This window comes from Diabrotica virgifera, chromosome 2 (assembly GCF_917563875.1).
Source record: "Diabrotica virgifera virgifera chromosome 2, PGI_DIABVI_V3a".
NCBI classification, from domain to species: domain Eukaryota; kingdom Metazoa; phylum Arthropoda; class Insecta; order Coleoptera; family Chrysomelidae; genus Diabrotica; species Diabrotica virgifera.
The window spans coordinates 268,488,936-268,561,024 of record NC_065444.1 but is presented as its reverse complement, the minus strand read 5'-3'; the positions used below and the strand labels follow the sequence as shown (position 1 = coordinate 268,561,024).

The following is a 72,089-nucleotide window of genomic DNA, read 5'->3' as shown; positions in this document are numbered from 1 at the left end:
ACTGGACTACGGAACCGAACTCTGCATTTAAGCTTATCTCATAGGTGCTCGATGGGATTCATATCCGGACTTAAAGAAGGCCGGTCCATTGTTACTATATTGGTGTTGACCAGATAGTCTTTCGTAATCCGCGCTGTGTGCCATCGAGCGTTAACATGATTTAGCATAAAGCCGTCACCAGACCCGAAAAGCTGCTAGACAGGGAAAATCTATGTCGAAGCCATTCCCTGTTACAAAAGGTTTAAGGCAAGGGTGCTGCTTATCGCCAACACTATTTAAAATGTACATCCAGAAAGCTCTGAAGCAATGGAGGAATCAATTGCTGGGATGGGAATAATGATTGAAGAAAACTGCTTAAAAACTTTGTTGTTTGCTGATGACCAAGTAATTCTTGCCAATGATGAACATATTATATATTATATGCTAAGATAGTTACAGATCGAATATGAAAAATATGGGCCTATGCATGAACATGGAGAAAAAGGAATATTTGAGAATAGGAGAGGAAACCGAATATTCGGAATTAGAGATAAAAATTATAAGGAAATGTAAGGAATATAGATATTTAGGAAGCATAATATCAGAAGAAGGGACTACAAAAAGAGACATACAACATAGGATACAGCAAGGAAAGAAAGCCACTCGTATTTTAAATGGTCTAACCAGGTAAAGCTAAACACAAAATTATAACAATCTACAGAACATCTGTGGAACCTATTATAACTTATGAAGCAAAGTGTTGTCAGCTCTACAAGAAAGGAAAGAAAACATATAGAACTAGCGGAAATGGATTACTTAAGCAGAGCATGCCGGGTATCTAGATTAGGATACGTACCAAATGATGAAATAAGACGACGGACAAAGAGTGTACATTCCACGGTTGACCAAATAGAAACAAAGAAATTGCTATTGTATGTCATGTTATGAGAATGCCAGAGGAAATATAGCCAAAAAGAGCATTAAATTACCCACCCATCAATAGAAGAAGAAGAAGAGGAAGGCCCACAGAAACACAGAAGAAAGGCATAGAACAGTCTATGGTAGATAGAGCTATAGAAGAAAACGAATGGGTGGACAGAAAACGATGGCTAGTGAAATGTGGGATACGGAGGAGACCGTAGGGGCCCCAAAGGCACCCCAAAATATACAATAACGACCTCCATAGCTCACTGTTTCGACACTACAGCACTGGGCAAATCGTTCTCTGGGCCTCCGATACACGTATCGTCTTCTACCATTGCTTTACAAGTGAATTCGACCCTCATCAGAGAATAAAACTTTGCATCATTGACCAATGATTACAAGTGTATGCCCCCACGAGCGATAAACCAAAAGAAGATCTAGAGCAATTCTATGAGTTGTTGATAAAGTCAATTAAACGACTTAAAAAAGAAGATATAACAATCATTATGGGTGACTTCAATGCGAAAATTGGTAAAGGGAGAAGCGGTGAATTCATAGGTGATTTTGGTCTAGGACAGAGAAATGAAAGGGGAGACAGATTAAAACTGTTTGTAGAAGAAGAAGAATTTACAATACTAAACACATTGTTCAAACTACCACCAAGACGCTTGTACACCTGGGTCTCCCCGCAAGATCAACCAGGAAACGTAATACGGAATCAAATTTACTACATAATGGTGAACAAGAGATTCCGTAATGGATGCCTATCGGTTAAGGGTTACCCCGGTGCTGACGTATCATCAGATCATGTTCCTGTTGTTGGTAAGTTTAGGTTTAGATTCAAGAAGGTTGCAAAAAAGAACAGCAACAAAAAGTGCGATATGAGAATACTAAAAGATAAGAAAACAAAAGAGACAGTCGCACAGATTCTTTCAGAGAAGCTAATTAATATGGAGCAAACATATAATGCCGAAGAATCACTCCAAAATATATGTGAAACCTTTAATAACATCAGAGAAGAACATCTAATAGAAAAGAAAGAGATGAGAAAAAGTTGGATGAACGACAATATACTACAACTTATGGAAGAAAGAAGAAAATCAAAAAACAACAAAATAATGTACAACACGATTCAGAGACAAATAAGAACTGAAATAAGAAAGGCCAAAGAAAATTGGTTAAAATCACAGTGTGAAGAGATAGAGTCGTTAGAGCAAAAACATGATACGTTTAACATGCATAAAAAGGTGAAACAAGCTGCTGGTCTTCAGAAATCCAACACAGCTAGCAAATTGCGAGACCAACAGGGGAATATCATCACAGACAGAAATCAAGAAATCTGCATATGGACAAAATACATACAGGAACTTTTTGATGATACTAGATCCGAACAACCTCCATCCTACATATGTGATGACCACTTACCAATCACATCAGGTGAAGTGGAAAGAGCAATATCACAACTAAAAGATGGCAAAGCTCCTGGACCTGACAATGCATATGCTGAACTCATAAAACTATTTGACACTGACGGTACTCAACGCCTAACCAAAATATTTAACGAAATATATTTAAGCGGAGTAATACCAAAAGCATGGTTGAAGTCGACGTTTGTTGCTTTACCAAAGAAAACAAAGTCCGTATCCTGCAGTGATTTCCGAACTATCAGCTTAATGAGCCATATTTTATAAAGCTATTTCTAAAAATTATACATCAAAGGATATATAGACTGTGCGAAGAAAAAATCAGCCGAACACAGTTTGGTTTTCGAAATGCAGTGGGTACAAGAGAGGCTCTATTTAGTATACAAGTGCTAGTTCAACGATGTAGAGACGTGAATTGCGATATTTATGCATGTTTCATTGATTACCATAAAGCGTTCGATACAGTAAAGCACGACAAGCTGATGGAGATATTAACCAATATTGGAATAAACACTTGTGATTTAAGGATAATCAGCAATCTGTACTGGAATCAAACATCATCTATCCGGACAGAGGCAGGAGAATCCGACGATATCAAAATCAAACGTGGGGTCCGTCAGGGATGTATACTATCCCCACTGCTGTTTAACATCTACTCTGAGGAAATCTTTCAAGAAGCATTGGATGATGTTGAAGCCGGAATTAGAATTAACGGAGAATGTATCAATAACATAAGATACGCATACGACACTGTGGTATTCGCTGACAGTTCTGAAGCCCTACAGGAGTTAATGAGCAGAATCGCAGAAGTCAGTCAGAGATACGGACTTTCACTAAACACTAAGAAAACCAAATGTATGATGATCTCTAAGAATGAACAGCAATTTGGACGAATCAGTGTGAATGGTCAACAAATAGAAAGAGTAAAAACATACACCTACCTTGGTACGAACGTCAATGAAAATTGGGACCATTCTATAGAAATCAAATGTAGGATAGAGAAAGCAAGATCTGCATTTCAAAAAATGGCAAAGTTGTTCAAATGTCATGATTTGTCGATACCCATAAAAGTCAGATTACTACGATGTTATATATTTCCTATACTGTTGTACGGAGTTGAGTCGTGGACTCTCACAGACGCCACCTGCAAGAAAATTGAGGCTTTTGAGATGTGGCTTTATCGTCGAATCCTGAAGATATCTTATACCGACCACATTACTAATGAGGGTGTTTTGCTGAGAATGAAAAAAGAAAAAGAGCTGTTAATCAAAATAAAAACAGCCAAAATCGAATACCTCGGTCACATCATGAGGAACAGTGAGAGATATGGACTGCTGCAACTGGTCTTGCAGGGAAAAGTAGAGGGAAAGCGAGGACCAGGAAGGCGAAGGATTTCCTGGCTGAGAAATCTACGAACGTGGTTCAACACAACCACTACAAATCTTTTCAGAGCAGCAGTGTGCAAAGTGCAGATTGCCATGATGGTCGCCAACATCCGAAACGGATAGGCACTACAAGAAGAAGATCATTGACCAAGGTATAAATTGACTAAAGTCGAGTTTTTTCTCTGACGTGCGTTTCAATTAGGCCGTGTGTTAGCTCGTCTGGGAGTTTAAGTGGTAGCTTTAAACCTTCTTTTAACTATCTACTGAGTGACGGTGATACCTGGAACATTCCTCAAGGATTATTGAAGATCAACTCCTGTCACGTGCCGATTCCGCAAGGCACTCAGGACAATAAATCAATCTTTCCTCTTTGTCATTACGTTAGTCGTCGACCCGTATCTGGTCGTTGACTGTACCTACTGGTCTCATGGTATCGACAGTAAACCCTTGAGACTGCAGACTGCGTCATAAAGAGGCAACGGACGACAGTCCTCTGACTATATCCCTCTTGTAATTATGCAATTACCTAAACCGCCTTCACTGACGAAGTATCCATTTTCTAAAATATTCACTTACTGCACTTCGAAGTGTACACACAGGTCAACGTTTGAAAAGCGACAGAGACGACCACCTGGCAAATTTATAGAGGTCTGAATTAAGTAGATCAAAACGGGAATTGGTGTATGATTTCAAAGACTGATAGTGTGTAAATTAATTTATTAAAATCATCTAAGTACTTTCAGCATTTTTAATGCCATCATCAGAGCTAGCGTCTTATAATTATTGTAACTACCTAAGACGATAGCTCTGATGATGACATTAAAAATGCTGAAAGTACTTAGCTGATTTTAATAAATTTATTTACACATTACCAGTCTTTGAAAACATACACCAGTTCCCGTTTTGATTTATATAGAAGTGTATACAACTAAAACAGTCTGTTTCTATTTAAATTAAGTAGAACTATATTAATATATTATGCTATCTCACGTTTATATTTTACGCTATTTTTAAAACTAAAAAGACCGTCAACGTGGCAGCAGCCACTACCTGCAAAAAATATATAAAGCGATAGAGAAGATGGCGTTTCAGGAATTAGTCGCATAACTAGGTTTAGTGGATATGAGTTTGGTTATAATTTTGTCAGTATCTGATTAAAACAGCAGCAAAATTAAAATTCATAATTATGTTCTCTATAGGTGGAAAACGCATAAAGTTGAAAGGGCAAAAGTTTCTCATTTAATTTACAATTATTGTATTATCTAAGCACTGTTTTCTCCGATATCAAACAATTCTCGGAATCAGGAGCGCACAATTTTGTTCAGAGAATTCAGTTTTATAGTAACGTTCATATTTTCAACAAAAAAAGGTTGAGGTTTTTTATTTACATTTACGTGCTCGTCAAATATGGTGACTCACACGGGGACAATTACAAACAACATTACAAGAGGTATAATAATAGCATTAATAATAATTTATAGTGACCTTTTTAAAGCATATAATGACTGAGTGGAAGACAAAAATTCACCTTCAAATACCTGGTGAAAACAATATCGAGACTGAAGACATCCCAATTAACCAGGGGCTTTTCCAGGGTGGCTCCTTGAGTCCACTTTGATTCTGCCTAGCACTGAACCCACTATCTCAGCTACTGAATTCCACTGACTCAGGCTTTAGCATCAAAAATAATAATACTGTTGTAGCGAAGGTTAATCATTTGTTGTATATGGATGATTTAAAATTAATGGCTTTCACTAGAAAACACTTAGACCAGATGCTAAAAACTGTAGAAACCTTCTCTGATAATATTTGTATGCATTTCGGTCTAGACAAGTGCCGTATCTTAAATATAGTCAGAGGACAGGTTCAGCCCGGTGGTTTCGATATGCAAAATGGCCAGAACATTGAGGCCATGGGTGAAAATGACATGTATAAATATCTCGGTGTAAAGCAAGCGCGGAAAATTGATCATAAACAAATGAAAACCGAACTAACTTCTGAGTTTGTATGAAGGGTAAGACAGCTTAGTCGGTCATATCTCAATAGTAAAAATTTGTTTAAGGCATTAAATACATAGCATTTTCCGCGCTTAGCTACTCATTTGGTATTATCAGGTGGTCAAAAACTGATATAGAAAGTCTTCAGCGGAAAGCAAGAACACTTCTCACAAAGGCACAAAACCATCATCCTCGCAGTACAGTAGAGAGAACAACATTACCGCGGTATCTAGGGGGAAGAGGACTCATGAACATAGGTGAGTAATTAGATAAACAAGTTGCTTGAGAACTTATTTTCAGGCGCAGGCTGAAAAATCTACTTTACATCGTGCAATCTGCGCGGTAGATGACTCAACGCCGCTTAAACTGAAGGAACAAGAAATGCGCATAAATCACCTATCTAAGCAAGAAAAAATAAACATCTGGATGGGCAAACCCCTGCATGGGCGGCATCTCAATGAGGTTAACCAGGAATTTGTCGACAATAGAGCGTCGAACTACTGGTTGGTATCAGGAAAGATGTTTCCCGAGACAGAGGATTTCCTACTTGCCATTCAGGATCAGGTTATTCCAACTAGAAATTACCTGAAGTACATTGTGAAAGATCCTCAAGTCCAAAAGGACAAATGCCGATATGGATGTCAAGCCCAGGAATCCATCCAACATCTTACCGGGGGCTGCCAGGCGTTTGTCGGAACTGATTGTAAAGAACGTCAGGACTCAGTAGGAACGATTCTTTACCAATAACTAACTAGCAAACTTGGACTTCTCCAAACCGACCATCTCCCTTATTATCAATACGTCTCTGATAGAATGCTTGAAAATGACAAGTACAAGCTATACTGGGATCGCACTGTGCTCACAGACCAAACAGTGGCACACAATAGACCGGATCTCATACTAGTTAATAAACTTACTAGGCAAACAACATTAATAGAGGCGGCGATACCTAACAACAATAATCTGCGTGTTAAGCAAAACGAAAAGATCGCCAAGTATAGAGATCTCGAAATGCAAATAAGGAGACAATGGAGAATGGAAAGTAGCCAAACAATACCTATTATTCTTTCTACTACTGGAGTCATTCCGAAGAACCTCAAAGAAAATATCAAAAAGCTGGGTCTATGTGAACATCTTTACAAGACTATGCAGAAAGCTGTGCTACTCTCTACTTCCAGATGCTTACGAAATTTTTTGGGAGATACTCCGGCATACCAAGTCACCTAGGGCTCGATAACACGAAAAGAGTCCCACCAGAGCTCAATCCTTTTGATACCCTCGGTATCTGGGATGAGTGAATTTTCCCCGTTAGAGGGAATGTGCTAAATCTGGGATTTATGTCATATAAATATTCTAGAGTTTATAATACAGTGATATGTCTTCTGATGTTATGTCTTCTATTTACTCTCACCACTGCTTTTTGGCCAGAGTATAAATTTGAAATTATTCTTATATCATTGAGGTATAATCTTCTTTTTTTAATGCTTCAATAAATTGGTCATGTCAAGCCCTATCAAAAACTTTATTATAATCTATAAAACGCACGTACAGTTCTTGATTTATATCTATAGACAACTTAGTGACAGGACGTTAAGTGCGAATAATGTCTGCCTTGTTTCTAGGCATTTACGAAATCCAAATTGTGAATCGCTCTGATGTCTATATCTAGTTTCCTGCATATTCTATTATGAATCACTTTTAGCAGGATTTTCAGTGCGTGACTCATCAAGCTTATTATGAATCACTTTTTTGGAAGGGTTAAAAACGTCGATACCAGCCATTCATTTAGTGTTATTCCAGTTGTATATTATATCACGTCTATTAACTATACCAAAACATGAATCTTGTCCTCTATGACTTTGAGAATTTCCGCTGGTAGTTGATCTAGACCTGCAGCTTTTTTGTTCTTTAGCGCGTTTAGTGCATATAACTTTATCCTTTTTATGTCTAGTCCCAATTCTCTTTTTAAATTGTCACGGTTAGTTTATATTGTTTGTAATGTGACTATTTTTCCATTGCTATCGTATAATACATCAAACTTTTTTGTCTACTAATGCCAACGAGTTCTTTGATTTCCTTGTATACGTTAAAGCTGTCTTGTGTTGGTTGCAACTCCTCAGTTTCTCCACGCTTTTATTTGTAGTCTTCTTCTTTCGCATTTCTGATTTTGTGCGGATAATTCGTTGTATATCTTTATATTGTTGTTCGTTTTTTCCTTTATGGATTCTTCCCTTATCCAAGGTTGAGGATTTCGCTAGATATCCATTTTTTGAAGTTATACTTCTTTACGATCGAGAGTGAAATTTTATAATGCCGGGCACATGCGCACACAGACAGTATGTAGTTCGTTGCTAATCTTTCAAGGTATGAGCGCTTTCAGCGCAAATAAGTCATTAAACGGATATATTAGTGTTTTTAGTAAAGGTATTATTTATTATAATTTTTGTGTCTTTGGATTTGTCCTCCTCGGGAATAAGATATTTTATAATAATAGTAAGTACTTATATTTAAAGTATTTTTGTATACTTCACTTTTGGTCTATTAAATTTGTCAGTATGTATGAAAAATCTTGTATCCTGTCAAAGCGAAGGGGGCATAGCGCAGTGGTAGAGCGTGTGACCGGAGATCGAGAGGTCCCGGGTTCAAAATCCCGGACGATTCATATTCTTTTTTTTATTTTTGAAGTTATACTTCTTTACCGGCGATAGAGGGTGATTTTTTTATATGTTAAAACCTATCAGCCCGGCGCATGCGCATTATAACTTTGTTCTGATTGGATGTTCAAATGACATGTCAAAAATTATCCGATATGGCAGCTGTGGTTTGGAGGTAAAGGTAAAGGTAAACAAATGTATAATATATTAGTTTTATTGTTGTGAGGACAGAAACAAAAAAGTTTATAATATTGTAGTGACTTTTAAATAGTTTTTAAGAGCAACAGGTACGTAATAATTGTTAATGTATCATGGGTATAAACCTACCTATTTGATCTGCCAAAATACATAGTATGTAATACTTTTATTTATATAATTTGATTACCATCAAAATTTCTATCAATATTCACCTAATATATTGTTTTTTTACTCTATGTTTTGTTGTATTTTTTCAATTCTAAATCATTTCAATTCAAAATTAAAATAATTTGATCAATTTTCAAAATATCAAAATATCACAAGTTTAATCCGTTTAGTTAGTCGATCTTCGTAAATAATGACACATAGTGTCCGTGGCTAAGCGGAGAAGGCGAATGAATTCCAATACCAACCGCTCTTATCACGCTGGTTCGAGTCCCAATAGAAACTTTCTTTTTTGTTTTTTTTTTAATACATTTTATGATTGTAAGTATTTTATTATATAATTGTATTTTCAGAAAATACGTATTTAGTTAAAAAAATTTTCGACAATTAATGTTCAGACATCATTTGTGGCTTGTTTAATGTGTTTGTGTGTGTTTTATTCTTTTATTATTTTAATTTTTGGCACTGTTCTAATAAAAATGTTTGAGAAGTAGTAAGTATAAATTAGTTTAATATTTAAACAAAATATAAATAAAAAGTATATTAATTTCGTTTAAATCATATAATAGAAGTATAACTTCTTACGTGCGTACAAAGTACACACACATTCTTTTTTTTTATCGTTTTAATAATTTTTTTTTAAAGTAGTAGGCAAGAAAGTTAGTTTAATATTTAAATAAAATACAAATAACCTGTTAAGTATAATAATTTCGTTGAAATCATAATAATAAAAGTATAACTTCTTACGTGCGTACAAAGTACACACACACACCCTCTTTGTTTCCTGTTGAGTCCACTCTAAAAACAGAGGTTCCACTGTACTTAGTAGGCCCAATCGGCGCAAACAAAACTTTCGCAAGGGAAGTATTATTTGCAACATATTTTTTAATAAACACTTTATCCACCGGAATTTATTAAAATAAACAATGAAATTGAGCTTCAATATGAAAAATGAAATATTATAATCAAATAATATACTTTAACAAAAAGCTGGCAAAATATTTACACAAGATATTAAAACCAGCCAAATAAAAATGGCCATAAAGTATTTCCAACACCAGCACATGCCCATGTATTATGCAAATTATTGGAGCACTGAAATAATAAAATTATATTAACAGTCTGCTTTAGATAAAAAAATGGCTTTAAAATATCGCTATAAACAATATAGGTCTGGATCCCGCGTATCAAAAAAAAGTTGATTAATAACAAGCTGAAAATTTGTTAATAGCTTAAGGGTGTCTAGTCGGATACACTTTGATATATGGGAAGACTGGAACGGGGGCAGTTTTAATTGTGGAACAGGTTAAAAATTTGGAACGGTCAGACCACGAAAACGGCATATTTATTTTTTCCGACAAAACAGACAAACTCTCCGAACAGAGATTAAACTCTCATGCAAAAATCAGACTGCTATTTATCACCTGTCATAATTCCTGTCATTTGACATATTCTACATGTTCCACTCATTAAAACGCCCATTTGGTGATAAATAGCTGTCTGATTTTTGCATGAGTGTTAAATCTCTGTTCGGAGAGTTTAAGTCTGTTCTGTCGGACAAAATACATGTGCCGTTTTCGTGGTCTGACCGTTCCAAATTTTTAACCTGTTCCACAATTAAATCTTCCCCTGTTCCAGTGCTCCCATATATCAAAGTTTGTCCGACTAGACACCCTTAAGCTATTAACAAATTTTCAGCTTGCTATTAATCAACTTTTTTTTTCATACGCGTTATCCAGACCTAATAATTTTATAGAAAAAATGTATATAGCGTTTCATTGGAAAACAGAAATAGTTAAATGGTGAATAGGGGACAATGAGGTGGTTCTAGATATACTACGTTTATTGCCCCACCGATTTTTATAACCGAGTTACAGGGTGTTTTATTGATTTTGTTTATTCCTTTCTAAATCCAGAACTTTAGAAATACCTTGTATATATATTTTTTTGATATTTGGTACACATATGTATTTCTCATTTAGAACAACTTAAACGACCCAACTACTAACCACAAGGAACATCCAGGTCCGGATTAACAAAAAATATGAAGTCATTGTATGGTATGAAAATCACGAACGACAGAATACTGGACGGAGCCATTAAGGGGAAAGGCGCAAAATGTCGCCTATATCGAAAATTTTCAAGTGTTTTACATGTATTAATTTTTTTCAAATCCTGAGAAAACTAAAAAGTATTTTTGAAAAATTTAAACGCAGAATAAATCGCAGAAAGTCCCTTAATATATATAAAAAGATTATTTTGAATGAAATATTTGAAATTAAAAATCACACTAATTTTCCTCTTTTATTTTCACCCCTGTAACTTATTAAAATAAACATTATAGAAGTTTTCAGGGACTTTTGGTTTCGGTAATAGCGTAATCTTTCATTATGCGTTTTAATATTTCAAAAATACTTATTGGTTTTTTTAAGATTCGAAAAAATGAATATTTAAAACACATTGAAAATTTTGACAGGCGAAATATCGCGCCTTTCCCCTTAAGGAACGAAATATTCAGGACAGGAAAGCAATTACACTTCTAAATCCACTACTCTGGGACATGCAAATAAACAATCAAAACAAGAAACAGATCTATAACGCCGTAACGCCGTAGTGAAAGCATTATAAAAAAGAATATGTGTGTACTTTGTACGCACGTAAGAAGGTATACTTCTATTACATATTATCTGATTTTAACGAAATTGATATAATGTACTTTAAACAATTTATTTATATTTTATTTAAATATTAAACTAATTTTAATACTTACTATTTTTCAAAAAAATTTTTTATTAAGACAATACCAAAAATTTAAAAAAATAAAAGAATAAAACGGACACAAACACATTGCAAAATACCACAAAGAAAAAATTATTTCTGAACGATAATAATTGTTGGCAAAAATTTTAAATACGCATTTAAAAAAAATATATAACAAATATACTTACAATCATAAAATGCATAAAAAAATAAAAAAATAAAAACTTGCATCGGGATTCGAACCCGCGAACTTGGGGCGCTTTGATTCGTAATCGAAGCCTAGACTCACTCATCCAATTACACATTATTTGTCATGTGGAAAAATAGGGCAACTGAACGTTTTACTGTTTGACAGTTATTCTGAAATAAATCAAATTATGTAGTTTGATTTTTGTGGAAGAAAATATTAAAATATAACAAAACAGTAAGAAAACAATATATTAGATGAAGATTGGTAGAACTTTTGTTGGTAATCAAATTAAGCATGTAAATCAAAGAATTACATACCTACTAGATAAATAAATCTACGCCAAAAATCATAATTTAAAAATAAAAATCAGACCGAATTTCGGATTTCTATCTAAAATCCCCATTCTTGAGAAAATAAATTTATTCCAACTTAATCCAAATGTATAATTACAATGTGATTATAATAAAAACTACTTACCAAATTAGAATGAGTAGTCCAAAAGTCCAAAAATATATATGAAAACTATTTATAGACAGTATAATTTTTAACTAACTTTTGTTTGTTGTTTCTTTTTCCACAAATTTCAAAACGCAACAACCATAAATAATCAAACCACAGCTGTGCCACAGCCGCCACATTGAATAATTTTTGACATGTCATTTGAACATCCAATCAGAACAAAGTTATAATGCGACTGCGCCCAGATTGAAGATTTTAATCATATTAAAATTCACCCTCATATCGCGCCTAAAGAAGTATAACTTCAAAAATACAGCTGCAAAGTATGCCCTATGAAGGAAATATCGAAACAAATGTTAGAGGTCACCGAAATAGATTTTTGGAGAGGAGCTGCAGGAAGATCAAGAACATATCACCAATGAACGGATACGAGAAATAATGAAGGTAATACTTACAATAAATGACTAAATCAACGAAATACAACTAAGATGGTTTGGTCACATACAAAGAATGCATGAGGACAGAATCCCAAAACAAGTACAAAACTGGAAACCGCAAGGTAGAAGAAGAAGAGGCAGACCGAGGAAAATTGGCAGGCAAGAATAAACAAAGCCATGTATGAAAGATGTCTGCAAGTAGATCAAAGTGCGGACAGATAGGAATGCGAATGGCTACCGGAAGACGGAGTACGTTGTAAATCGATAGTATAAAAAATATATGAAATCATTTTGACCTTGATGCAACACCCTTAATGGTAAATATTTCAAAATCCGTTTACACATTTGAAAAAAGCACAAAAAACTAAGTTTAGTAGTATGTTTCCATTTTTTGCGCAGACAATTTACTGACTTTAATTTTGAAGTTATATCGAAATTTGAGTTCTTATTCTCACAGTTTTTAAACTGTTGTTTGTTGTTTATTAGACATTTCTTAATATAATTATGAAAAGTACTATCTTGTTTTTTTTTTAGATTCAGATTTTTTCTAAATAAAAACTACATTGACTCCACTATTGTTATATATTCTAAAATATTCTTTATTTTAAAATGTATCCGGACTCGTATCGCCAGAGATTAATGTTCCCAAAGGCCAATAATTTTATCTTTGGCCTTCCAGTGCTCCATTACAGTTCATCAGTGTTAAAACTGGATCGAAATCGTTTACAGTCGACTAGATATTGTCTTGATATGGGTCAGGTTTGGTGTATTAGGAACAATAGAATGCTGCCTCTTTGAAATAGAGACGAATTATGTTTGGATAATCAAATTAGCCCAGATAACAGATATCGACTGGGCCCTCATGGCTTGATGTTGTCGAATTAACAGCTGTGTTAGTGGGATTTTGATATACTGCGCCATGTTGCGAAGTAATATGATGATGTTTACAGCGATATGACATTAAGGTCTTCGATTATCTACAGAGTTTCTTATTTAAATAAATTATGTTAGGTATATTTGTTGATATGTAAATTTTGATTGTAAACGTACAGTTTATACTCCTACATTCACTAACGAGCGATCAAGAAGATGTATAACGGGTGATCAATGTTTAGAGAGAGAATTAAAGTCCTTTTAGCGTTCTAGTACGTTCTTTAAAGGTAAAATATTGCAAAACCTCTAAATTTTAAAGAATCGCTTGGATTGGCATGAAATTTGGAATACACATAGCTAACAAGTCGAAGAAAAAAGTAATGTTGTGCGGATGTGTGCTTTTGCCCTAGGGGTGAGTGTCACCCCCTTTTGGGGGTGAAAAATATATGTTCGAAATAATTTCGGAAATGGATAAAATGACTAATTCTATGCAACTTTTGGTTTATAAAGTTTCTTCACCAAGTTAATACTTTTCGAGTTATTTGCGAGTGAATATGTTAATTTTTCTATAAAATTACCACGTTTTCACACGGTTTTTCGCAAATAATTCAAAAAGTAAGTATTTGGTCGAAAAAAAAAGTTTATCAAAAATATAGAACGTAAAAAGTGAAAAACATTATAGCTAATGAAAAATAGGTTCATATTCGTCAAATTTTTTATTAAAATTTTATTTTAACGTGCCATAACCAAAAACGAAACACTTTTTTGAGGAAAACTCATTTTAACTTTTTTAAAGTGTTTAAAAAATGCTTATTTTTGTTTAAAAAAAAATTCATTAGCATCAAAAGTAAGCAAGTTACGCTCAAAATAAAGTTGGTCCCTTTTTTGGTAAGAAATCGGGAAAATCACCCCCTAATTAGCATTTCATATGAACTTAATTGTTACCACTTGATAAGTTTCTTATTCGCGTATATATTGATCATATGATCTGTAAGTTTCATCTATTCAAAGTCCATATTTTTGAAAAAATTGTAGTTAAAAGGGCTTGAGCGAGTCACTTATCACTATGTATGCAAATTTAGAAACACCGAATCTTAACCAATTTTTGTCTTACAGAAAAAAAAAATACAAAATATTCAGAAAAGTAAAGCCGACTTTTTTTATTGTTTAAGATTTTTGGTATCTCTAACAATTTTTAAGTTGATTTGAAAAAAACCATTTTTTCAAAATTAAAATTTTTAAAAATTTTACTTTAAAACCAAATTTTTTCAAAAATAAGCACTTTGAATCGATGACACTTACAGATCATATAAACACAACATAAGTAAAGTGTTATGTGAAGCCGTAACGATTAATTTCATTTAAGTTGTTAATTGGAGGGTTCTTTTCCTGATATTTTGGGCCAAAACAAAAGGGACCAACTTTATTTTAAGCTTAACTTACTTACATTTGATGCTAGATATTTTTTTATAAAAATAGAGATAAATCTTTTTTTAAACAGTTTTAAAAAGTTGTAATGTGTTTTCCCCAAGAATGCTTCATTATTTGGATATTTCACATTGAATTATTCTATTTGGAATTTTTCGAATATGAACTTATTTTTCATTAGCTATAACTCTGCTTTTGCTAAATATAGAGACCTAATATATACAGCATTTTTTTCACTTTTTTAATGGCTATAGTTTTGCTAGAAATATTTTTTTCGACCAAATGCTTACGTTTTGAGTTATTTGCGAAAAACCGTCTAAAAACGTGGTTATTTTGTTGCAAAATTAACATATTCACTTGCAAATAACTCGAAAAGTATTGATTTGGTGAAAAAACTCTATAAAACAAAAGTTGTTTAAAATTTGTCACTTTATCCATTTCGCGACTTATCTTATCTTGGACATATATTTTTCACCCCGAGATGGGGTGAAACTCACCCCCAGAGCAAAGGCACACATCGGCACCACATCACTTTTTTTCTTTGACATGTTAGCTATGCGTATGCCAAATTTCATGTCAAGCCAAGCGGTTCTTTAAAATGTACAGCAAAAACCGTGAAAGAATGTACCTACTATATTGTTAAGATACGCAAAATGCATTTCTAGATTTTTTTCAAAGTTCTATGTGAGTAAACATAAGACTAAGAGCAATTTTGGGTTTGTGCTGTCTTATTTTTTCATCACACAAAACACGGAAAAAAACTAAAAAATTAATTCAGGTTCTATGGATCTCGAAAACATGTCCAACCCCACAAAAACTCGCAAAACCCTTAAAAACCACAAAAACATGGTTTTGGGGCGGCTTTCAAACGTGTTTTCCCCAATTTTTGAATGTCTTAAAGAAAGTTACTTCAAACTATATTAAAACCTATAAAAAAACTTGATCTGATCTATTTTGAAGTCTATAAAATGGTAAAAATCCTCAAAAACTCATAAAAAATCAATCGGTTTCTCAGATTTTGAAAATGGCGCACCTTACGGAAAAATCTGGAAAAAATTAGATATACAGGGTGTCCAGAAACTCTACAGACAAACGAAGACAGGAGATTTTTTCAGATAATTCTAAGACAATTTAATCTAATTCACCTAGTCCCAAAATGCTTCTTGAGGAAGCTAGAACTATTTGAAGATAGCGCTTTGTAATTAGTTTTTTTTTTTAAATACCTCCAGAACGCTTCTATTTAGAAAAATGAATATTGGTACGCGTATTTATCTTCCAGAGATAAAAAGATTCCATCCATTGCGAATTTCTAGTACCGGTCATGGGCGTCCGTTTTGGGTAGGGCAACGGGTATTTTGTCGCATAACTTTTTATCTATAATTTTTAAGCATTTTTGACTATGAATTATTAAATTGTCAGGTATTCTAGTACTAAAAGGTACTCTTGTTTTAGATAGGATACACCGTTTTCTACAAAAATCGATTAGAAAATTTTTCGTTTTTTGAATTTCAAAAAAGAATTGTAAAAAAATTATTTAGAAAAACGAAAACTGGTACGTTTATTTATATTCCAGAAATGAATCGATTGCATTAATTGCAAATTTCCAGTACCGGTCATATGCGTCCGTTTTGGGTAGGTTAACGGTTATTTTATCGCATAACTTTTTTGTCTTTGATTTTTCACCTTTTTGAGACTAGATTATTAAATTATGAGGTATTCTATTATTAAAAGTTACTCTTGCTTTAAGTTGATAAAATACCAAAAAATATTTTTAATTTGTATAATGAGAAATATTATTTTATTACCATCCGTAAAACAACTGATTCAGCATCAACTGCAGTAAAAACAAAACAAAAATGCTTATTTCCAGCACGTCCTTCATTTACACTACGGTATAGTATGATAAAAAGATATTAAAGTTCACAAATAACCTAACTTAACTTATCGAGCTAGTTGCACGTAGCTAAATAGTTGGAAAATATTTTTCCGCTTTCATAAAAGCTCCATAGAAAAAGACTAACCACACATAGCTTCAGGGATATTAAACATTACACCACACACAGCGAGCAATTGAGTTTTATAATGACAAGAATACTGAACAAATTATGATTTAAGTTTATAATAAAATCTTTATATTAAAACACATTGAAGTAAACACATCACGTAACTGAAAACTAGTAAAATAATTTTTAATGGTTAGTATTATTATGTGTCATCCAATTTCATGTCTCAATCAAACACATAAATTACAGAAGCGGATATGCTTTACATGGACTCAAGGAATGCCCCTGTCTTATCTCATTGCCCTCCTCAATTGGGTCAATTAGTTCATCTCCTACTATTATTTACATATATATATTTTTAGATTAATGATACATACTGTATGTTTGATTATAACCCGAGTTTAACTACAACACTCGTGTACTCGAACATACAAGCAATATTCTTCTGAAATTATGCGTTGCAGCACTAACACATAATAATAAATAATATATTCAATCGCGTTAGAATGAAATTTCTGCACAATTCTCGTTTCTCTGTTTATTACCAACTTTAATAATTAAGGTTTAGGGAAGCAATTCTGCCACCATTCGAAGACACATACAGATGGCGACACTGGCAGTCGAGCAGAGCTTTTGATTAGTTCCGAAATGGCGCAGTCAGCAGCATAGTACAGAGAAAATGAACAGCACACATCATCGGTTCTAAACTAATTTCGGCGCAAGTTTTCCATCGGGATTAACATTTTCTTCATCAGCGTTATGTGACGTTATATGCGAATTACAAACAGTAGTAATTACCGAGAGCTGCACTTACAGTTGCATATGCAATAGGAGCTTTGGATTAATAAGTTCACCGAGTATGACTCAAAACTGTTTCGCGAAATGTCTTTTATGCAGGATTTATGAAAAGCTTATATAAGGCGGTATATGTATAATTGAAATTTTAGATGTAAGAATAATACAAATATAGAGGGTGTTGCATCGTAACGCGAGAGCGTCAGAATACAATCATTGCGCAAAAAACAAAGTTACAATAGGTTGTTCATTTCTTTCTCTTCTCTGTTCCTCTCCTTTGTTCTTTCTCTTTTTTCTCCCTCCTTTCTCTTCTCTGATACTCTCTCTCTCTGCTCTTTTCCATTTTCTCATCTCTTTTATTCTTGTTTCTTTTTTTTTATGACATATTTGTCTGTATCGTTGTGGGACAGTCAGTGGAGGAGGACCTCTTACATCCAAACTACATATATACTATCCCATCTTAATGTCAGAATGAATGGGTGTATGAGTAAGGGTGTTTAGATGAAAGTAAAGAGTGATTGAAGTTAAATGAAGTGTGAATGGGTGGATGAGAAAGCATGCATAGATGAAAGTATAAATGATTGTAGTTGCTCGCAACTGCCAACTGACATTCTTTGGTTAGTTCCATCCTAGATTGAGGGCATCACGGTCGCCTTCACCGACTGTTGGCCTTCAACGCGTCGGCGGGGGACGGACGGGCGGACGGGCAACCAATCTATGGAAGGCACACTGAGAGTGCGAGAGGGGAGCTTTGAGTGAGGTCGACGGGTCAGATATGCTCGCTAAGAGGGGTTCCAGATCCGTCGGCTGGAGAAAAAGGGGGTGGGTTTAGTCGGTAGGCGGCCCGTCAAGATACAGATAGGACTTACTGAATCCGACATTCTTGGGGCACCTTCCCAGACGGTCTTCAGAGGCACCTCCAAAAAAAAGGTTGTTCAATTTAGTTAAACAGGTCTCAATTAAATGTCCCTTATAATTCGTCCTCATACATAAAAATACATATTCTCCGATGTTTGGGAAAAAGGGCTTAAGTCAGAGTTTCATAACAATAATGATCTGATGTCTTCTGGACCAAATAAATCGGCTCTTCTTATTGGTACATACAGTTTAAGTCTACAACAGTAGTTTTCCCTAAATCTATCTGAATGGATCGTATTTATCTGTCATTCTATCTGTTCTAATAAAGGAAAAGTTGTGTTTTCAAATAGACAGACAAAGACGGATAATTCAAGGTTTTCATATTTTAATGTTGTAAAATGGGTGAAAACAACAATTCTGAAATGAATTGTTTATGACACAGAGATCTTATGTATCGATTTAGGATTTGATACCTCCTCAGAGCAACACAATAAAATCTAGCGCAACAAAACCTTTAGTAAAAAACCAATACAGAAGTAAAAACTTCGAGATGTATTCTGGTATAAAATCGTTTATTTAAAACTATAAAATGTCATGGATTGCAGAACGTTTTCGTTCTAAACAGAACATCTTCTGTCAAAGAAACCTTTAAAAGAAACCTTCTGAAACCTTTAGTCTTTTTTTTCAATCCCATCTCCCACAAGGAGAAGCTAGAGATCCTTATGGCCTTGAATGGAAGTCGACCCATTGTAGTGATAAAATAAAAATGTTAAAAATAAAATTACAAAAAAATGGATAACATTGATATTTATTGAAAAGAATTAGAAACACTGTTCTTTTTTTACATTATGATTAAACTTATCTTAAGTACATGATTAGGTCTCGTATACCTGTTTCTGTCTCAACTAACAGTTATTTCCACAATGACAATGACAATGTAATTCTGTGATTTCTTTAAGTGAACGTGGATTTAAGGCATTACAAACGGGTTTTTCACAAAGGGGGTAAAATTCATATTTTTCACAATTTACATCATTCCATACAGCGGACGATCCGTTGTTATAAAAAGAAATACAGTTTTCTGGTTTCTCCGCATCATTAGGTTCGTCATTGCTAATATCCCAGTTAGTAAAAACAACTGGTTCCTGAGCTAGCCAAAACCAGTTAATTTTGTCATTAAGCCTATTTCCAGATGTCCAAATAGCATGAAATACGTCTGGTGAACTAATACCTAAAATCCGTATATCAAATGTTAAATAAATAGATAGAAAAATGAAAAATATGATATAACATGATTTTATAGATAGAATAAATGAAAGATGTTAGCATTATTTATCTGAGATAGTAATTTCTTCTTTTCTGTCTCATAATCGTTAGTGCCCTTCAGTACGTCGAATGTAGAGTTTAGCCTCTTACCCATTTTTTCCATGCACTTTTATTGGTAGCCAAGTTCTTCATATCTTTATATTCATGTCTCTATTTTCACCTACATTATGGATTTGGTCCATCTATGTCTTTATCGGTCTTTCCTTCTTTCTTTTGATTGCCTTTTTTGGCTTCATGATTAAAAAGGTTTTTAGTTAGTATATTTTGCTCCATTCGCTCTATGTGTCCAAACCAGTTCAATCACTCAAAAAATTAAGTTCGTAATATTGATTAACAGTGATTATTGAATAGTATTTCGTTGTAACAACAATTTAGTTTTTTGTTTCAACGAACTTTTAGACATTGATGAATTATTGGTTATTGTCACAATGACTGAATAATAATTGTGAAAATAACTAGAGTACATTGATCAATAACACTCAATTTATTCAGCCAATAAGTTAGTTTCGTATATTTAATAAATAATTTTAATTCTGGCAGCAAAACACTTTCTTGATTTCGCAGATAATAAGCAATTACCTTGGTTTATCGTGACAACGTACATATTTCATTAAAACAATGTACAAATGTTGTTAATATAGGGCAATATATGATTATTGCATATATGTAAACTGATTTTTATGACAACAAATGCATTAATCAATCTACTACAGCGTTTAATAACCACAATCAATGCGTTCATGGTAACAACAAACGCAGTTGTTGAAACAATAAATGGTTTGCTTGACCATTTGCAATGTAACGGCTTTTCCTTATCGTGATACCCCGAGCTTCTCTGTGTTACCATTGTTTGAAAAAGAATTCTTTGTTAAACAATGCTGTTACCTCTGCCGAAGTGCCGAATAATTTCATTTCGTTTCCAATTTTAGCCCGTACTCGAAGGAAGTTTTCGTGTGTCTGTCTATTATCGTATTAATTTTTTTCGATTCCTGGAAACTAACTAGTATTTTGAAAAATTTAAAGGCAGAATAAAATATTACAGTATTATCGAGGGTCTGAAGTCCCTGAGAACTTCTATAATGACTATTTTAATAAGTCACAGGGGTGAAAAATGAGAAAATCTAGTATGATTTTTAATTTCAAATATACCATTCAAAAGAAACTTTCTGTTAATTCTAAGGGAATTTCGGCCCTCGGTAATAATGTAATCTTTTATTCTGCGTTAACATTTTTCAAAAATACTTATTAGCTTTCTTAGGATTCAAAAAAAATGAATGCGTTTAAAAAGAATTCGATCGAAATTTTACACATGCGCTTTCAAAAAGGATTAAAGTGTATACATTTTTGGAATCACTATTTTAAACGCTTTTAAATGAGCTGTCACATGATGTACTTTCCTCTTTAAAAAAATCAAAGTTGTGCCTGTCACCTGAAGAGGGATCGCGTATAGTTAGAAACATTGATATTATAATATACTTTAATTATTTTAAAAATCGACTTGTCTGAACGTTTTGCTTATGTGCTAAAAATAAATAAGTTAATAATGGTGGGGGTAACACTTATTCCAGCGCACTGTATAACTGAAATCATATGAGAAATCATACAGTGTAAAGTCCATTAGGTTTAGGACAAAAAAGGGGGATTTGCAAAATTTAATAATCAATTAATATCATATATTGAGCTAATGCATTCAGTAATTATTAATATAAAATACGTTCATAGTAGGAATGAACGAAACTGATTGTAGGAATGAATAGAATTGCTTGTAAGAATAACCGTATTTATTGTGAGAATGAAAGGAATTAATTGTAAGAATAAACGGAAATAATTGTAGAAATAAACGAAATTGATTGAATGCATGAAGATACGTTAGGAGAAATAACACTGATATTGACTTGTTGTCTGAATTAACATTTTTATTAATATTACGTACTCTAACAATAAAACACTGAAAACGTCAATTTTCTATACTTCCACAAAATTTATTACAACTAAGTGACTACAGCTGTTTTGGCAGAGTGCCTTTCTCTCATCACTTGAGAAAGGCACTCTGCCTTTCTCAAGAGAGAAAATTTTAAATTGAAACTTACATATCGGTGACAATCCATAAAAATAAAATCTAAGATTATGTAGCATCAGACCTTTTAAATATAATGGTAGGGGAGCCCAAGCGGGGATTTTTGCAGTTACTCGAGCGCGTCAGACTATTACATGGGAAGAAACCTTGTACCCTGAAAATGTACCTCTACCATATATTGGCTCTTAATGCAGGGGAGTTCGTTAAGGGGGGTCGAAAAAAAATCTATCCTTAGAAAAACTCGAAACCGTCAAATTAAGATAAGGTCAGTTAAGTACATATGCAAAGCAGTGTATATTTCAAAAATCTAACGATTTGAGCGGGGTGTAAGGAAATGGGTGAGTCCCAAAGTTTCACAAGAAAAAAGCGATTATTTCGCGAAAAAAATGACAGATCGAAAAATTAAAAAACACTTGCTCAATATTTTTCAAAGATCTATCGAATGATACCAAACTCGACCTCCCACGGAAAGGGGTACGGGACAAATTTAAAATGTTAAATACGAATCCTGCGATATTTCGAGAAATGGACATCAGATCGAAAAACTGAAAAATACACTTATTCATGAAAAATTTATCGAATGGCATAAAACACGACCCCCTACGGAGGTCGGGTGGGGGTTACTTTAAAATCTTAAATGGGAGCTCCCATTTTTTTATTGCAGATTTGGATTCCTTACATAAAAATAACTTACTTTTATTCGAGACATGTTTTCGAATTATGGATAAATGGCGCTATAATCTAAAAAAACCATTGTTGGAAATGAAAAATTAAATTAAAAATGAAAAGTACCCACTAAAATGGAAAACTTTACTTAACATGTTTTGGTTTTAAGACCTACTTTTCACAACCAAATAGGTCCCCATAACGCTCGAGTGACCGCACATTTAGCATACTTTGCTCCCCTACCATAAGGCAAATTCGATTATCTTACAAAATATTCCATTTGTTTTAACAAAATTTTCCAAATCTTACCTTCAGAAATAATGAAGTTATATATGGCATCACTTTTTTCTTTTGTTTGAATACTGGCTAATGCTGCACCCTCATCTTGACAAGCTTTAATCGACTGGCTCCATTTGTACTAATAAAACATAAAAATTTTGAATAAAAATGAAATATAATGTCGTTTATGACTATCAAAGTAGATGACGCTTTTGTAGCTATCCACTTGAAGTGGAAAATATTGAGAAATATTCCCCGGCTGTCTGCTTGTAAATATATATCCCTGATGCTAGGATAAACTGAAACAACATGGTAAGAGTCTATTGATACCGATTCATATAGGTGTGTGATGAATTGTGCTCTTGCTCCGTATTTTTGTTTTTTAAATGCATCAAAGCATGGCAAAGGCATAAACGATGGCAAAGATTTAGCTGAACTTCTACACCGTCGCTAATTTTAAACAATTCAAAAGACAGAAAACGGTTTTATAAAATCCTGTTTCGTTTATAGCCATCAAAGTCGATGGAACCTTTGTAGCTATCGACTTTGTAGCTAAAGACATTCTTCGGCAGTTTGTTTGTGAAATTGTATCAGTCTTAAGTTTTGTATCAGTTTAAGTCTCTGACCATGCGAAAATAATAAAGTATTTAGATTTTAAACGCTCATATTTATGAACTTCGGCAAGATAAAACTTGCAATCGTCAAATTAGATTAGTTCTGCTTATTGCAAATTGCAAAATTATATTGTTGTGTATTGGAGTAATTATTAGAGCAAAATATTTTCGAACTTTTTATGTTGCACACTAAAATATTCGTTGTCGCGATAATCCAAAACAGTCGTATATTCGTGGAATACACCATAACTGATAAAAATATAGATAGAGGAACGGAACTATGTAATCTGACTTGACAAAGGCAAGTATGACGACCTTGCCGAACCGTAATTAAAACAATATCTTTTCTAAAAATCAAAGTTATTTAACTCGGAATCAAACTCAGAAATTCACGGGATCACATCTACATAATATACTGAAACCACATATTTTTTTAATGTAGAAAAAATTTAATGCAAACGCCATTTAACACATTCTACAATACGTACCTTTCTTTTAATAATGCTAAAGACTGTCGTGGGACTGGTCTGTTTGGTGCAAGTATCTACAAATTTTAATTTAAAATTTGGTAAACATAACAAATTTCTCAAAAATTTAAAAAGTAGGTATACAGGGTGTCCCAGACTAATTTAGCCACGCTATACTCCTTAAACGAATAGAGGTTTTCGAACGGGACAAAAAGCGGTCTATTCTACTTGTAATACACTTTAATGTGGCGTAGAAAAAATCATCTCCTAGATATTCATCCCTTAGTTACAACCCCTACCTCTAATTTTTTTATAGCACCCTGTATATTTTTTTATAGTTTTGGATGTGGTCTTCTATCGTCTATTCAAGATATTTTTTGAAAATAAAATCGGTTTGTAAATAACCAAGAAAATATCAGTTTAGTTTTGTTAATTATGTTTCCGAGACTAATTTATCCAGGCTATATTTCTTAAACGAATAGAGATATTCAAAAGGGACAAAAACTGATCTATTACATTTGTAATACACTTTAATATGGCGTAGAAAAAAATTATCCCCTAAATATTCATCCCTTAGTTACAACCCCTAACTTTATTTTTTTTAAATAGCACCCGTAAGTTAGTGATGAATATTTAGAGGATGAATTTTTTCTACGCTATATGAAAGTGTATTACTAGTGGAATAGATCAGTTTTTGTCCCTTTTGAATATCTCTATTCGTTTAAGAAATATAGCCTGGATAAATTAGTCTCGGAAACATAATTAACAAAAATAAACTGATAATTTCTTAGTTATTTACAAACCGATTTTATTTTCAAAAAATGTGTTGAATAGACGATAAAATACCACATCCAAAACTACAAAAAATATACAGGGTACTATTAAAAAATTAAAGTTAGGGGTTGTAACTAAGGGATGAATATTTAGGGGATGATATTTTGTACGCCATATTAAAGTGTATTACAAGTAGAACATATCACTTTTTGTCCCATTCGAAAATCTTTATTCGTTTAAGAGATATAGCGTGGCTAAATTAGTTTGGGACACCCTGTATAGTCATTGAAGTCGAAATGAGGACGTGCGAAGCAGGACGAAGGGAAAAAATGAAGTGGATCTAGGTAGGAAACGTGGCACGGCAAAACAGCGACAGGTGGACGAGAAACATTGTACATTGGAGACCACGCGAGCACAGTCATAGTAGATGAAGACCAAAAAAACGATGGCTAGACGATATCCAAGGAAAAATAGGGAGAAACTGGAACCAAATAGCACAAAACAGAACCAAATAGACGAATATAGAACTTGTGGGAAGGCATTTGTCCAGGAGTGGATGGAAACAGTCTGAAAAAGAAGATGTATAGTCATTTAAAAAAACAGAAATAAATGCTAATATTCTATATAACGAAGAAAAAAATATTTGTTTTTATATTAACAACCAATTATTTAAATAAAACCACTTTTAGCTAATCTATTATTCAAACACCATGGTCTTAATGAGGTTCTTTCCAGTAAGATATCAAAGTTAACCATTAATTATATCAGTTTGCCACAATTCTATCAGATATTTCCTTGTGTATCTGGATGGTATGTCATTTTTTTTCCAGTATATTCTGATGACGGATATTTCTCTTCTGGATGATTTTAATTAATTTTATTGTTGTTCTGGCACAAACAACGATGGCAGTAAACTAATGGAATAACTAATGGAAATTAAAAGAAAACGTGATATCACAGAATCGATAAAATTAGAAAAAAAAAAACCAACAGTCTAAACCAAAAAAAATGATGTTCAAAGGTTTTCAATAGCATAAGAAATTGATGGATTCGACCGTTACTCGATAGAAGTTCATTTTATCTAATAATAAAACACTGAAAACGTTTGTTTTCTATACTTCCACAAAATTTATTATAACTATGTGACTACAGCTGTTTCGGCAGAGTGCTTTTCTCAAGTGATTTAGTTTACAATGGTTTTGCCTTTTTAAAGTCTTTAACTGAAGAGGTTGAGGAGTGGGGAGCTGTTTGTCTCGATTTGGTCATTCAGAATTATATCTGTATTTTTTAATTTATTAATTTCCATAGATTCTAATAAAGATAGCTTAAGGCCTTTATTTTGAATATGCAGAATTTGAAACTATTCATTAAAGAATGATTATGATCGAGAAGGTGAAGTGGGAAGTGCGTATGTAGAAGTGTATGGTTTTCTATTGTTGAAAGCCTTTTTGTGTTCTGATATCCGTTTGTCAAAAATTCTGCCAGTTTGACCGATGTAAGTTTTCGGACAGTCACCACAAGTTAGTTTATAGACACCACTCTGTAGTTGTTTTCTCTTTCGGCTCTTATTGTTCTTAATATATTTGCTTAAGTTGTTGTTAGTTCTGAAAGCTGGTGTTATTCTTTTCTTTTTTATGTATCTGGCTATTTTTGTTGTTATCTTGCCAGTATATGTGATAAAGCAGAAGGTACTGGGTTCTGTCTGTGGTGGTGGATAGATAATTTCAGGGCTTCCTTATGGAGTTTTTGGTTTAAAATTTTATTAATTGTTTGTTCGTTATAGCCATTGTTTACTGCTATTTGTTTAATGATGTTCAGTTTTATTTCGAAGTTATTTTTTGACATGGGAATTTCTTTCAGTCTATGTATCATGCTATGTTAGGCTGCTAATTTGTGTTGTGTAGGATGGGATGATGAATTGTGTATAGTTGTGTCAGTATGGGTAGGTTTATGATATACGGAGGACTCACGTTTGTTGTGCAGTCGGTAAAACTGGCAGAATCTTTGACAAATGGATAGCAGAACACAAAAGGACTTTCAACAATAGAAAAACAGACACTTCTACATACGCACTTCACCTTCTAGATCATAATCATTATTTTAATGAAGAGTTTCAAATTCTGCATATTGAAAATAAAGGCCTAAAGCTATCTTTATTAGAATCTATGGAAATTAATAAATTAAAAAATACAGATATAATTCTGAATGACCAACTCGAGACAAACAGCTCCCCACTCATCAACCTCTTCAGTTAACGACTTTAAAAAGGCAAACCCATAGTAAACTAAATCACTTGAGAAAGGCACTCTGCCGACACAGCTGTAGTCACATGGTTAAAATAAATTTTGTGCAAGTATAGAAAACAAACGTTTTTCAGTGTTTTATTGTTAGATAACATCGAAAATGGTGTTGAAGAGGAAGACCAAAATAAACCAGACAACAAGACCGACGAGTAGGACACCAACTACCTATACACGTACAGGCTTAATCATAAGAAACTCTGCTAAGGACCTTTCGAGAGAAGCACGCCAAAATCCACTTTATAAGTACCCCCATCGACAGGGACATCCATTACAGGATTAAAGCGGCTCACGCTAGCCTGAATTTGCAATCGATTTTGGGCACCACGTTGTTCTATTACCCAGGACTCCCACGTAAAGAGCAATTGGCTGATAGTTGTGGCCCTATCGCGCATCAGATTGGTATAGGGGGGAAAGGGATGGCCTAGACCATTGGAGAGCCGTGGAGTGATTCCTGTTATACTCGAGTTAATACACCTCGCTCCAATGAATTGTTACACCCGAACGTCATTTTTAAGGGATGAACATGTCTCGCAGTCTGGGTTAAATCAAATTACTTATTTGGAGAGTCAGTTTAATTCTGGTAGCATTAATAAGCGTGACTATAGCGAGAGGAATGGATGATCTTTAGTAATTGAGAAATGAAAAAAAAAAGAGAGAGTATAGATCGGTATTATAGTGTAATGCTCAACTGTATGATGATGAGGGAAATAAAATTAGAAAGGAAATAATACAACATCAACGACAACAGGCCTATACATATTTAAGCTTGAACTAGCAACGGCGTAACTAGGACGATCCGAAGGGGGGGGGAGGGTTACAACTACTGGATGGTATCTAGGGCTTATGGAATAGTAATGGTGTTAAGCGTATAGAGCTCAAAGTACATTCCAATGGGAGGTCACAACCCCCAAACCCCTCCACGGTTACACCACTGTGAACTAGCACAACCAGAACTCACTGTGGGCTGGTAATGTAGTGAGAATGGATGACTAATTATGTGAAAAATTCATAGAAAGTAAATGCAGGACAGAATGTCAAAAGGTAGACCACAGGGTAGTTGAGAAAGAAAATAAAAAATATAAAAAAATATGACATACCCCTACTAAAATATATATTAGGAGTAGTTATACACAAATATTTGTATATATAAAATATTTATAAAAAAAAGTCCATTTTTAAATAAAATACACTTACCACTTGTTGCCTCGGTTATGAAAACGCAACAGACTATAAGCAATAATATGTTTAACATCAACATTTTAAAGTAACTGTAATCATATAAATTGGTGTGATTATATTTGTGCATTGCTCTTAAGATATAACAGCAAATGTTTGACAATGCTGCCGCAAACCGTACTTAAAACCATAATATACATAGTGGCTCAACGAAAATCAGAGTATACCACCTAAAGCCCAAAATAAATGTTTTTATTAAAATATAAAAGCGGTCGAATTTCTTGTTCTTATTTTTTGGACCATACATTCATTCTTGCAGCCGATTCGAATTGCTGCATGCAGTTGTTCCATCAAGATTTTGACTTCTTTTCGTGGTAAAGTTGGCACTTTAACACGAACAGATATAAGCAAATATATATCAGTCCCCACAGTCTAACACTACCAGAGTCGTCTTCACTTCAAAGCCGAATATTCATCTCTCAAAACAATATAGTCCGCCATAACTGCAAAAAGTCAGGTGACATAGCATGACAGTGCTCCGAACCACTAGCTTAGTTAACACCCAACGAAATCAATAAAACATCGTTATTCAGTACAACAAATAATATTCCTTTGCAAAACATCAATGATACACATCCTTCTCAATGTAAAGAATATCAGGTTGGATAACCGTAATTAAAAAAATAAAAAAAAATCGAAAAAATCTTACACATACGTCAAAGAAAAGCGTGGCGCGTATTCATGGAATAAACGGTTTTCGCACCACGCTTTTCTTTAACGAATGTGTTAGATTTTTCAATTTTTTTATTTTTTGCTTTTTAATTAATTTTTTTATAATATGTTTAATTTTAGTCACTCGTAACTAAAGAAAAGCGCTTCTTAAAAATATTTTTTTCATATTTTTTTATTTTTTACTTTTTAGTCTTACACTTTTCACACATTAAAATATATCGTCATGTTTATTAAAACATGTATAAAATATATGATGTAAAAACATGAAAAGTAGTCGGAATTGGCAAAAAATTTGAAACTGTATTGTTTATTTATGAAGCATAACATAAACAATTAACGTAAAAAGTGAAATTATGTATATTTCGTATAATTAGCTACAATCTGTAAAAGTTTTAAATTTCTTCATTGTAAAAAGCAAGAGAATTGAAGCATTTTCCGTTAAAATCGTTTTTTTTTATTTAAACAATTAATAAACAAAAAAATATTTTATTGACTATTCGTGTATTGTTCCCGCGAATGCATATGTCTTCAAATTTTTAGTCATTTGCATTGAAGAAAAGGCAGTAAAATTAACGTCCAAAGATTTGACCCACACGATTGAACTAAAGAAAAGCGTTTAAAAACTCCACAAGGAAAAAGTTTTCCTGTAGTTGGCTGTACACCATATAATACAAAAACAGTAAAATCCTGTATAAAAGGTATATTTAAAATCCCTCAAAAGGGCCACATCAAAATCACAACATAACTAGTTTTCGACTGGTTTACCAGTCATCATCAGTGCTTACGTGCAATGTACATGCTAACCACCAAGATATTGTTTAACAAAAATATGTGGGTCAAAGCCCAGTAAAAATTGTCAGTCAAGGAAGGCTTTTTAATCCAATGTTTCCTTGACGGAGAACTTTAACTGGGTTTGACCCACATTTTTTTTTGTTAAAAAATATCTTGGTGGTTAGCATGTACATTGCACGTAAGCACTGATGATGACTGGTAAACCAGTCGAAAACTAGTTATGTTGTGATTTTGATGTGGCCCTTTTGAGGGATTTTAAATATACGTTTAATACAGGATTTTACTGCTTTTCGTTTAAAAACATTTTCTTGAAGACGTTTCAGTAAGGTCACATTTGTCATTTTCAAGTCGGATTAGTTCCGCTTCTTCGAAAAAATAAATCGGTTTTTAACCTTCGGTGGGGCGCAGCCGTTCCAGCAGATATAGCAGTCTTTCTTTTGTGTTGTGTGCAGCAACTTTTATAGGTACAATTTTCCATATTTAGATAGCCTCCGGATTTTATATTAGTATTTAATACGTCCGAGACAGTTTGTGCCAAATGGTGAGAAAAGCAGGTGGCAGACATTGTGATCTCTTAGATACACTACGCCCGATTACGTAATATTCTAGCAATTGCAAATATGTATTGTGTTTTGTATAAATTGTGAGTATTGTAATATCGTTATTGTTATGCGTGTTTACAATATAAATTTAAAAATAAAATCTATTTGGCTATATTTGTATTAGAACATTTGAGTAGAAGAGGTCAAATTAGTAATTGAGATCAATTTGATCTCCAGGAAAGGCTAAAGGGATTCAGACCTAATGTGCCGGCAGGAACCCAACAAGAAGCTGATGAACCACGACAGAATAAGTATGTGTCCTCTGCGCCACAGAAACTGGTATCAGACGATATCTAGACATGAGTGTAAGTAAAATATGTCAAAAATCACTTTGTCTGCAAAACGCAAATTTTGTAAGTGCGACTTCTTTGATTAATCCTATTCAACCTAACGAACAACAGGAATAATCTTGTAATTAGAGTTTGCTTTGTACCTACATATTTTTAATTTGTAATGATACGTGCTAATTCCGTGTTATGGAACAAATATGTTGAAGAGCCAGGGGCAAAATTGCGGACCGATATGTTTTAAATGCATTCATTTTTTTTCGAATCCTGAGAAAACAAATAAATATTTTTGAAAAATTTAAACGCAAAATGAAAGATTACATTATTATCGAGGACCAGAATTTCCAGATTCTTTTAAATAAGTTGAAATTAAAAATCAAACTATTTTTTTTTTTCACTCCTCTAACTAAAATAATCATTATTAGTAATTTACGTAACAAGTTCCGAAAGTGATATTTTACGAGACGAGTAGGAAGTTTCCAGGACGAGCCGTAAGCGAGTCCTGAAATCCTGCGAGTCTCGTAAAATCACTTTTGGACCGTGTTACGTACAATATTTTTTCTGCAGCCATTTTGTATGTTAAAAATAATATATGGATAAACTTTTCTTATGAACTTTTATTAAACACTTTAAAGTTACTCTCGTGAATTCAACATTAGAAAAATCTATTTTTTTTTCTCTGATTGTGGCCTTGGTTTATAACTAGAAACTTTAGCCACGTAATTGTATAACTTATCACTAACTCAGGTGTAATGTGTAGTGTGTGTGTTGAGTAAGTGTCTTGTTACTTTGCAAAGTCGACGTCATTGTCTTTGCAAAGAGACGCTAATTGTATCCGAACGTCTTCGGTCCCTCCGGCGAGTGAAAAATATTGTTTTCACCCATTTTGAAAAAATGTGAAATCTTTGTATTATCCACGTCCGTCTGTACGTCTGTCCGTAACCACAACTCCTCCGGCAATATAGCAGCTAGAATGACAAATGAGGTGTCAAATGAAAGCTGATAATCCAAGGATGGTACTAAAGGTGAGATATTTGACCTTGGCGGTCTGTCCGTTGGTCTGTACGACCGCGAATATAACTCCTCCATCATTATACCAGGTAGAATGACAAATGAGGTGTCAAATGAAAGCTTATAATCCAAGGATGGTACTAAAGGTGAGATATTTGACCTAGGCGGTCTGTGCGTCGGTCCGTACGACCGCGAATATAACTTCTCCGTCATTATACCAGGTAGAATGACAAATGAGGTATCAAATGAAAGCTGATAATCCTAGGATTGTACTAAAGGTGAGATATTTGACCTAGGCGGTCTGTGCGTCGGTCCCTCCGACCGCGAATATAACTCCTCCGTCATTATACCAGGTAGAATGACAAATGAGGTGTCAAATGAAAGCTGATAATCCAAGGATGGTACTAAAGCTGAGATATTTAACTTAGGCGGTCTGTACGTCGGTCCCTCCGACCGCGAATATAACTCCTCCATCGTTATACCAGCTTGAATGATAAATGAGGTGTCAAATGAAAGCTTATAATCCAAGGATGGTACTAAAGGTGAGATATTTGACCTAGGCTGTCTTTCCGTCGGTCCGTACGACCGCGAATATAACTTCTCCGTCATTATATTAGGTAGAATGACAAATGAGGTGTCAAATAAAAGCTGATAATCCAAGGATGGTACTAAGGTGAGATATTTGACCTGGGCAATCTTTCCGTCGGTCCGTAGGACCGCCAATGTAACTCCTCTGCCATTATACCGGGTAGAATCACAAATGAGGTGACAAATGTCAAAGTTTAGTAAGAATGACTCAACATTAGTAAATTCGTATATCAATCCACGCAAAGTTACACGTAAAATTCAAATATCGTCTTCCAGTTCTACTTTCGATTACTTTGGGTGAAAACCTAGGACTTACGAAGTCCAATTACTTGTACTTATGAATATTAATAACACAATTATAACAATTATTTACATTGATATTGTTAGGAATATTAACAGAAGTGGCAGTATTGAAATTAGTGGTAGACGTGTCAGTACTTTTACTATTTTTTGAGATATTAATTTGGTTGCGGCCATTTTCACACATACGAATCTTAAATGACAAGCGTTGTCATAATAAAATAAAAGTTGATGTTATTGTCAAAGCCGTTGCCTAGCTACACAAAATCATCCCGAAAGTAAAAAAAGCGTCCCGAAAGTGAAAAAAATTAGTCCCGAAAGTAGCTACTTTCGGTACGAATTGTGTAAAATGGTACTTTCGATTTAATGAATCGTACCAAAAGTTTTATTTTCGAAACGGCTGCGGAAAAATAAATTTTTAGCGACTTTCGGCTTTCGGTATAGTCATCGCCAGTTAACTTGGCGAGACGCACAAACCCAAAATTGCAGAGTGGCTTAGGGGATGATCATCAGTCTCTGTGACGTTGTGCGTATTCGCTGTCGCCAAGTTAACTGGCGATTGTAGTAGTAATGTATTCTTTCATTCTGCATTTAAATTTTTCAAAAATTATTATTAGTTTTTTCAGGATTAGCAAAAGATGAATGCATTTAAAAAGATTGGCCCGAAATTTTGTGCTTACGCTCTTAAATAAATATTTAAAAGTGTCTAAAATTAGTACCTAACCTTTTTTATTTACAATTACTGCTACTGCTAAATAGTTAGTTATCAAGATTTCACATCAAAGTAAAAAAAATCCAGCAGCATTTTATACTGATTCTGTCAGATACACTACGCCCGAAAAATTCATAAAGTCACTACGCCCGACAGAAGGTTAAATACAACACCTAGAGACTTACAACTTTTTGCATTGTATTCACGATGATGCCAGGAAAAAAGTCTACGAGAGAAAAATGGGTGAAAATGTATAATTGCATTTTAAAGTGCTTAAAATGCATCCAAAGGTGCATAAACATGTCAAAAAAGTGTATTAATACGCTATCAGAACTGACCACCGGAGCACTTGGTGCACAGGTTTCACCATTGCCATGACACAAATAACACAAACCACATGTATGTTTTGATTGACACAAGAGAACTAGAGGCAACTGGCAAAAAACAAGACAGCACTACTGTCCAACACCGTTCACACGGCGCCAATTGTCGCGACAATTGAGATTTCGCGTGGTGGGGGGCTCACTGGGCGCAGCTCATTGTCCTCAGTCTACTCCCGGAGACAACTGAATTTTGGACCAATTGTGAGGGCAGTTGGCAAGGCAATAGGCCTGAAGTGTTTAGACGAAGACAATGGGTGCGTTCGGACTACCACAGCAGCTGGACAGCTCAGCCAGCAGTAGCTGTCAGACGTCACCGCTGGAAGTCAGCCGCTGAGAGATTTACTAAGCTTTCCCTATCACGGCTGGATACAACCACTCAGCCCATTTCTGCTGACAGTCAGCCGCTATGGTCGTCCGAACGCACCCAATAATTTCATTCCAGTCAGTTGTCTTCTGACAATTGTCTCGCCAATTGTCATCGTGTAAACGCGGCTTAAATTGATGCAAACAGATTACTCGGGATATTTGGGGTCGCTGAACAAGAATACGCCATCAGAACCAACTTGTGGTGTACCTGGTGCCCAAAGGCTTTCCAAACTCCAGAAGATAACATATCTTAGCAGTGACCTTGAACACCAGGTGGTCCAGGAGTCGGTTCAGATGACATTTTCATGTTCTACGACCACAAAATCCCCCGAGTAATAATACCAGGCCCTTAATATATTTATTTTGACATGTTGTTGTCACTTTTGAATGTATTTTATGCGTTCCATTTTATTTGCTTTAAATGTCGACCGTGGTTTCAATTTACATTTTGCCCAGTCATCTTTTATCTTTAATTAATCGAGTTCCTCTATCTCATATCCCTGTTTCCTCCATCTGTCTTTCAATCTCTTTTATCTATTCTTCGAAAACCAAAATATCGGTGGCAACTTGATTTTTTCAAGTTCAAGAGAAATCGTTGGAATACAACAAACCGGCATATTTATGTTTCGTGGACCTTAAGAAAGCATTGGACAGGGTCACATTAAAGGACGTTATCCACTTTTTATACTCGAGAGAGGTACCTCTGGGAATAATTAAAACGATAGAAAACATCTACCAGAACAACATAATAAAAGTAAAAGTGGAATATGAACTAACTGACCCAATTGAAGCCGGCAATGGGATAAGACAGTGCGATTCCTTGAGTCATTTATTGTTCAATCTGATCATGGACGAAATAATAACAAAAATTGGAATTAAAAACTAATACCAAATGGGCGAAAAACAACTTAAAATAATATGCGGACAATGCAATACTAATCTCTCAAAGTGAAGATGATTTACAACGTATGCTGCACCAATTCAACATAATCCCCAGAAAATTTAACATGGTAATTTCCTCAAAAAAGACAAAATGCATGGTTATAACAGCAGATCCAATAAGATGTAAATTGGAGCTGGAAGGTCAGATAATAGAACAAGTGATGGAGTATAAATACCTAGGAATCACACTATCTAGCTACGGAAGGCTCGAAACAGAAGTGGAAGATCAAGTAAATACAGCAAACAGAGCCGCAGGTTGCCTGAATTACACAATATGGAGAAATAAAAATATCGGAAAAGAAATGAAAGGCAGAATTTACAAAACAGTCATCAGACCAATAACGACATACGCGGCAGAAACGCGACCCGACATAGAAAACCCTTCGAAAAATCGATGGTAAGACTCTATGGGACATAGCTAGAAGTACACATATACGACGGAGATGCAAGGTGGATAACATTAATAACTGGGTAAGAAACAGAAGAATAGAATGGAATGATCACATAAGCCGAATAACAACAAATGGGATAGTCAGGACAGCGAGAGACGGTTCGCCAATAGGAAGACGATCAGTGGGAAGACCACGAAAACGATGGAACGACAACTTACTAGAGGCATATTGAAAAAACAGACAGAGTTATATCTATACAAAAAGAAGAAGAAGAAGAAGAAGAAAAACTTGATTTTTCGACGGAGATATTTTATCGTCGAAGTCAGAAGTGACCTTAGAGAATTCCAAAGAGCTGTTAGTTAAAAAAAACACAATAGTAAAAAATAACCTTACAAGGTTATGGCAACGAATAGATAACTGGTTTTTTAACTAGTAAACAGTGTTTCCGATTAGCTCTTAGTTTTTATCAAAATTAAGGTGGTTTTACTTGTTAGAAAATTATCAAAGTTGGTATAATAGTGTATTATATAGTGCTTAATCCGATTTTGGGATCAAACTGTAAGTTAGATCATCTTTATTACTATTTTTTAATCAACAAACAGTAAACAACGGTTATAAATACCAGTAACGAGGTAATTAAGTAGCTTAATTACTAATGAACCTGTCCAAGCACAAGGGCCGTAATCAGGCAACATAGGCCCAATATGCAGGAAATTTCAGAGGAGAGATCTTCTGAACTTCAAAATTCTCAAGATGTCATTAATCCATCCAATCAATCAAAATTATATTCAACCGCTCTGACTCAACCTAACAAAAAATTCGCAAGCAAAAACCAAGCCATTTTATTCAATTCACTTCCAAATACAAAAATTGAAGATTATTTAAATGCCATAGCAACTAAAGTCGATCCCAATAAAATTCTCGCCATTTCCAGGATTGTAAATGATCGTATTTGCGTATATTTTACTACTGAAGAAACAGTCACCGAATTTTTAAGAACAGATAATGGAACAATAGTAATCAACCAGGAACGTATCCAAGCCAGGAAGTTAGTCACACCAAGCGAAAAACTGATAATTTCTAATGTCCCCCCATCAATACCTCACAGTATTATAGAGACTCAACTACAAAATTTTGCAATTCATCAAATAACTCCATTGGATTTTCTAAGAATAGGTACAACTAACTCTTTATTTAAGCATATCTTGAGTTTCCGACGCTATACTTACATTTCTCCTAAAAATCTGGAAAATATTCCTGAGTCTATATTAATTAACTATGAACAAATCAATTATCGAATTTATTTTTCACTTGAAAAACAGTCTTGTTACATTTGTAAAGAACAAGGTCATCTAGCCTCTCAGTGCAAAAAAAATACAAACACTCAAACATCTATCGAAAATTCATCACCTACTGCTCAACCAAATTATATCCAAAATTGCCACCCTATCATAACAGATGCTCAGCCAACTATCCATCCTTCACAATCTTCGCAACAATCCACCAGTCCACAATCAAAAGAAACAACCAATACTTCTCTAATTGATTCAAATCCCATTCAAACACCTATCCAGCCAGATAATGTTGAAATGAATAATCACAGCCAAAATCAACCTCCTACACCCTCTGACACTCAATCGTCTAAACGAGCGGTGTCAGAAATAACGTCTCCTTCAACATCAGTAGACCAGAACCCATTTAAAGAACCTCTGCGTAAATCTAAGAAAGCAAAAACTATTCCTGAAGATAATAAGACTTTAGCAGAAGATCTTATTAAATGCACTAGTTCTTTTTTCCAAGATAATTCTGACAACGGATATTTAACCCAGGAAGAACTAATTGATTTCTTTGAAAATGCATACGGCTCTGCAGATCCTCTCAGCATTGCAAAAACGTATACAGAAGATATCGAAGGACTACTCAATTTTTTAACTAAAATCCATCCAGCATTAACTCCCAAGTATCTGAAAAGTCGCTGTACAAGATTAAAAACTAAGATTAATAAACAGCTATTATTATCCGCTTTCTCTACTGATCACAGTGAATACAGCAGCGACGCCTCTGCTGAAATTTAAAACAACATTCAACTGTATACTGCAATGGAACCTAAATGGGTATTACACCCATTTAGAAGAACTTAAATTAATTATAGCTAAGTTTAAACCATCTGTAATATGCCTACAAGAAACCCACTTCAAAGAAGATAACTGTCATAATTTAAGAAACTATACTCCGTACTATAAGAACAGAATAACTGCTAGCCATGCTAGTGGGGGAGTAGTAATATATGTCCATAACTCATTTAATACCGAAGTAATACGTTTAAGAACTGAGTTGGAGGCAACAGCAGTATCTATAAAAGGCCCCCACAAAGTCAATATATGTAATATTTATTTTCCTCCGAACTTAGACCCGTCCATAAAAGAAATAACTGAACTCTTCAATCAAATTCCAGAACCGCGTATTATATTAGGCGATTTTAATGCCCACAATATACTTTGGGGAGGTAAAAAAACAGATTCCTTGGGACGTAAAATCGAACAAATTGTTACAGATTCTAATATGAATATCCTTAACGATGGAAGAATCACAAGGTTCAATATTTCCACCGGCAATGGATCCCCAATAGATTTATCCCTCTGTGACCCTGTCTTACAACCAACTCTGTCGTGGGATGTGACATCCCATTTGCATGGAAGCGATCATTTTCCTATCCTAATTACGAACAATAACCATATCTCCTCATCAATTCCATCCAATAAATGGTGTCTGAAAAATGCAGATTGGTCTCTATATTCCTCTTTAATTTCACAAAAAATTTCTCAGTTGGTTCAGCCCTTTGATACAGACATTGATATTAACTCCAAAGTACTCCATCTCGTACAGTTTTTAACGTCAATAGCTCACGAGTCCATAGGTTATTCAAAATTTCCAAAAAAACGTGCTCCAGTCCCGTGGTGGAATTCCCACTGCGAAGCAGCAATTAAAGAGTCAAAAAAGGCGTTTTATAAATTAAGAAGGCACCCAACTTTAAATAACCAGCTAGAATTCAAAAGATTAAGGGCCTATTGTAGATACACCTTAAAGAAGAGTAAGAGAGAAGCCTGGAAAAATTATGTATCATCTTTAAATTCATCTACCCCGACTTCTGAGGTTTGGCAAATGATAAGCAGAATGTACGGGAAAAAATCATTTAACACCATTCATTACCTAGAACATCATAACCATATTTATTCAACTAAGCAAGAAATAGCCTCCGTACTAGCAAACGTATACCAACAACATAGCAGTGACGAAAATCTATCTACAAGTTTCCTAGCCCATAAAAATAAATTTAATAATGCATGTATAAATCTTGATGACCACAATAATTTACCTCTAAATGCCATATTTACGATGGATGAACTGTTAGAAACTTTAAACAAAGTTAAAGACACTAGCCCAGGGCCTGACAACATCCCTACGACATTTTTAAAAGCTATGCCAACGGAAGGAAAACAATATCTTTTGGATCTTTATAATTTCATTTGGACAAATAATGTTTTCCCCATTGATTGGTACGATTCCATTATTGTACCAGTTCTTAAACAGGGCAAGAATAAATCGGACCCAGAGTCTTACCGACCAATCTCCCTAACATCTAATATGTGCAAAGTACTTGAAAAAATGGCAAGCAACCGACTAATGTGGTACCTAGAAGATCGACAGCTACTTAGCCCTATACAAAGTGGATTTAGAAAGTCCAGATCTACATTAGACAACATAGTGGATATTGAATCTGTAATTCATGAGTCATTTGGATGTGGTCAAGAATGTCTGGCTGTATTTTTTGATATAACGCGTGCATATGATACAATCTGGAGATCAGATATCATAAGAATCCTGTCAAGTTGGTCGATTAAAGGAAATATTATCAAGTTTATTAATAATTTTTTATATATGCGAAACTTCAAAGTTCGAATAGACAACTTTCTTTCAGACTCTAAAATCCAATTAAACGGTATTCCTCAAGGGTCTACTCTTAGTGTTGCACTTTTCCTTATTGCCATCAATGACATCGCTAAGTCACTTAGCCCATTAGTCAAAGCCCGTCTATTTGCTGATGATCTTGTTATATTCTGTCGTGGTAAAAATATATCAACAATGACGACCCATATACAGCAAGCCATTTACAAACTAGAGAATTGGTCGAATACTACTGGCCTAGAATTTTCACCCACTAAAACGAAAGCAATGATCTTCAGTAAAACTCCAAAGAAACAAGTAAATCCACCGAAACTCTTCCTAAAAAATTTACCAATAAAGTATTCAGAATCGATCAACTTCTTGGGAGTAAAACTGGATAGCCGACTATCTTGGCAAGACCACATCCACTCTCTCCGTCTGTCAGTTCAAAACGGCCTTAACTTAATGAAAAGTATCTCTCATAAACAATGGGGTGCCGATTTCCAAACTCTTATGACTGTATACAAAACCCTAATTCGTTCAAAACTAGATTATGCTGCTGTTGCCTACAACTCAGCCAAAGGTTCACTATTGAAAGTGCTAGACACAGTTCATAATTCAGCAATTAGAATTGCACTGGGAGCACACTACACAAGCTCAGTTGAGTGTATGTATGTTGAATCAGGCGAACCATCCCTTCAACTCAGGAGAGAATACCTTAGCCTCATGTATGCCTTAAGAGTATCAACTAACCCACATGTACCTGTTTATAAAAACACATTTACAGATAGATTTCCATCGACACTTAATTGTGGGAAAAGATTGGATCCTCCGTTTTATCATCGAGTGAGAGCAACGTTACAGAGCTTAGACACAATAATTCCACACACTTACAATACTTTTAAAGTCAGCCAACACATATTACCATGGACAATTGCTCTCCCTGCTTGTAATACAAACCTATCTGCATTCAAGAAAGGTGACACACCAGCAAAAATCTTCAATCAGAGATTATTAGAGATATTAAATGGTTTTAATGATCACATCCATATTTATACCGATGCATCCAGATCTGCAAATGGAGTAGGAGCGGCTTTCACAACAGGTAACTATAACAGTTCCTACCAGCTCCCTCCCCAAACCTCCATATTCTCAGCTGAACTCTTTGCTATCCTCCAGTCATTAAAGTTTGTTAACACACATGACATCAAATTCTCAATAATCATTAGCGATTCCCTAAGTGCATTAACGGCCTTGAGGCGGGTATACCCCAAACATCCTATCCTCCTCTTAATTAAGGCGGAACTCTTGATATGCCAACAAAATCAAAGATTAGTTCAGTTCCTCTGGGTACCATCACATTGCGAGATAAGTGGAAATGATAAAGCTGACACATTAGCAAAAAATGCGAGTGAGAATCCCTTAACAGACATCATAACTACTTGCGTTCATACTGATCTAAAGCAATATTTTAAAAACAAGATCATGACAAAATGGCAAACAAATTGGAACGAATCAAACTCTACATTAAGAACAATCAAACAAAGTATATCACCGTCGAAACATCCTACAAAGAGAAGAGACCAAGTGCTCATGTCCAGATTGCGACTTGGTCATACGAAGATCACCCACGACTTTTTATTAAAGAAGGAAGCCCCTCCGATGTGTTATGTGTGTGATAGTGAACTAACAGTGCAACATATAATAATAGACTGTCCCCTCTACGTTATAGAACGGCAACATCAACAGTTACCAACTACAATTAAAGATTGTTTAAGTGAAAGTAATTCATGTAAGACTCTTAATTTTTTACGTACTATAGGACTCATTAACCAAATTTAATATACCTAAATGTTGTAATTTGATGTAAATACAGTTCATTGCTAATAACCCTTGTGGTTGAAGCAAATTGTAAATAAAAAAAAAAAAAAAGGTTATGGCAACACTGCCAAGCGCCAATATTTAGTTCTGTGGACATCATTTCTAGCAATCTTCAACGAAACGTATTCTATACGATGTTCAAATCGGATTTTTAATTTTTTTTTTCAAAATATTGATGTTTCATATTTTTTGTTGTCCGAGTTTTAGTGGATACAAATTTTTATTGAGACGCCGTATATGTTACATTAACTGATTAGCTCTTATCAAAGTTTTGTGGTATTTTATTCGAAAATTTTTAACTATTTTTAAACGGAGTATAAATAAATTATTAATAAATATTACACCACATTATCTTGTTTTGGGATTTCCTAAATATGAATATTGTATTATGTAATTGCTTATATGTATTATGTTAATACAATTAAAAAATAAAATATATACATAGCTCTTGTTTTGATTCCTTGTAAAAAATGTATAATAAATCATTACTAAAAAAGAATGTGTGTGTACTTTGTACGCACGTAAGAAGTTATACTCCTATTACATATTATGTGATTTTAACGAAATTAATTTTACTAAACGAAACTAATTTTAATACTTACTACTTTCCAAGAATTTTTATTAAGACAATACCAAAAATTTTAAAAAATAAAAGAATAAAACGCACACAAACACATTGAAAAATGCCACAAAGAAAAAATGATTTCTGAACGATAATTGTTGGCAAAAATTAATACGCATTTTCTGAAAAAAAAATTATATAATAAATATACTTACAATCATAAAATGCATAAAAAAATAAAAACCTTGCATCGGGATTCGAACCCACGAATTTGGGGACGCTTTGATTCGTAATCGAAGCCTAGACTCACTCATCCAATTACTTATTACTTGTCATGTGGAAAAATAGGTCAACTGAACGTTTTACTGTTTGACAGTTATTCTGAATTTAAATCAAATTATGTAGTTTGATTTTTGTGGAAGAAAATATTAAAATATAACAAAACAGTAAGAAAACAATATATTAGATGAAGATTGGTAGAACTTTTGTTGATAATCAAATTAAGCATGTAAATCAAAGCATTACATCCCTACTAGATAAATAAATCTACGCCAAAAAATCATAATTTAAAAATAAAAATCGGACCTAATTTCGGATTTCTCTCTAAAATCCCCCTTCTTGAGAAAATAAATTTATTCCAACCTAATCCAAATGTATAATTACAATATGATTATAATAAAAACTACTTACCAAATTAGAACGAGTCCTTGTCCAAAATAGTCCAAAAGTCCAAAAATATATATGAAAACTATTTAAAAAGGCAGTATAACTATTAACTAACTTTTGTTTGTTGTTTCTTTTCACACAAATTTCAAAACGCAACAACCATAAATAATCAAACCACAGCTTTGCCACAGCCGACATATTGAATAATTTTTGACATGTCATTGAACATCCAATCAGAACAAAGTTATAATGCGCATGCGCCGGGATCGTAGGTTTTAACATATAAAAATTCACCCTCATATCGCCCGTAAAGAAGTATAACTTCAAAAAATAAAAATGTATACTATTTTTATTCAGTTGCAATACGAAGGCAAAACAATCTTATAGGTCTGGATCCCGCGTATGAAAAAAAAGTTGATTAATAGCAAGCTGAAAATTTGTTAATAGCTTAGGTTGTCTAGTCGGATAAACTTTGATATATAGGAACACTGGAACAAGGGCAGTTTTAATAATTGTGAAACAGGTTAAAAATTTGGAACGGTCAGACCACGAAAACGGTACATTTATTTTGTCCGACAGAATAGACTTAAACTCTCCGAACAGAGATTAAACTCTCATGCAAAAATCAGACTGCTATTTATCACTTGTCATAATTCCTGTCATTTGACATATTCTACATGTTCCATTCATTAAAACGCCCATTTGGGGATAATAGCAGTCTGATTTTTGCATGAGAGTTTAATCTCTGTTCGGAGAGTTTAAGTCTATTCTGTTCTGTCAGACAAAATACATGTGCCGTTTTCGTGGTCTGACCGTTCCAAATTTTTAACCTGTTGCATAACCCATTTATTTTCAGTTCCAATGGGAAGGCAAAACAATCTTATTTTTCACTTAGAATACGGAGCGCAGTCCAGCACTCTGAACCGACGATTTTCGACTCTTATTAGAGTCATCTTCGGAGAGGCGTAGGCCTGCTGCTCCATACTCAAAGTGACCAACCATGAAAGCTTATCTCCACATTGCAACTGACGTGTATGGATTAGGTGGTGACTAGCGTCAGCTGTCAATTGAAAGGTAAAGTTTTCAATCCTAATAGCAACATTAATAATTTTTATCAATTTATTTTTCAATAGTTTTGAATATCAATAATGTTGCTATTAGGATTGAAAACTTTACCGTGCAATGTGGGGATAAGCTTTCATGGTTGGAGTATGGAGCAGCAGGCCTACGCCTCTCCGAAGATGACTCCAATAAGAGTCGAAAATCGTCGGTTCAGAGTGCTGGACTGCGCTCCGTATTCTAAGTGAAAAATAAGATTGTTTTGCCTTCGCATTGCAACTGAATAAAAATGGTATACATTTTTATTATTATTTTATATTAATATTACTCCTATAGAGTAACTAGGTCCATTTTCCGTTGGAACTTTACCAAGCTGCAGACGGGGGTTGTGAATTGCATAGTGTAGAATTCCTTCCCTTTTGTCTTCACTGCAGCATCCATCTGGCTTGCACATTGTAGAAGCCTTGGAGGTGTCACCAGGGAAATTGACCAATAAGTTTTCGATTTAAAAATCTTTTAGTAATATTTTTAATATTTTTCAATGTTATTAATGTTGCTATTAGGATTGAAAACTTTACTTTTCAAATCATTATTACTTGGTTGCACCAACAGATCTTAAGCTTAAGACGTGCTTTAAGCTCAGCTTACGAAAGATACGCGTTGCACCATTGAGTCAGATCAATTTTGAGCTTGCCACAATGGATTGCCACGTGGATTGCTTAGAAAAGAATCGAAAATTATGGTGCAACGTAAGTGAGACTTAAGGCGGCTCTATCTGTAAGCTGAGCTGCTCTAAGCTGAAGCTTAACATATTCGTTGGTGCAACCAGGCATAAGTAATCCTAGTTCAGGCATTATTTCTCTAAATTTACCTTTATGGATCCTATTCATCTGTCATTCTATCTGTTCTAGTAAAGTATAAGTTGTGTTTACGGATGGACAGACAAAGATGGATAATTCAAGGTTTTCATATTTTCATATGTTGTAAAATGCATAGCGCAACGAAACGTTTACAAAAATTGAAGAAAAAAGAAAAAGATCTTCTGTGTAAAAGGTATATTTATTTAAAACCCCAATAAAGGACTACACTAAAAAACAGAACGTTTTCGCTCTAAAGAGAGCATCATCAGTGTTCTAAGCGTAAAATAAGTATAACCATAATTAGTGAAGACAAAAGTAAAAAATTTAAAGATTGACCAAGATAAAAAATTAGGTTATACTCACAAGCTCTACATGCTAAGCCACAAAAAATACATGGGTTAAAACCCTTAAAATGCCGACCAAAAGTCTTACATTGGCGTGTTATATATTAAACCCTGGCGATGGGTGAAATTTAAACAAGATATACCTCAAAGCATCATATGACTATACCACGAGCATGTGGGTGGTTGGGTTGATTTCTCTGTCTTCACAAAGAGAAAGGTGAAAGCCAACTGATTATAGGTGACAGGTTTGAAAGTGTTTCTGACTGATGACAGTATGAGATAGACGGTGTAACATGAAGTTTTGTGAACTGATATGTACGAGTAGTTAAGTACACTAGCCAATAGTTTTAAAAAAACTTTTATTTGTGGTAAAATTCAATAATAACAACAAACATCGTGTGCTAAACTAGAAAATAAGTAAATTTTTTAAACTATTAAACATGATGGGCAATGTCTAGGTTGAAGTTTATATTCTTATGAGTTATTTGACATCCAGCACAAAGATGATTGATGTACCTAACTGAATGAAATGAGAAAGTCAACATAGGTATGACTAGTGGTAAAACTATGAGGCAGGAAGCTCTGAAACGTTTAGTCTTGATACCAGTCCCATCTCCTACAAGGATAAGCTAGAGATTCATATAGCCTTGAATGGAAGCCAACCCCTTATGGTGATAAAGGCAAAAATGTTGGAAATAAAACCACAAAATAATAGATTAACTATTATATTTGTTGAAGAAAATTATAAATACTGTTCTTTTTAATCTGATTTTTCTATATGATTAAACTTATACATAGGTACATATTAAGTATCTTTGTAGTACGTTCTTTAACGGTAAAATATGGCAAAACCTCTAAATTTTAAAGAACCGCTTAGATTGACATGAAATTTGGCATACACATAGCTGACAAGTCGCAGAAAAAAATGATATTGTGATGATGTGTGCTTTTGCCCTGGGGGTGAGTTTCACCCCTTCTCGGAGCTGAAAAATATACGTCCAAAATAAGTCTGGAAATGGATAAACTGACTAATTTTAAGCAACTTTTGTTTAACAGAAATTTTTCACCAAGTCAATACTTTTCGAGTTATTTGCGAGCGAATATGTTCATTTTTTAACAAAATAACCATGTTAATAGAGGTTTTTTCGCAAATAACTCAAAAAGTAAATACTTTGTAGATAAAATATTTATACCAAAAATATAGCCTGTAAAAAAGTGAAAAAACAGTTTACGGGCTAGATGTCTAGACCTAGTAGAAGCAGAGTTATAGCTAATGAAAAATAGGTTCATATTCGTCGAATTAAAAGTCAAATATTTTAACATGAAATGACCAAAAAATTAAGCACTTTTTGGGGAAAACTCATTACAACTTTTTTAAAGTGTTTAAAATAAGCTTTATTTTTGTTATATAAAAAAAAATACTAGCATCAAAAGTTTATTACGCTCAAAATAAAGTTGGTCCCTTTCATGGACGTTTAAATAATCTTTATTTATACGTCCATGGTCCCTTTTTTTTGGTAAAAAAATCGGGAAAATCACCCCCTAATTAGCATCTCAAATGAAATTAATTGTTACCAGTTCACAAATTGCTTTACTGGTGTATGTATTTTTTATATGATCCTGTATGGTTCAAAGTCCTTATTTTTGAAAGAGCTGTACTTATGAAATGTCTTGAAAGAGTCACCAATCACGAGCGTATGCAAATTTAGAAACACCAAATCTTAACCAATTTTTGTCTTAAGAAAAACAAGAAAATACAAGATATTCAAGAAAACAGAGCTAATTTTTTTACTGTTTGAGATTTTTGATACCTCTAATAATATTTAAGTTATTTAAAAAAAAATTTAAAAATTAAAAATTTAAAAATTTTTATTTTAAAACCAATTTCTTCAAAACGTTGAATAGATTAAACTTACTGATCATATAAACACAACATAAGTAAAGCAACTTGTGAAGCGGTAACGATTAATTTCATTTAAGTTGCTAATTAGAGGGTGATTTTCCAGATTTTTTTTGCCAAAACAAAATTACCAATTGTATTTTGAGCGTAACTTGTTTAATTTTAATGTTAGAATCTTTTTTATAAAAACAGAAATAAAGCTTTTTTTAAACACATAAAAAATTGTAATGCGTTTTCTCCAAAAAGTGCTTTATTTTTTGAAAACTTCCCGTTGAAATATCCTATTTGTAATTTGGCGAATTTGACCATATTTTTCTTTAGATATAACTCTCCTTCTACTAGGTCTTAAGACTTCATGCATATGTTATAGTCAAAGCCCTATATAAAGAATTTCAGGCACTCCTAGGTTTGACTAGGCAATCCTCAGGTCTGACTGACGGTCTTAGTCAAAGCCCGAAATAAATTACAGTTTCGGCCTTTGATTAGTCAAACCTAAGGAGACTAAGTTGGTCAGGCAAAGGTCGAAATTTAATTTTATGAAATCGGGGTTTGACTAGTCAAACCCCGATCAGCTATTAAACTGTCGTTCTTTGTTAGATTAGATTTAATAAAACGTCATTTTTTAATTTTAATGTTTATTATTTTTATATTTTCGTAATTAAAATAAAATAAATAGTGTTAACTCACACAAGTTGAGGCATTATGGCATTTAGGGTTGCACAATACGTTAGAACTTTTTTACACTTACATAATTTTGAAGAGCATTTCTTACTGCAGTAGCATTTTATACAGCCTTGTCCTCCGAATTTAGAATCTTTTGTACTAATTTCTCTTAGAGACATCTTAACGTCTGGAACATCTTCGAAATTAAAAAAAATCTCTTTGTATTCTCTTATTTGATTTCTTGAAAAAATAATGTTTATTGTTCCGTATTTTGTACCAACTCTATATAAACGTCAATTGTTTTAGCTTTTATGATACCCAAAATATTTCGAGCATCTCCTTTGGCTATATGAAAGCTGGGATATAGGTATTGTTACACAGACAGAAAAGATTAAAATAAATATAGGAAAGGCGATTGAAGGTCTTCATGCCCAGGTTAATACTACGAAACAATTAAATGAAAAAAAAAGTCCTCCAATTTCTATCGGAATAACTGTAACAATAACTATCCCCAGTTTTGATAGAGCCAAAGAGATGCTCGAAATATTTTGAGTATCATACAAGATAAAACAATTGACCGTTTATATAGAGTTGGTACGAAATACATACGGAACAATAAACAAACTTGTTTCAAGAAATCAAATAAGAGAATGCAAAGAGATTTTTCTTAATTTCGATGATGTTCCAGACGTTAAGTTGTCTCTAAGAGAAATGAGTACAAAAGATTTTAAATTTGGAGAACAAGGCTTTATAAAATGCTACTGCAATAAGAAATGCTCCTCAAAATTGTAAAAGGTCTAACGTATTGTGCAACTCTAAATGCCATAATGCCTCAACATGTGAGAATAAGCACTATTTTTGTAATATTAATTACGACAATATAAAAATAATAAACATTAAAATTAAAAAATGACGTTTTATTAAACTTAATCTAACAAATTACGACATTTTAATAGCTGATCGGGGTTTGACTAGTCAAACCCCGATTTTATAAAATTAAATTTCGACCTTTGCCTGACCAACTTAGTCTCTCCTAGGTTTCACTAGTCAAAGGCCGAAACTGTAACTTTATTTCGGGCTTTGACTAAGATCGTCAGTCAGACCTGAGGATTGCATAGTCAAACCTAGGAGTGCCTGAAATTCGGGCTTTGACTATAACACATACACTATTTTTTTCACTTTTTTACAGGCTATAGTTTTTCTAAAACATTTTTTCGATAAAATACTTACTATTTGAGTTATTTCCGAAAAACCGTCTAATAACGTGGTTATAACTTGGTGAAAAAACATTATAGAACAAAAGTTGATTAAAATTAGTCAGTTTATCCATTTCCGGACTTATTTTAGACTTTTATTTTTTAACCCCCGTGAAGGGGTGAAACTTACCCCCAAGGCAAAAGCGCACATCGGCACAACATCACTTTGACATGTTAACTCTGCGTGTGTCAAATTTCATTTCAATCCAAACGGTTCTTTAAAATTGACAGCAAAAACAGTCAAAGAATGTACGATTGGATTCATACAACTATTTGTGTATCAGCTTGGCAGTTATTTCCACAATGACAATGACAATGTAATTCTGTTATTTCTTTATGTGGACTTGGATTTAAGGCACTACAAACAGGTTTTTCACAAAGGGGGTATAACTCATGGTTTTCACAACCTTCATCATTCCATACAGCAGACGATCCGTTGTTATAAAAAGAAATGCAGTGTTCTGCTTTCGGACCGTTAGGTTCGCCGTGCTTAATATCCCAGTTAGTAAAAACAACTGGTTCCTGAGCTAGCCAGAACCAGTTAACTTTGTCCTTGAGCTTATTTCCAGATGTCCAAATACCATGATATACATCTGCTGAACTTATACCTAAAAACCAGATATCGAATGTTAAATAAATAGGATGCAGTATTACAGTAAATAAAGTTAAACTATAATAGAAAACACTTGAAAATTAAAGATGTAGCGACTAAGACAAATAATGGTTAAGTGCTATGTTTGGTCTGAACTTGTATATGGTGTAGAAGCGTGGACATTAAAAGTACCAACCATGAACAGAATTGAAGCATTGGAAATGTGAATTCATAGATGGATGCTGGAGCTCCCTTGAACAGCAAGAACAACTAATGAGGAAGTACTAATAAGGGTCAACAAATATAGAGAACTGCTTAATACTGTTTAAAACACTATACAGAACTGCTTAAAATACTGGAAAATGTCTTATCTGGGACATATAATGAGGGGAAATCGATATCGAATGCTACAAACGATCCTTAATGGAAAAATAAATTGCCGTATAAGTGTAGGAAGAAAACAAGGGTTTTGGTTAGAAAACATTCGTGAATGGACTCAGATATGAAATGTAGAATTATTCTATGTTGGAAAAGATCGAAAAGCCTTCGCAATGGTGATCACCAACGTAAAATAAAAGAAGAAGAAGAAGAAGAAGAAGAAGAAGCGATATTTATCTATGATATTAAGAAACTACTTAATACCTGCTACAGATTTATTTGTCAGAAGCAAGTGTCAAGTGGCAGTTAATAAGGCTAGAGAGACTATTATAATGGTAGGGGAGTCCAAGCGGGGATTTTTCCAGTTACTCGAGCGCGTCAGCTTATCATATGGGGAGAAACCTGGTGCCCTGCAGATGTATCTCTACCATATATTATATTGGCTCTTAACACAGGGAAGTTCGTTAAGGGGGGCAAGAAAAAAGAATCTATCCTTAAAATTACTCGAAATTGTCAGATTAAGATAAGGTAATTTAAGTACATGCAAAAGAGTGAATATTTCAAAAATCTGACACTTTGAGCGAGGCGTACGCAAATGGGCGAGTCAAAAATTTTCATAAAAAAAAAGCGAATAATTCGCGAAGTGAACGTTAGATCGAAAAACTAAAAAATAATGGTTCAATATTTTTCAAAAATCTATCAAATGCTACCAAACATGACCCCCCACGGAGAGGGGTGGGCGGTACATTTAAAATTTTAAATACAAATCCCGCGATATTTTTCATAATAAACATTAGATCGAAAAACTGCAAAATACACTTAATCAATATTTTTGAAAAATCTATCAAATGGTATTATACCAAACAGGACCCCCCACGGAGGTGAGGTGGGGGGTTACTTTAAAATCTTAAATAGAAGCCCCAAATTTTTATTCCAGATTTGGATTCTTTATGTAAAAATAAGCAACTTTTAGTCGAAAAATTTTTCGAATTATGGATAGATGGCGCTATAATCTCAAAAAACGATTGTTGGAAATGACAAATTAAATTAAAAAATGGCAAGCGCCCACTAAAATGAAAAACTTTACTTAACTTTTTTTGGTTTTAGGACCTACTCTTCGCAATCCAATAGGTCCCCAAAGCGCTCGAGTGAGTGCACATTTAGCATACCTTGCTCCCCTACTATAATTACATTTTAGCAAGAAAAACGGGATAAATTACAGATAACAAATAATAGAGGGATTTATTGAAAATTGTATAATAGTTATTTGTTTATTATTTGATCATTCTCCGTTTAAAAATTATTTATACCATAGTTTATACGACCTTACATATAGCAATGGAAAATGTATTTCAACACCTGGATAAGAAGGAAAAAAGTTTAAATATTGACGTTATACAAAAGTTTACCATAAAGAAATGATATATGATGTTTTAATTTAGTAGGATATTTTGGTCAAATTTTAAATAGAAACTTGGGGGGTGAAAAACATAAAAATAAATTCCAAGATTATGTAGCGTCAGACCCTCAATTTCGTACAAAATGTACAATTTGCTTTAATAATATTTTGTAAATTTCACCTTCAGAAATAATGAAGTTGTATATGGCATCACTTTTTTCTTTTGTTTGAATACTGGCCAATGCTGCACCCTCATCTTGACATGCTTTAATCGATTGGCTCCATTTATACTTAAAAAGTAATAATAAAATAATTAATAGTTAATATACATTATTTCTTTACACTAAATGATAATGTTCAACTTATTATTGATGGTCAAAATATTTGACGGTCAAAATAACACATTTTTGTGCAATAGAAATGTGTCCACATAAAAATACGAATGCTTAGATGTTACACATTTTATTTAGTATCCTCCTATAAACTATAGAGGCAGCCACTATGACTAAATCGATGATGAGAACAGTGGAAGTTTTCGAGATGTAACTTTACAGAAGAGTCTTGAGAATATCTTATGTAGATACTGTCACGAATCAAGAAGTCTGGCGAAGACTTTTAGAAGAAACAGAACTAAGAAGTAATGATATAAGGTTGCGAAAACTACAATATTTTGGCTACTTGATGAGTGGAAGAAAATAGCCAGCTTCTACAGAATATCATGCAGGGAAAGATTTATGAAAGCTATCGTTGCGGAATCTCAGGGAGTGGTTTAATTTCTTGCCTTTTTACAGCAGCTGCAAACAAAATACAAATATTCATGATGGTCACCCATTTTAGAAAGAAGGCGGCAGCTTAAGAAGAAGAATTTCCGTGTCGATCTGACACTGTGACCAGAGTTCCAAAGGCTATCAGAAAGCCTTCTCAGGATATATGAAACAATCCAACAGGTGTGTATAAATTATATATTTATAAATTAATTAATATATATTTATTATAAATTATATATTTTTCAAATTACATTTTCTTTTAAGAAAAATTAATGCAAATGAGATTTAAACAAAGTCTAAAATACATACCTTTGTTTTAATAATTTTAAAGACTGTCTTGGGAGTGGTCTGTTTGGTGCAGGTGTCTACAAATTATTATAATTTAAACCATATTATGATTTGTTTATGTATAATTTTTAGAAATAATTTTAAAATATGGCTCATTAAGCCGATGGTTCGGAAATCACTGTAAGATACGGATTTTGTTTTCTTTGGTGTTACAATAAACGTCGACTTCAGCCATGTACTTGGTATTACTCCGCTCAAATATATGTCATTAATGCCTGGTTGCACCAACAGATTTTAAGCTCCAGCTTAGCTAAGCTCTGCTTATAGATAGGACCACCGGAAGTATCACTTACGTTGCACCATAATTTTGGATTCTTACCTTGTTATCAAGTATATCTATTATTATATTATGATATTCCTATTATATTTTATTGTAATTATATTAAATTAATTCTTATGATATTCTCGGCTCAAGCCTAAGATCTGTTGGTGCAACCAGGCATGAATATTTTTGTTAGGCGTTGAGTACCGTCGGTATTAAATAGTTTTATGAGTTCAGCATGATATGCATTGTCAGGTCCAGGAGCTTTGCCATCTTTTAGTTGTGATATTGCTTTTTCCACTTCATCTGTCATCTGAGGTGATTGGTAAGTGGTCATCACATATGTAGGATGGAGGTTGTTCGGATCTAGTATCATAAAAGAGTTCTTGTATGTATTTTGTCCATACTCAGATTTCTTGGTTTTTGTCTGTGATGATATCCCCCTGTTGGTTTCGCAGTTTGCTAGCTGTGTTGGATTTCTGAAGACCACCTGCTGTTTCACCTTTTTATGCATGTTAAATGTATCATGTTTTTGTTCTAACAACTCTATCTCTTCACACTGTGACTTAAACCAATTCTCTTTGGCCGTTCTTGTTTGTCTCTGAATCGAGCTGTACATTATTTTGTTGTTCTTTGATTTTCTTCTTTCTTCTATGAGTTGTAATATATTGTCATTAATCCAACTTTTTCTCTTCTCTTTCTATTCTATCAGATGTTCTTCTCTGATCTTGTTAAATGTTTCACATATATTTTGGAGTGATTCTTCGGCATTATATGTTTGCTCCATATTACTTAGCTTCTCTGAAAGAATCTGTGCGACTGTCTCTTTTGTTTTCTTATCTTTTAGTCTTCTCATATCGCACTTTTTGTTGCTATTCTTTTTTGCAACCTTCTTGAATCTAAACCGAAATTTACCAACAACAGGAACATGATCTGATGACAAAAGACTGCCTACGAAAATTGAACCCGGTACTGTGGGATAAGAACTTTAGTATGGAAATAAAAAGCAGAATTTATAACACCATGACGGTAGTATCCTGACTTATGGATGTGAAATTTGGATAATAAATTAGAAAACCAAAACCAAAATAACAACAGAGATGTAATTCCTAAGGAGAAGGTGCATAGTAACAAAAAGAGATAGAATAAATAACAGAGATTAAAAAAGAATGAGAATGAACTAGGATATAATAGAGACTACATAGAACAGAAGATATTAACCCGGTACGGACATGCCAGAAGAGCAGAAAAAAATGTTGTATAAACAGAATAACAGAATGGAGCCAGATGGGATGAAGGAAGAGAAGCAGATACCGAAGATCTTTTAGAGATAAAGTGGATAAATAAATGGAAAGAAGAAATCGGCAGGAAGGTGACTGTAAAATCAGAAACAAATGGAGAGAACGGTTGAGTGAAGGAATACAGTGAAAATTGTGGAATTCCTTAGTGTGTAATTATACATGGTGTAACAGAAAAGTAGGTCATAAAGTACATCGTAATCGCATGTAGAAAACGTAGACGGTATATGATATAAACAGATTATGAAGAAACATCAAATAAAATTATAATTAATAAATAAATAACGTTATGTTTTTTAAAGTATACGTACACAAATATCTTTAAATAAGTATAAATATTTATAAAAAAGCAAAGTTTTACTTACCACTTGTTACCTCGGTTATTAAAACGCAACACACTATAAGCAATAAAATATTTACCATCATCATTTTGAAGTAACTATAAACCATTGTGATTCTATTTATGCACTCTTCTGCAGATATAACAACAAATTTTTGATAATGATACCGGAAACAATAGTTATCCACAATATACATGGTGTCCTAACGAAAATAAAATTGTACCCCCTAAAACACGTTCAGATTCCATTCCATTTTCAGTACTTCCACAAAATTTATTTCAAATTAATGTCACTACAGGTGTTTCGGCAGAGTGCCTTGAGTTTGAAAAATGGAAGGAGTATAGAGATAAACGAAAGATTTAAAGCAGGTAATAGAGTATAAAAAAATAAAAATGTATACCATTTTTATTCAGTTGCAATGCGAAGCCAAAACCGTCTTAATTTTTATTTAGATTAGAGAGTGCAGCCAGCACTCTTATCGACGATTTCACCTCTTATTAGAGGCTCTTCAGATAATGCATAGGCTGCTTTCTCTACTCCTGGTAAAAATTTTCCGACATATTTTAAACTTAGTCTTTGTGTAATAGAGTATATTGGAAATATCACCGACTACTTAAGAACAAAAACTTAAGCAAAAAGAAACAAAATCAAAAATATATAGAGCAGCAATTAGACCAGTGATAGCCTATGGAGCAGAGGTAATGTGCCTTACGAAAAAAGACGAAGAAAAAATAAGAATAATTGAGAGAACAATTATTAGAAGAATACATGGGCCATTAAAGACAGAAACAGGGTAATATTGAAAGCTGATGAACCATGAAATAATAAATATAACTGAGGGAGAAGATATGGTGAAATACATTAAAGCACAAAGACTCAGATGGTTTGGGCACACACAATGAAGAGGGGCAGAAGAACTGATCAGGAAGGTAATGAAATGGAAACCAGTAAAAAATAGACCAAGACAAAGACCAAATATAAGATGGGAAGATCAACTGCTAGACGATATATCAAAGATGGAAATTGCAAACTGGAGAGAAAAGATTCAGGACCGGAGTGAGTGGAAGAAGATAGTAGAGAAGGCAAAAAAACATCACAACCTATGAATGACAACCTAAGGGAAACTACGGACTAATCCACCGCGTGAAATGGTCCTATACTCTAACAAGAGTGAACGGTCCATATATATCTGATTTGATTCATTATTATGTTTTTTTGAAGTTATACTTCTTTACGGGCGTAATGACGGTGAAATTTTATATGGAAAACCTAGCGACCGGGCGCTTGCGCATTATAACTTTGTTCTGATTGGATGTTCAAATGACATGACAAAAATTATCCAATATGGCAGCTGTGGGACTGTGGTTTGGTTATAATGTATGCTTGTTGCGTTTTAAAATTTGTAGGAAGAGAAACAACAAACAAAAAGTTAGTTAATGCCTTTTTAAATAGTTTTCATATTATATTTTTGGACTTATTTACATAGAAGAGATGATTGTTGCATGCCAATGTGAAAGCTCATCAAACTGTGACTAATGAGTGCCGCAGATCTCGCTTATTCAAAGCTAAAGAATCTTTCACTGGTAAGTGTTTTATAAATAGTTGATCAAAGTTTGTTATGATATTTGAACATAGCCACTTTGCACGACGCAAGTGATTGCGAAATTTATTAGTCGTTATACGGGCTCCGATACTTACCTTGAACCTACCAAAATACATAAGTAGTATGTAATACTTTTATTTACATCATTTGATTACCATCAAAATTTCTATCAATATTCACCTAATATATTGTTTTCTTACTATATGTTTTGTTGTATTTTTTCAATTCTAAATCATTTCAATTCAAAATCAAAATAATTTGATTTACATAAGTTAAAAATGTCAAAAGGTTAATCTGTTTAGTTAGACGATTTTCGCACATAATGACAAGCTGTCTCTGTGGCCAAGTTTTAATACGAGTGAATCCCAATACAACGGAAATACCAGCCGCGTGGTAAGTTGGTTCGAATCCCAATAGAAACTTTTATTTTTTAATTTTTTTTATACATTTTATGATTGTAAGCATATTTATTATATAATTTTATTTTCAGAAAATACGTATTTAGTTAAAAAATTTTCCGACAATTAATGTTCAGAAATCATTTGTGGCATTTTTAATAATTTTGTGTATGTTTTATTTTTTTAATATTTTAATTTTTGGCACTGTTTTAATAAAAATGTTTGAGAAGTAGTAAGTATAAATTAATTTAATATTTAAATAAAATATAAATAAAAAGTATATTAATTTCGTTTATAATCATATAATCATATAATAGAAGTATAACTTCTTACGTGCGTACAAAGTACACACACATTCTTTTTCTTTAATCTTCAGGTGGTCTCCAAGTCTACAGTCTTCTTTTCAGCCGCCAAAACCAAGTGTTTGCTACCATCTTATTATGTTCATGCAAAATTGTGCAAGTAAATCGCCTGTGTCATTTTTTTTTTCGCCTAGTCCATAAATACTCTCCATTGGATGCTGCAATTGAATTGAGTGATTAAATGAACATTGTAGCAATAAATGTGAAAATTAATGATTTAATAAATAGGTACCTACTTTATTATGAATTTTTCACACCAAGTTATAAAATGTTAACCAAAATGTTAAAAACAAGTTTTATTGAAAATTTCCTGAAAATATACAATCAAAATAGAATAGCAATCCTGCAAATTACAAAAAACGCTAACGAGAAATGTCTACGCTTACATTAGAGATTATTCCTATGTGTGGCCATATTTAATTACAATAATTGAATGCAAATACTCTGATAAAGCGAGATAGACAATTATTTAATATACTTCCGGCTCTGCATTCATTGCCATTACCATTAGTCCAATATGTCTGTTATAGCGCATACCGTCAAAAGGCACTAACGGGTACAATTCATATTTCTGCAATTAATCCAACCTTTTAGTGATTGAACAGTGGGTTAATAATGAATCTTATTTGTTTGTGACCAAGCAGCTTCCGCATACATTACACGCAATTTTCAACCACCTCCCTCTGGGCTGCTACACATATAAAACGATTTAGAAAATTGTATCTTTTAAAGACCACAAAATTTGAGCATAATCTCAGAAGTTTGGATCTTTTTTTTTTGTATACAGGGTGTTATTAAGAATTGTCCATATAGTAGGTAGCTGGAGAAACCTTAGCACAAAATACGACGATTTAAAAATAAAATATTGCTCCTTACCGAGAGACAGTTGTATTAGGGGAGACCGGGGTTAGTTGTTACAGATTTGGCTAAAAGAATAATATATCAAAAACTATTTTTAAGAAATTTATTTTAAGTAAATCAAACAAAAGTAAAAGAAGTGTTAAACTTCTAAAGAACTGAAATAAAGCTTAAACACTATTGAGTTAGACAAAAAGTGTAAAATATGTGCTGACGACAAACGTAACAAATAACCCCGTTATGGGGCTGGTTGTTACAACCAACCCTAAAAGAATGGTTTGTAAAACATGCTGAATAGAATAACTTTAACAAAACTGTATTTATTGAGAAATTATAATAATAAAAAAGAAACATAATATACTGATGCATGTACACGTAACAAGAATATTTAATATCATTATGTATTACCAAAGATATTAATACTTACTTCGGCACATTAAATTTTATTCGGAGGCATGAAAACACATAACCACACTCTACGGGATTATACGATGGAGTGGCGCTGTGTCGTTTGGATATATTATAGGTAACAGACATGCGCGAAATTCTTCAGACTTGTTATGGAGTCAACGACTATTCGTAAGTAATAAAAGCGTCTGTAACAACCTGCACCTGTAACAACCAACCCCTGTCTATACAATATTAAATATTTTATATAAAATATTTTTTCTACAACCGTGTTAAAAATGCAATTTTTAGCACTACATACGAGCGTTAAAAATTCTACTTTAAGGCCCTAGTGCATTAAAAAATTTTTAAGGCACTGCAGTTTGTATTGACCGTATATGCAATTTGGTGTAATGTCAAAAAAATATAAAATTGGAATGTCAGTCAAGTTCAAGTAAAAGTTTTTTTATTGTCCTATAATTACGTTTGTAGAAAAAATATTGTATGATATGCGTGTTAAAAAGTACATTTTTAAGGCACTCATGTGAATTGCAGAACTCGCTTTCGCTCATTCTGCAAACTTTCACATGCGTGCCTTAAACGTGTTAACACATATCATAAATTAATAACTATTAGCCCATTGTTTTAACACCTTCCAATATTGTTTGTTCAAACTTGACAAAGAGTTTACAAATGTTAGAATACATTAACTAGTGTTAAAATATAGTTTTCCTCTGTTACCAGAGGCGTGCTGTAGGGATATATACTTCATTTTCCCCCCTTTGCCCCTTCCCCCCTCCTAATCTACGCAACTCTCGTAATAATCATTTCAGCATGTTTTTTTTATTTTTCGTTACTTTTACTTAAGAGGAAACAGTAGCGATCAACAGGTAACGAAAACGCGTTCCAAGATTGCGGCTGTAATTTTGAATAGTTTTTCGAGATATTTGGCACACGTATTCGTAATATATTAAAAAATGGCGGTACAGAGCCCAATTTGAAAAATTTATTAATATGTGGAAATTACTCTGTAATTAAATACAATATTAAAAAACGAGCCTGTACCGCCATTAAGAAGAACAAAAAAATACACTTTCTTCAAATAAACTTTTTTATCCGATGCCTAGATTTTGTGTCATTTTGGAACTACTAAAATTTTTTATTTCATTAGTTTAAATTCAGTTTATTGTCACAACACCACCTGAAAAAATTACCAAGATTCTCTTGTATTAGAAGACAGTCATTTACATCTTTAACTACCCTAAATATCTTTAAATCATCAGCATACAGTAATATTTTACAATCGGAAAAACAGTTTAAAATATCGTTGACAAAACAATTAAAAAGCATTGGAGAGAGATGACTTCCTTGAGGAACTCCTGATAAGACTTTAATTTCTGATGATATGCAATCATGAATTTTGACAAATTGTCTTCTATTTGTTAAGTAACTTTCAAGCCATGATAATAATGATCCATGAATTCCTAATGCAGATAATTTTTTAACTAATATATCCTTATTCACTCTGTCAAATGCCTTGGAGAAATCGGTGTAGATCACATCAACCTGCCACCGGCTCTCCAAGGCCTCTCTAAAATGAATTCCTCCAATACAAGTAGGTTTGTAGATGTAGATCTGCCTGACATAAAACCATGTTGTTCATTTACTAGTATGGATTTTATTTTTGGATATAATTTTTCAGTTATTAACATTTCAAAGATTTTAGCAAAAATAGAGATTTTTGAAACTGCTCTGTAGTTCTCAATAGATTTCTTATCGTTATTTTTGTGTATCGGGGTAACATAACTATCTTTCCATTTATCAGGAAAAACATTTTGAGACAACGACAAATTAAAAATTTACATAAAACCTGAGAAAGGATAAATCTACAATTATAAACAAAAATGGGTGAAATATTATCAGGGCCGCATTTTAGATTAAGACTTATTTTTTCTATGCTATTATATACATCTACTTCACTAATATCACAACTATTAATATCGACATAATTATTATATAGAAACGATTTTGCTGTATCTAAACTAGAATTCGAAATTGTATATGCAGAGGCAAAAAAACTTCCAAAAATCTTACTCCCTTCATCTTATCATTTTCTTTCTATAAATACTACTGCAAAGTAGTAATTTTGTTACACATGGTAATGCAAAAAAGCACTTTCCGCGAACGTACAAACGCCTGGATCCGAAGCTAACACAACATACACTGGGAGGATGTACCCGCTAAAATACATGGCAAGATGTATATCGGACGAATGTGTGCTAGTAGGGCTGAATTATTGCTGAAAACAAACAGGAATCAGCTCAGAGTTATAAAAGGTTTCCTTACTGTGTATGCGCCAGTTAAGGGTCACCTGCATATAATGGGGCTGTTTCATGGAGACTTGAGCCGCAGACTCTGTAGCAGAGAACCCGAAACAGTCAACCATATTTTGCATGATTGTGAGGCATTGGATCGAAACCGGCAATCACTTTTTGGAGACATCGAAGTGGCTCAAAATATATTTGGCAACCACCTACTAGACCAGCATAAGCTAGTACCACAGGGTTCCAGAATTCTGTAATGGGTTTCATAAAGAAATGAACGATGTACAATAAGACAAATGACAGCAATAGGCACGACCGGTTGATAACAGACGGCTTTCAGGGCAAAAAACGGAGTGGATAGTACCTAGTCTGTATCAGCTTCTGACTTCCTATGAACCGTGTTCATTTACCGAAAAACAATGAAAGAATTCGCGTAGATCCAGCCATAAATAGGGGGTTCGGTGTGAGCAAAAATATTGTAAATCGCAAAATCTGAGGGAAACAACGCTATTTCACGTTGCATCGATTCCCGTCTTTAGCCCAGTAAATGAACGGGAAATTCGGCGATATCGTGTAATTTTCAGGGGCAACTCCGAATTGCATGAAAATTTGGATTTAGGTTCTACTTACCCTCCACTTCAAAATTGAAATTGTGCCGTTGGTTGCTTTTACTTGGGGGGTAACAGTCACCCCTTCTGGGGGGTGAAAAAACATACGTTCAAGATAAGACCGGAAAAGGATAAATTGACTGATTTTAAGCAACTTCTGTTCTGCCGTGCTTAGCAAAAACGCTGTACTTGCAAAAATCTGAAAAAATGAAATTTTTACTTTTTTCTAACCCAAATGTGCATATCTATCTTATTTGCTTACTAAAAATGACGTAAGTTAAGCCAAAACGCATTAAACACACCGCGTCTTATGCCGTATCCTGTGTAAATGTATACGAATTCTTAAACTAAAATCGATTTTACTCGAATGTGATGTCTCTGCAGATACGCCGTTTTTGCTAAGCACGGCAGTGTTCTATAGAGTTTTTTACGGAAGTCAATACTTTTCGAGTTATTTGCCATTGAAAATGTTGATTTTTCGACAAAAAAACTACGTTTTAAGACTGTCTTTCGCAAATAACTCAAAAAGTAAATATTTTATCGAAAAAATATTCTCAGCGAAAGTGTAGCTTATAAAAAACCCAAAAAAATGATGTATCAGTGAAGTCTATCAATCAAATACAAACAAAGTTGTAACTCATGAAAAATACGTTCTTATTCGTCTAATTCCAAATCGAATATTTCAAGGTAAAATCACCGACAAATTAAGCACTTTTCGGGAAAAACCCATTTAAACTATTTTAAAGTATTTATAAAAAGCTTTGTTTTAATTGTTAACAAAAGTTTTAGCATTAAAAATAAGCGAGTTACGCTCAAAATAAAGTTGGCCCTCTTTTTTTTGTAAAAAATCATGAAAATCTCGCCGTGTTTAGCTCCTCAAATGAAATTAATCGCTACCGCTTTACAAACAATTTACTTACCTATCTATTTTTTATATGATCTGTCAGTCTCACCGATTTAAAGTGCCTATTTTTGAAAGGGTTATAATTGAGAAAGCTTGAATGGGTCAGTAATCACGAGTGTATGCCAATTTAGAACAGCCCTATCTTAACCAATTTTTGTTTTACGGAGAAACAAAATGAAACTAGCATATTTATAATAGCAAAATCTACATTTTTTTACTCTTTAAGATTTTTCTTATCACTAATACTTTTTAAGTTATTTTGAAAAAATAAAATTTTTCAAAAATTTTTAGAAATTTTTTTTTTTACTATAAAACCAAATGTTTTCAAAAATAAGCACTTCAAACCAATAAAACTTACAGATCACATAAACAATACACACACAGTTAAAATAGATGGTAAAGCCAAACGATTAATTTCATTTAGGGTGCTAAATAGAGGGAGGTTTTCACGATTTTTTTTTACCAAAAAAAGAGGCTTACTTCTCTTTTACTCGTTTATTTTTGATGCTGTAAACTTTTGTGAAAAGCAAATAATAAGCTTTTTTCAATACTTTAAAAATATTAATAAGGTTTTCCCGGAAAACGCTTCTTTCTTCAGTGATTTCGCGTTGAATTATTCTATTTGGAATTAGACGAATAAGAACGTATTTTTCATGAGCTACAACTTTGCTTGTACTTAATTTGTAGACTTTACTGGTACACCATTTTTTTCGTTTTTTTTATAGGCTACACTTTTGCTAAAAATATTTTTTTCGATAAAATATATACTTTTTGAGTTATTTGGGAAAAACGGTCTGAAAACGTAGTTTTTTTGTCGAAAAATCAACATTTTAAATCGCGAATAACTCGAAAAGTATTGACTAACGTAAAAAACTTTATAGAACAAAAGATGCTTAAAATAAGTCAATGAATCCATTTCCGGCCTTATTTTAAACACGCGTTTTTCACTCCCCGAGAAGGGGTAAATGTCACCCCCAAGTAAAAGCAACCAACGGCACAAATTCGACTTTGAAGTGGAGGGTAAGTAGAACCTAAATCCTAATTTTCATGCAATTCGGAGTTGCCCCTGGAAATTACACTCCAAAACGGTCATTTATTGGGCTACTTTAGCTTTTATCTTTTTCTATATACATATTTTCAATTTCTCAAGCAGTGCCACGCCAAGTTTCGTTGAAATCCAGCTTTACCCTACTAACTTTGTCGTTATCCATCTCCGATGGCCAATATTCAGCAGTTTCCTGTAATACCGAATCCGTCCGTCGATCAAGTTATCTGTGATCGGATGTGCCGATAATTTCTGTAGCGACCCTATAAAGGGTTTCCTTGTAATGTGTTTAGCTTAATTTGTGGCTTAATTTGCGGAAGGGCCGCCCTTGCAGAGCATACTCCTAGATACGTTCACATAATATAAGTAAATTATCCGGTGCCAAACTGGGGCCGATATATTTTTCGAGGATTGCGGATTTAGTTGGATTCGGAACAGATTTAGTGATCCACATATAGCAATTTAATCAGCTGTAATATATTTAGAGACCGATAGCTTTTATTGGGTAAGACAGAAATATTGCAAAACAAAGTAAATAACAGCTGATTGATGTTATTGGTGTACAGAATTGTCATTCTAACTGTAATAAAAATTAGGGTCAACCCAGGGCCGGATTTAAGGGGGGCAGGCTGGGCAGCTGCCCGGGGCCCCCACAATTTGGGGGTCCCCACAAAGCTCCAAACATAAGAGGTTCATTTAAACAGATATTGGCACGAGATACAGGAAATCGACAATGTATGTCAAGTATAAAATGAAGGAGCGTAGGAGTGATAATATAATATATTGTTCATGGTTATGTTTTTCACCTTCCACCGGGTGAGTTTATTGCTTCGTTTGTAAATTCTTATCTAGTTTTCGTACACATTTTACCCACAGAGGAATGATTGGAACATGCAGATAGTAGGCTTATATATGGATCACGAAATGTCTCAAGCACACGAAAGAATTGGGCGTATTGATACTGAAGTAGCAAAACCGGCCGAAGCAATAAAGAATTATTGGAAAATACTTAAAGACTAATTTTAGTGTTATAAAGTTTATTTTTGAACGACATTTAGCATTTCGCAGCGAAAATGAGTTGTCGAGTTCATTACAAAAATGAAAATTATTTGGGAATACTCCAGTTATTAGCTTAATATGATCAATTTTTGAAGCTTCATATTAATAAATATTTAAAATCCTGGAAGCGCACATGTCAACTATCGTCATCGACCATATGTGAGTAAATTGTATATCCGATGAGTCAAAACGTATTAAATGAAATAGTTTGACGGATTAAGAAGTCAAAATATTATTCAGTTCATACCAATCGATTAACTGTGATATTTCGTTACATAGAAGGTTTCACTCCTGCTGAAAGGTTTACCATATTTTTGCCAATTCGCGGTCATAAAGCAGAGGATATATTTAATTATCTAATGACATTTTTTCAAGAACATGATATCGATTTGAAAAACTGCAGGAGACAGTCCTACGTTAATCCGTCAGTTATCAGTGGAAAATACAATTGAGTTCAGGCTGAAATTATAGAACAAAAAGGTACGTATCCATACGTGGGTGCTCCGTGCTCGGTGTAGCTGCTCAAATGGATACGGCATGCGCTCCCCTACATATAACCTGCAAACCGGTTGAATCAAAGAGGGTGAGCTCCGTGGGGCGAGCACCAACGTATCCACTATGTGGAGCTGCTACACCGAGCACGGAGCACCCACGTATGGATACGTACCTTAATATCTTGGAGTTGTAGATTAGTGGATTTCTTGTGTCGCCCACTCCCTAAATTTAGTTTCAAAAGCTGCAACTGCAACTTAAAAGGACTAACTATACGTAATTTGTCACTTCCTCTACATAATATACAACTTGTTAACAGAATGTTTAAAAGCTGCGTCTTTAAGCGACAGCAACGCAGACCGTGGCAAAAATATTATTGTTCCTAAAAGAGCAAATACTACTAGATGATCATGGAGGTGATGCCGCAAAAGAACTAGTTAAAAGTTATAATCAGATTAAAGGAGCATTATCAAAAATTTCGGAAGACTATCAGCAACAATTTAAAACTTGTAGCATTGCAAATGGTCTGCACCTATAATCGAATGTGTTTAGTGGAAACAGAGAGGATATTAGGGAGGACAAACAGCATGTCGTATTTTTCCAAATAAGATCCAAATATTGACCTTAATTCAGGAGTGGCAGCACTTAGATCACTTGAATAAATTATACAGTCAAAACGTGAAAATTTCGAAAGATTTGAGAACATCAGAGAACTTTAGAACTCAAAATTTTATCGCTATAATAGATCATTTCATTACCGCTTTAAGTCAGAGGCTGTCTACTCATTCCAATTTTGGATTTTTATATCATTTTGGAAAATTGGAAAATTTAACTCTCGATGAAATTGAAGCTCACTCACTAAAGCTTGCCAACATTTATAGCAATCATTTAGATGAAAACTTATGTGTCCATCTGGTACATTTTGTAAGATTCTTCAATTTATTTAAAGAGGAAATCAGCTCATCAAATATAAGCAAAGAACTTTAAATGTACGAACTGCTAAAAGAAAATAATATGAATGATGCTTTTCCAAATGTTAAGGTGACACTTTGTTTATATTTAATTCTTATGCTAACTAACTGTAGTGGATAGAGATTATTCAAATTTAAGTGAATTAAAAATCGACTTCGGTCTACGATGGGTCAAGAGTGTTTGAATCATTTCTCTATAATGAGCATTGGCCACAATGTCTTAATGCAACTAGATATGTCCCACATAATCAAGAAATTTTCAATTAAAATATCTCAAAAAGTTCCCGGACCCGGATTTTAACCATACATCTTACTATTATTTTTTAATATTAACTGACTTACTGTAGCAAGTTACAGCTCTTGTACTTTTTATTATTTAAAAATATATTTATAAAAGTAGATCAACATTTTTTTTAATGGTAGGAGGTAGGGGCCCCCACCAATTTTGCCCAGGGGCCCCCACTGCCCTAAATCCGGCTCTGGGTCAACTGAACTTAAACTTAATTAAAATCGGTGTTGATTCTCAAAATTCCACGGTTTTACAGTTTTTTTACCGCTGATGAGTAGGTAGTCTATTTGTTAAAAATCAAGTTGAGTTTACTGCATTAAGCAATCAGTTTGAAAAATGTACGATGTTTCTCATTTTTATTGGACCACCCTGTTAAAACAGCAACATCACGAAGTACATCAAGCGGTATCTGATAATGAGTTGAAGTAAGTTCATAATAAAAGTCTACCATTTCCGTAATTTCCCCTGTCGAATACAAAATATGGGGTTAGGGAAATGGGAGAAAACAGTTGAATAAATAATGCAGTTAATTGATGGAAGAGGTAAAGAAACTTTTAACTGGCCTCTGGTGATAAATAATATGCTGCTCACTTTCGTATCAACCCAACCCTTAAACATGAAGTGTTCGTTTAAATAGCACTTGTACTAAGAGAAAAATAACCTTCTTTTAATGAATTTAAAATTAATGGTTAAAATATGTTTTGGTGTAGATTGTGTTTTGAATCAAAATACAAGAAAGTTTAGTACATACAGGGTGATTGATTAGTGGGGTAAAGTTCAATAGCTCCGCTATAGTACTAGATAGCAGTAAAAGTTAATAACAAAAATTTTAGCCACCTTTGAATTTCACATTACAAAATTAGTTAGAATGTTACAGGGTGTTCGATCGATAACACAGTGGCAGGCCAAACTTAGGTTTTTTTTTAATGGAACACCCTATATTTTATTTTATATTCGAAATTCTGTTAACTTCTCCATCACAAAAATATAAAGGTTTGTTATGTTATACAGGGTATATACAAAGTTATAACCAATTTTGTATGAAAATCGTAACAAGTTCAACTCCCTGTATAAATAAAAATAAGCACAACAGCAATGGTTTATTAATGCCATATTTTTTATTAATTGTTAAAATTTTAAAGAATTATTGACATTGCTAATTTTCTTTATATCAAATAGGTACAGGGTGAGTCAAATCGCAAATACATTATTTTCTCAGTAATGTTAAATGGAATACCCTGTATTTTATATCATTATTGAAGAGTAACATTACCGTAATTTAATTTTTACATAACATTCCCTATGCCCAAATTTGTTAGTTTTCGAGATATTTTCATTTTTTAGAGCAAATTATTTTAGGTGTTAAAATTTATCTAAATTTTAAGTAAGCCATGACTGAATGGACAATTGACGATTAACGATTATTAATCCGGTAATTAATGTAACACTGTAGCAAATAAAGAAATAAAAAGAAATAAAAATGTATACCATTTTTATTCAGTTGCAATGCGAAGTCAAAACCGTCTTAATTTTTACTTAGATTAGAGAGTGCAGCCAGCACTCTTATCGACGATTTCATCTCTTGTTAGAGGCTCTTCAGAGAATGCATAGGCTGGTTTCTCTAGTCCAGGTAAAAATTTTTCGGCATATTAGTCCCCATTGCAACTGACGTGAAGGTAGTAGGTGCGTAGCGGCATCTGCTAAATGAAAGACTAAGTTTTTCAACCTAATAAATATATTTGTAAAATAAAATATTTTTAAAAGATTTTTAATAGAAAAACTTATTGGCCCATTTTCCTGGTGACACCTCCAAGGCTTCTACAATATGCAAGCCAAATGGATGCTGCAGTGAAGACAAAAGGGAAGGAATTCTACACTATGCAATTCACAACCCACGTCTGCAGCTTGGTAAATTTCCAACGGAAAATGGACCTAGTCACTCTATAGTATTCTCTAATCTAAGTAAAAATTAAGACGGTTTTGGCTTCGCATTGCAACTGAATAAAAATGGTATACATTTTTATGTTATATTAGTATTACTCCTATAGAGTAACTAGGTCCATTTTCTGTTGGAACTTTACCAAGCTGTAGACGGGGGTTGTGAATTGCATAGTGTAAAATTCCTTCCCATTTGTCTTCACTGCAGCAGTCATCTGGTTTGCATATTGTAGAAGACTTGGAGGTGTCACCAGGAAAATGGGCCAATAAGTTTTTCAATTAAAAATCTTTTAAAAATATTTTATTTTACAAATATTTTTATTAGATTGAAAAACTTAGTCTTTTAAATAAAAAAAATTTATTAGTAATACATTTTACAAACAAAAACACAACCACAACATGCAACATTTTTGAAACAATTAAAAACTATCTTTTTATGTAAATGCAACTTGAAAAATTGCGAAATCGGCCATTTTTAACCCTCAAAGACTATGTGAAAAACTGAAAATTTGAATGTTGCCAAGGTAGGTAGATATTCTTTAAACATCGATTGATGAAATCCCGAAGAGTTTTTTGCAATACAATATTCAAAACTCCTTTGTTTTTTAATTGCGAATCAAGCGTGCGCGACACTATTTTCCACCGACCGACAGTATGGTGCAAATGAAAGGAATAAATTCGTTATTTCGAAAATTGGCGACTTTAGGAAAAATCCCGAAACAGATCGATTTTTATTTTTAAGTTATGGTATTGTGGCATATATGGTATACTAGTGACGTCATCCGTCTGGGCGTGATGACGTAATCGACGATTTTTTTAAATGAGAATAGGGGTCGTGTGGTAGCTCGTTTGAAAGGTTCTTCAATTCTCCATCAAGTAATGTAAACATTTACATAATTTTTTATACAGGGTGTCCTTCTACTTCTTTTTTTGTCAAATAATTTAATTTAATAAAAATTTTTTGGACACCCTGTATAAATAATTATGTAAATGTTTATATTACTGAATAGAGAATTGAAGAAACTTTCAAATGAGCTAGCACACAACCCCTATTCTCATTAAAAAAAATCATCCATTACGTCATCACGTATAGATTGATGACGTCACTAGTATACCATATATGCCGCAATATCATAACTTAAAAATAAAATCGACCTGTTTCGGGATTTTTCCTTAAAGTCGCCGGTTTGCGAAATAACGAATTTATTCCTTTCATTTGCACCATACTGTCGGTGGAAAATAGTGTCGTGCACGCTTGATTAGCAATTAAAAAACAAAGGAGTTTTGAATATTGTATTGCAAAAAACTCTTCGGGATTTCATCAATCGATGTTTAAAGAATATCTACCTACCTTGGCAACATTAAAATTTTCAGCTTTTCACATAGTTTTTGAGGGTTAAAAATGGCCGATTTCGCAATTTTTCAATTTTTAATCGCTTATATGTCAAAAACTATCATTTTTAGAGAAAAGTCACTAAAGACCTTTTCTCTTTGGAATGATCCAGAAAACCTAAAAAAAAACTTATTTCCGTGCAAAAAAAATTATTTTAGGAAAAAAACAAAAAAAAACGTTTAAAAAATTTTTAACCACTTTTTGGTCCTGGCAACATGCAAATTTGTTAAAAGGAGTCCCTTTTGAGTAAGATTGTGCAAAGAATCCGAATTAGAATATTTTTCCTAGCGGATGCGCAGTGGCTTTCTGGACTAAATATCTAACCATTCATTGACAAGTATTTGGTTTCTTCTGTCGACCTCTTATCCATAAATTGTAATTTTGAATGGTATTTTATGATGTCACTAAACTTCATGGTCAATTATCTCAGACCTTCATTTTTGCGGTTGTGCCACTATAGAACTCAGTGAGCGAAATGACTTTGTAATATGATTAAGATGCGGTTTTATCAATTTATTGGCAAGTATACCAACTGGCCGTATGCCACCCTGTATAGCCCTGTATAAACATATACTTTGAAGGTTTTTAAGAAATTTTACAAAGCAAGGTTTTAAAAAATCTTCAAAAATGTACCTGACAGATATTTTAAAAGGAATAAAAGCTGCAAAAACGTATCCCAACTCTACTTATGATGCTACTTACCAATTCTTTATAATGAAGAGCCAGAAATATGAGCAAATATTCGCTGACTTAAATTCTACTCCAGGCGTTTGAGTTTTCCAATATGGTGGTCTTACTTCGTCGATATTATTTTTTATTTATTGTTCCGCCTGAACCATCCCGAAATGCTATGCAGATTCCTGTGCTATCGATCGATCATGAATATGAAATTCTGGGAGAAGGAGCATATGTTATGAAAATAATATATTCCAAACATATTTAAATTTATATTGCTTTCCGTGAAACACCGTCTTATTTTTATGGCCTGAATATAAAATTTTGATTGACTCCCAAACACTACATGGTTTACGGATAATGTGACTATTTGATGAGATGCTTTTCAATAAAGTATTCCATTTATCTAAAGTTATATGTATAACAAATGAACAACTTGTAAATAATCAAATAATAATCAAATAGAGGGGAGCAAAGTATGCTAAATGTGCAGTCACTCGAGGGCTTTGGGGACCTGTTCGGTTGTGAAGAGTAGGTCCTAAAATCAAAAAAAGTTAATCAAAGTTTTCCATTTTAGTGGGGTCTTGTCCATTTTTAATTTAATTTTCCATTTCCAACAATCTTTTTTCCGATTATCGCGCCATCTATCCACAATTCGAAAAAATATCTCGAATAAAAGTTACTTATTTTTACGTAAGGAATCCAAATCTGCAATAAAAAATGAGGGCTCCAATTTAATATTCTAAAGTGACCCCCACCACACCTCCGTGGGGGGGTCGTGTTTGGTGCCGTTCGATAGATTTTTCAAAAATATTGAATAAGTGTATTTTTCAGTTTTTCGATCTGATGTTTATTTCGCGAAAAACCGCGGGTTTCGTATTTCAAATTTTAAATATACCCCCCACCCCTCTCCGTTGGAAAGTCATGTTTGGTATCATTCGATAAATTTTTGAAAAATATTGAGTACGTATTTTTTAGTTTTTCGATCTGTCATTCATTTCGCGAAATATTCGCTTGTTTTCTGGTGAAACTTTGGGACTCACCCATTTCCCTACGCCCCGCTCAAATCTTCAGATGTTTTAAATATACACTGTTTTGCATGTACTTAACTCACCTTATCTTAATCTGACGATTTCGAGTTTTTCTAAGGATAGATTTTTTTTTTCGGCCCCCCGCCCCCCTTAACAAACTCCCCTGCATTAAGAGCCAGTATATGGTAGAGGTACATTTTCAGGGTACAAGGTTTCTCCCCATATAATAATCTGACGCGCTCGAGTAACTGCAAAAATCCCCGCTTGGGCTTCCCTACCATATTAAAAATAGTCAATTATTTTCGACACAAATGGATGTAAACAAACCCCGTAATTTTGTTTCTGATAAATTCATTCTATAGTACTATGTAAAATAAGAATCATCATGAACTACTTTACGCCCAAGAGAGCGGTACCAACACAAACCAAAAGCAGAGTCGAAGGACCAAATAATACGAACTCCACGGAATACTTATACAAGAATAATAAAAAAAAGAATGTGTGTGTACTTTGTACGCACGTAAGAAGTTATACTTCTATTATATGATTTAAACGAAATTAATATACTTTTTATTTATATTTTGTTTAAATATTAAACTAATTTATACTTACTACTTCTCAAACATTTTTATTAGAACAGTGCCAAAAATTAAAATAATAAAAGAATAAAACACACACAAACACATTAAATAAGCCACAAATGATGTCTGAAAATTAATTGTCGAAAATTTTTTTAACTAAATACGTATTTTCTGAAAATACAATTATATAATAAATATACTTACAATCATAAAATGTATTAAAAAAACAAAAAAGAAAGTTTCTGTTGGGACTCGAACCAGCGCTGATACGAGCGGTTGGTATTGGAATTCACTGGCCTTCTCCGCTTAGCCACGGACACTATGTGTCATTATTTACGAAGATCGACTAACTAAACGGATTAAACTTGTGATATTTTGATATTTTGAAAATTGATCAAATTATTTTAATTTTGAATTGAAATGATTTAGAATTGAAAAAATACAACAAAACATAGAGCAAAAAACCAATATATTAGGTGAATATTGATAGAAATTTTGATGGTAATCAAATTATATAAATAAAAGTATTACATACTATGTATTTTCGCAGATCAAATAGGTAGGTTTATACCCATGATACATTAACAATTATTACGTACCTGTTGCTTTTAAAAACTATTTCAAAGTCACTACAATATTATAAACTTTTTTGTTTCTGTCCTCACAACAATAAAACTAATATATTATACATTTGTTTACCTTTACCTCCAAACCACAGCTGCCATATCGGATAATTTTTGACATGTCATTTGAACATCCAATCAGAACAAAGTTATAATGCGCATGCGCCGGGCTGATAGGTTTTAACATATAAAAAAATCACCCTCTATCGCCGGTAAAGAAGTATAACTTCAAAAACAATATCAGAGAAAATTGCTGGAAATAAAATAATAGAAAAGGTTTATTTCCATGAAACGTAATTTACGTTCCATTTTTCTTTGATGTGTGGCCTGCCTTAATGAACCAGAAATGAAACAGATGCTTTACTCAGACAAATAAAAAGAGAACACTGGCAGAGCTTCTCAAAACAGATGGAACACAACTTCTACGGAAGACAAAAAAGAAGATGGAAAGTAATCAGAGGCCAAAGAAAATAGATGAACGAATTAATGAACGAAACGACACATTCAAAAAGAAACATGGCCAGAATAGTTTCGATCCCTATTTGCTAAAGGTTATGATAATGAACCACAGACATCAGAGGTGACAACGGACGAAGGAATAAACATTTATGAAGAACAGGCAAAGGAAGTATTAAGAAAACCAAGAAATACAAAATTACGAGGAGAAGATGAAATACCAAATAAACTCTCGCAGCATGGAGGATCAGAT

At 33.6% G+C, this 72,089-nt stretch overlaps 2 protein-coding genes across 2 annotated transcripts; both read right to left on the bottom strand.

Annotated features, from left to right (window-relative positions):
* Nucleotides 1-19,319: 19,319 nt before the first annotated feature.
* On the bottom strand, nt 19,320-28,395 carry LOC114334703 (macrophage mannose receptor 1). The gene is made up of 4 exons (XM_028284804.2): nt 28,230-28,395; nt 23,980-24,035; nt 22,908-23,016; nt 19,320-19,760 (listed from the first exon to the last, which is right to left on the bottom strand). The coding sequence occupies exons 1-4, from the start codon at nt 28,339-28,341 to the stop codon at nt 19,435-19,437; spliced, it is 603 nt and encodes a 200-aa protein (XP_028140605.1). The 5' UTR covers nt 28,342-28,395; the 3' UTR covers nt 19,320-19,434.
* Nucleotides 28,396-45,344: 16,949 nt separating this feature from the next.
* On the bottom strand, nt 45,345-53,964 carry LOC114334702 (CD209 antigen-like protein E). Its single transcript, XM_028284803.2, has 4 exons — nt 53,864-53,964; nt 51,900-51,955; nt 51,005-51,113; nt 45,345-49,062 (listed from the first exon to the last, which is right to left on the bottom strand). The coding sequence occupies exons 1-4, from the start codon at nt 53,946-53,948 to the stop codon at nt 48,716-48,718; spliced, it is 597 nt and encodes a 198-aa protein (XP_028140604.1). The 5' UTR covers nt 53,949-53,964; the 3' UTR covers nt 45,345-48,715.
* Nucleotides 53,965-72,089: the final 18,125 nt, after the last annotated feature.

Coding starts and splice junctions, on each gene's coding strand:
- LOC114334703 (XM_028284804.2), bottom strand. CDS start 28,341: ATGCACAAATATAATCACACCAATTTATATGATTACAGTTACTTTAAA. Junction 23,017..23,979: donor TTAGCATTATTAAAAGAAAG/GTACGTATTGTA, acceptor ATGTTTTATTAG/TACAAATGGAGCCAGTCGAT. Junction 19,761..22,907: donor TAACTTCATTATTTCTGAAG/GTAAGATTTGGA, acceptor TACGGATTTTAG/GTATTAGTTCACCAGACGTA.
- LOC114334702 (XM_028284803.2), bottom strand. CDS start 53,948: ATGGTTTATAGTTACTTCAAAATGATGATGGTAAATATTTTATTGCTT. Junction 51,114..51,899: donor TTAAAATTATTAAAACAAAG/GTATGTATTTTA, acceptor TTACTTTTTAAG/TATAAATGGAGCCAATCGAT. Junction 49,063..51,004: donor CAACTTCATTATTTCTGAAG/GTGAAATTTACA, acceptor TCTGGTTTTTAG/GTATAAGTTCAGCAGATGTA.